The 61,591-nt window shown below is 39.8% G+C and overlaps 1 long non-coding RNA gene across 2 annotated transcripts; it reads right to left on the bottom strand.

The window, feature by feature from the left end:
* Positions 1-7,683: 7,683 nt before the first annotated feature.
* On the bottom strand, positions 7,684-14,969 carry LOC131277732 (uncharacterized). Of its 2 annotated transcripts, none has more exons than XR_009184844.2 (3): positions 13,808-14,969; positions 8,077-8,108; positions 7,684-7,972 (listed from the first exon to the last, which is right to left on the bottom strand). It is a non-coding gene; the product is annotated as an uncharacterized lncRNA (long non-coding RNA). The 2 variants fall into 2 exon arrangements; XR_009184843.2 differs by lacking the exon at positions 13,808-14,969 and adding an exon at positions 11,166-11,253.
* Between the last annotated feature and the right edge of the window lie 46,622 nt (positions 14,970-61,591).

Raw genomic sequence — 61,591 nt, 5'->3', positions numbered from 1 at the left:
GCAATGCCCCTGACTGATGTAATTATAACCAGCTATCCATGATTTACCACTGCAGTAGAGTCAATGGTGACTAAAAGTTCATAAATGCCCTTGTATTACAGTTAGCCCAGTGCTTGCTTGACCAAACAACTGGGCACAATTACATGGCTGAGTTGACACATTAGCCTAACTGTCACAGATCTGTAGTGAGTTCAGCTTGTGAAACAGTAAAGAAAAAGGCATGTAGTATCAGTAATGGTCAGTAAAATTCATAAGGACTGTAAGGTCTCAGACCCATATCTTCCAGAATGGACCTGGTTTGGTGAGGAAGAACACTTGCAGGGAAGGTACATAATTAGTGCTTGTGAACTCTATGCCTATTTTCAATCCAGGCTGCTCAGACAGGATTGAAGACCTTAGCCAGGGAAAAAGCTGGGGGCTTCCAGACTTCATCCATTGAACCAAAAAGCCCTGGTGCAGTGGGTCACTATCTCTGTTGATGAACATCAACTGATCACCCCGGGTTGCTCAGTGGAAGGTGAAGCTAATCATTTGAGGAGCTGCTGTGTAGCAGTTGGTCTGGGATGTCCAGGGTTCTGCACCAGCTTGGGGAGCCAAATAGACCACCAGTCACTCAGGGATGTCCCTTGACTGTCAGAGAGGCTCGCCAAAGTAGGTGACAGATAATGTAAAAATGCTGTGGGAAGAGGGCTACAAGTCTAGACTTCATCTAGACCTTTGGGGGGGGTTCATGTGAGGGAAATGACATAATTGTTAGGGTTTGAAATGTAGAGTCAGGAAATTGTGTCAGCATTGGGGCCATTCTTGTGGCTCATGAACATCCTTTGGGCATTGATTCTCTCCCTCAACAGCTTTGAGAAAGCAGCATTTTTAAGGATGGTCTCAACGGTGAAAGCAGGAAAGTAATTAGGAAACATTCTGAGATGATTGAAAACAAAACCACCACATACAAAAACTTACAGGATGTAGCAAACGCAGTACTGAGGGGGGAATTTATAACCCTAAATGCTTAAACTACAAAAGAAAAAAGACCAAAAGTCAAACACCAAACTGCACATCAGGAAGAACTAACAAAACAACAGCACAAACTAAATCCAACACAAGCAGAAAGAAATCACAAAGATTGGAGAGTTTAAAAACCAAAAATGAAGGGGGAAAAAAAAAATCATCTAAATTAATGCAGAAAAAGCATGTGACAAAATCCAGCATCATTTCTTCCTAAAATCACTTAGAAAAATAAGAATAAAAGGAAACTTCACCAACATTATAAAGGGCATACTTGAAAAACACCACTGCAAACACCATATCACTGGTGAAAGATTGAAAACTTTCCAAGATCTGGAATGAGACAAGGATGCCCAATGTCACCGATGTAATTCAACATTGTACTGGATGTTGTAGGCAGAGCCAAGTAAGCAAGAAAAAGAAATTAAAGACATCCAATTAGGAAAAGAAGTAAAACTTTCTACTTGCAAATGACATGATCTTATATATAGAAAGTCCTGTAAATTATACAACAAAGTTATTCAAGCTAACAATTCCAGCAAAGTGCTGTTTGTTGAGATAAACATGAGCAAATCAGTAGTATTTATGTATAATTTCAGGAAGAAATGAAAAAAAAAGAGTCCATTTCCAACTATCAGAATAAATTTAATTGAGGATGTAAAGGAATTATGCATGGGAAACTTCAAAATTATGAATACAAAAAGAATTTTTAAGAGAATGGAAGGATATTCCCTGCTCATGGATTGGAAGGTTAAATATACCAAGATATATGAATTACCGATGCTATGCAGTCCCAATGAAAATTGCAATAAACAACTTTGTAGAAATGGAAAAGACAAGTCAACACATTTATTTGGAAGGACATACAGTTCCAAAAAGCCAAAACCATCATGAAAAACAAACTCAGAGGACACACACTTCTTCACTTTAAAACATATTACAAAGCTACAGTGGCCTAAACAACATGGTCCTGGGACAAGTAGATACATAGACCAATTGAACTGAATGGACCCTCAAAATTATTCAGAAATAGACTCTCATAACTATGGCCAATTGATTTTTGACAAGGCTGCCAAGTCCATCCAAAATAGTCTCTTCAATAAATGATGCTAAGAGAACTGGATATCCATATGTAAAACAATGACAGAGGACCCTGATCTCATCTCATATACAAAAAATTAACTGAAAATGTATAAAGATCTAAAAGAACTAGTAAGATAAGATTTCTAGAAGAAAACATAGGAAATGATCTTCAGCACCTCATGTTGGGCAATGGTTTCTTAGACTTTACACCCAAAGCACAAGCAACAAAGGAAAAATTAATAAGACCTCATCTAAATTAAAAAGTTTTCCACCTAAAATAATTTTATCATGAAAATGAAAAGACAAGTCATTCCATGGGAGAAAACAATTGGAAACTATATATTCAATTAGGGTTTAATACCTAGACTATACAAAGAAATCCTCAAACTCAACAATACAATGAAAGAAAACCCAATTAAATATGGGGAAAAGACTTGTGTCTCCAAAGAGTATACACAAATGAACAGAAAGCACATGAAAAGATGCTTACCTTCATTAGCTATTATGGACATGCAACTCAAAACCAAATTGAAATACCATGTCACACTCACTATAATGGTGTTATTAAGAAACAGAAAATAAAAAATATTGGAGAGGATGTTGAGATATAGAAACACCCATTCAATGCTGATGGCCAAGTAAAATGGCCACACAGCAGCAGTTGGACCTTGCAATATGGAGAATACATTCCCTTTGAAAATTCTGTGATGACCGGTTGCCATGGTTATCTCATGATGCACGTAAGGCTCATGGTCCTAACTGTCACTCTATGCCCAGAGAGATTTGGAGTTGGTAGCAGGTGGAAAAGCTCCCAGCTTAGTTTCCACAGAACATAGAGATGGGAAATCTCAATTGCTGCTTGAGAGGTATGATCATATTGGCCGACATGATTAATTCAATCCCCAAAAAATTGGCAGGAAATTTTTCCACAAAATATGATTCACTTTTCTTCTGGTTTCTCCTCTCCAATTTGTCCTAAAGAGTTTTAGATGTGATTTATACTTTTCTCTTAATTCTTATTTTATATTTTAGATCCATCTATCAAGCTGGTTGCCTTAAAATGAGTCTCCCTTTAGAAAACTTTAGCATTTCTTATAAAGTTCTTTACCATTCACTCTCTTCCTCAAGACCATGTCTGTGTTAATGTTATTTTACTCAGCAGAGATGTAGTAAAATAATTACTGCAGAATATGGAGTGAATCTGGATTGGTAGGGACCAGAAAGGATGCATTTCATATGATGAGGTGTACTAAAGATGTTTTTAACACCCTTTTCAACCTCTATTCATCATTAAGTGTATATATAATCCAGTATACTTGGGGTATGTTAGTACCATTCATATAACTAGTTTTCCAAACCTAGCTATAAGAACTTGAGTTTCCAAATGTCAGTTTATAAACCAATATACATATTTCCTTTAATCCTTGGGGGTTATCCAAAATTTTCATTTTAAGAAGTTACCTACTGATTTTCTCACTGCCCTGTATGCTCTTCAATAGTAAGTATGGGGAAAATAGAATAATTTTTTTCCATTGTGTTTTACATTACAAAATAAGCTTCTTTAGATGTTGACCATAATAACACATATTAGACTTGTTAGTGGTTTCATGGTTTAGGAAGCTAGACCATAAGTAAGACAAATGTTGAACTTAAATGGAGTGATTCCCTTCACTATCCTTTCTCACTAATGGATTGCCTATCTTTACCTAAAAGGGCATATGATTTTGCCAGATTTCATGGTGGGATTTCTGTGGGATAATAGCAGAGGGTGCAGGTAATTGAGTGCAACCTGAGGGAGGGAGAAGAAGGGACATCCCTTAGTACATGAGCAATTGGGGCCCAAAGAAAGGAGGCTAGAGGTGCTGAGGAAAGTCCTGGGTGGGGATAGCTATGGATGGGTCTCTCTCCTCTGCCACTGCTTGTTCAGACTTGAGTGCAAGGAGAGCACATTCTCTGCAGAGCTCTCATGTGGCAGCTCTTTGTGAAAAGGTGGGTTCTGAGCCAGGATGGGAATCAAGCACACCCCTGATCACTAGGAGAGATTACATGCCCCCAGGAAGGCTCACATGAGGCAGCTGACAGTGGGAGTATTTGGGGCACGATGTTCACAAGTTTTGTTCCCTGGTCCTTCAGAGGAACTCTATGAGGGGAAACCTGAGTTATGGTTTGGGTCAGAGAACTCACTTATGCAGAAGGCAGGGTGAGGGTTTGAACCACTCTCTCTCCTGTAATAAAGTAGTTGGCAGGCCTTTCTCCACAGCTCCTGGGAGGTAACTTGTAAACCCAGAATCTGCTGAGTGGGGGCACTGACTACATTTCCTGACTAGAATCATTCACTCAGCAGTGTTGTTGACCACACAGGGTTGATGTGGGATCTCAGAACAGAGCACGTGTTCTCTGTGAGCTGTAAAGGATCACCCCACTGAGGGCTGAAAGTCAGTGTCCATCCCCCTTGTCCTAGAACCATCAGGCACCCACTCTGGAGGGAAGTACTAGCAAGTTTCTTGAAATTCCTCCCAACATTTAATAAGTGAACTCTTCTGGGGCTTTTATGATATATTGGGCATTTTTCTTAAGGATTTCCTTACATTTGCTTATTTTTAGTCTCATAATACATACTAATAAGCAGGTCTGGCTAAAATCTTCAAAAGACAGCATGGAAAACTGGACACATAAAGAGTTTACATAATGTTCCCTGTTTTGGGTGGCCTCTGAATGAGATTTGAATACAGTTGACCAGACCTTGGCACCCATGCTTTTGGTCACTGTGCTCTGCTGCCTTCCTATGCTGTGTCATCTATATAAAGTACCCTACATCTGTCTTTTGGGTGTCTAAACTGAACCCCAAACTACAACTTTTTTTGAAACCCACCTTTTACTCAAGTGGGACACCTGTGTAGACTGTAAATAAGGGATCATAGTGTGAACTGTAAATAAATTAATAATGATTTCCTACATTCATCTGTTGGTAAGATGTCACCTGAGAGTTCTGTTGTGAATGCCTTTCCCAGTTCTTGTCTCAAGCATGAAAAAAGAAAATTTGCTACCCAGTCCAAAAAATCTACTATCTGACAATCCCATTCAGTTGGGAACCTCAAAATCAGCATCTGGCGAAAGAAAAGGAAGTGTCCTCAAACATTCCCTAGAAAGTATTCCACAGACAGTACAGTAGAAATGCAATTATTTTATTGCATCAGTAATGTTGACTGTAGATACTAAGTATTCCATATTGAGAAAAACCTTTAAAAAGGTTAAGCCATGAGAGTTTTCTTAATTCACATGTGAAATTTTGCTTTTAGTAATGAGTCAGTAGTGCCACAACCACATAATTAAAAATGTAGTTACAACTAAAGTTGGTTCACATTTACTGGTAGATTGTATTTTAAGTTAATGTTTGGTCAGTCTATATCTGAACATTAGTAGGAAGAGTTATCTTCTGAAAAAGTGCTGTGAGATTATTAAAAATCTGATATATTTTTAAGAGAAGTTTTAGATTCACATAAAAAACTGTGGAGAATACAAACAATTCCCACATATTCCCCTGCCACCCTCCCAGTCTAGAGCCAGCAGTTTCCCCTGTTAATAACTCTCATCACTGTGGTATGAACAATTGAAGGGACAGTATTGATACAGTGTTTTGGAGGCTCGCTCTTCCTAATCCTCAGCTTTGTGCATTTTGACAAAGGCATATTGTTATGTACCTACCATGACAGAACATCAGTGGTTGAATTGTGTCCCTCCAAATTACACGGAGAAAACCTTGGTACCTGTGAGTGTGACCACTTTTGGAAATAAGATGTTTGCAGATGTGATTAAGATGAGGTCTACTGAATCAGGGTGAACTGCAATATAATACAACTTGTGCACTTACAAGAAGGGAAGAGACAGAGAGGAGAAGGCTGTGTGAAGATGGACCAACACTGGAGAAGCAGGCCAGGTGAAGATGAGGAAGAGATTAGAGTCATGCTGCCAGGAGCCAGGACACCTGGAGCCACCAGAAGCTGGAAGAGTCAAGGAATGGTTCCTAGCAAGGATCTTCAGAGAGAGACACAGAGTATGGTGCTGTGGACACATTAATGCTGGACTTTTTGTCCTTAGAATTGTGAAGGTTTAAGTTTGTGTTCTCAAACCACCCAGTCTGTGGCAATGTATTATAGAAGTGCTAAGAAACTAAACACATATAGTGCTGGGAAGTAAGGTGCTGCTGTAACAGATACATGTGGAAGGCTCACAGAGGCTTCTAGGCAAAATATAACTTCTGAGCAGTCATGGGTGAAATTAGCCCAGATATTTCCAGCCTACCTATAGCCATGACACTGCATTGAAGCTTCAGACTCCAGAAAGCACAAATGGACCTCATCAATGTGCCTGTCTGGATTGCTAAAGATGTGATACAAAAACCTACTGAAATTGTTGTATTCCACAATTTGGGACAGTAGGGTTTTCATACAAAATAGCAGCAAAAATAATGCATTAATAAGAAATTTAAAATGTATGCAGGACTGTATATTGAAATCTGATTGACCTACGCTCCATTTTCTTTAGCCCTCTAGGTTCTGTGTCTCAAGTAACAACAGTTAAGTTTTTGCACGTCCTTTTGGATTGAGTAATTGAGTATTCATATAAAATTGACACTGTACCACAGTTTTCTAAGGGCTTTACCTATATGTACTCATGGTCTTTTTTCCCTTTACTTTTAAGGAAATTTTAGATTACATGAAAGTTAAAGCAAAATTAGGTGGGATTCCCATATACCCCACCTCCACCCCCTCACACTTTACCCATTAAAAACATCTTTCATTAATGTGGGATATTTTTTATAAATCTTGAAGCACTGCTACTAACCATGGTCCATAGTTTCCAAGGTAAGGCCCACTGACGGGTTGCCAATTTCCTGGGGATATCTGCCCTGGCTAGAATGTCCAGATGTCTTTAGAGCCCTCAGGAATACTCCTGCCTGAGGCATTATTTACTGTGGCAGCCACAGAGATCCTCCTATGACTTGCCTAAACTTTCCTCTGGAATGACTTCCTGACTCATATTGAAGTATCCTAGCCATAAACACTCATTTGTATTTAATATTCCCTCTCTTGGTCAAGGTCTTTTTACAAATGTATCTCTAGTTGGCAATTGGTAACAATCCCTCAGTGCCAAGGGGGCCCATCCTTGGGAGTAATGTCCCATGCTGGGGAGAAAGCAGACTTCTATGCTGAGTTTGGCTTAGAGAGAGGCCACATTTGAGCAACATACACATTTTCAGAAGGTAACTCTTAGGCAGTATATATCACTAGGCTAAGTTTCAATTTTACAAGAATGAAGTTCATAACTACCAGCATTAATATCAAGGGCCTGGCATATTGGTCTGTCCTCTTTTAGCTAGGTTCTGATGATGTATTGATATTCTTGCCACTGTATTAGAAAATGTAGCAGGGCTCCAAGAATGGGAATTGAAAGTTTTGTTGGTTATTGTATGGGTTCCATCTACTGAGATAACACCCCATGACCATATGGACACATTCATAATCCCTAGAGGCATGCCTGAGGTGCACCCCTCCCCACACATCTGTCCCTCACTGTCACCCTGCACCAGTAGACCTCCCCTGCCATAGCTGTAACTTTTGTGTAGTTCAAAACCTCCCCATAAAGAAAGTCAAAAGTTTTTTGCATTGTGACTTTCATCACCTTAATATCTGTTATTTTTTATGTATACTTACAATTTCATCTGTATCTTCCCCCAACGTCTTATTTTTTTTCACTTTATCTTCAAAGAAGCTTTAGGTTACAGAAATGTCACATCAAAAATATAGGGAATGAGCAGATGTGGCTTAAATGTTTGAATGCCTGCTCTCCACATGGGAGGTCCCAGTATGATTCCCAGTGCCTCCTAAAAACAAAGACAAACAAAAAATGAAAAAAGCAAACACACACACAAAAACAACTCAAAGGAACTGATGTGGCTCAGTGGTTGACTACTGGCTTCCCACTTACAAAGTCTGGGTTTCACTCCCTGGTCCTGGTACCTAAAAAAAGAGAGAAGAAAATAGAAGAATATATAGGTGATTCCCATATACTGCACCCCTTCCCATCTCATATTTATTCCTATTAGCAATATCATACATGAGTAGGGTTCATCTGCTACAATTGAAAAAAAAAACGGAAGCATTGCTACAAACAATGGTCAATGGTTTATGTTATGGTTTACACTTTGCATCATACTTTTATACGTTTTCACACAATGTACAATCATCTGTATCCATCATTGCAAAATCACACAGAACAGTTCCAATGCCCTCAAAATGCCCTATGATCCATCTATTCTTCCCACCTTCTTCCCTCAGAACCTATGTTAGCCACTAAGTTTCAATTTTCCAAGAATAAGGTTCATAGTCTTATGCATTAATAATGAGGCTTTGACATACTGGTCTGCTTTTATTTGGCACTGCCCATGTACTCTAGAGATTCTTGCCCCTCTCTTTGAGTATACAGCAGGATTCCTAGGATGGAATTTTAATATTTTCTCATTGTTTGTGGGTCTCCATCCACTGATATAACACCTTATGACAAGATGAACACATTCATATTCCTTTGAAGCACACCCCAGGGGCATCCTTTTCTATATGCCCCCCTAGCACCGGTACACTGCACCAGTGACCTACCTGCTGTATTTGCCAAAAAAACATTCCCATCCTTGTAGTCCCAACACAAACGAACAAATCCCAAGTACACTTGTTCCTTCCTCCAAGACTTCCACAATTCCATACAGTCCAAATTAAATACCTCCACCATGCTCACCCTTCCATTCCAGTTCCATCAACCCACTCATATCCCTGCATCACCATCACCCCATCCTCTGCCAAACCACCCCTTTCTGCCTTATCATAGGCTCTGCCCATATTGAGCTTGGTTCACCACACTCAACTCCCTTTCTGTCTCCTTCAATCTATCTTCCAGACTCTCTGTGAGTCTCCTAAATAAACTTAGGTCATATCAGTGAGGTCAAGAAGTATTTGGGGAAACGGACTTTGGCCCAGTGGTTAGGGCGTCCGTCTACCATATGGGAGGTCCGCGGTTCAAACCCCGGGCCTCCTTGACTGTGTGGAGCTGGCCATGCACAGCGCTGATGCGCGCAAGGAGTGCCGTGTCACGCAAGGGTGTCCCCCCCTGGGGGAGCCCCACGCGCAAGGAGTGCACCCATAAGGAGAGCCGCCCAGCGTGAAAAGAAAGTGCAGCCTGCCCAGGAATGGCGCTGCCCACACTTCCCAAGCCGCTGACGACAACAGAAGCGGACAAAGAAACAAGTCGCAGCAAATAGACACCAAGAACAGACAACCAGGGGAGGGGGGGAAATTAAATAAATAAATCTTAAAAAAAAAAAAAAGAAGTATTTGCCTTTAGTGACTGGCTTACTTCACTCAACATAAGGTCAAGATTCATCTATGTTGTCACATATATCAACATGCCATTCCTTCCTACAGCTGAGTAATATTCCATTGTATATATAAACCATATTTGCTTATCCATTCATTTGTTGCTGGTCACAATTCTTATGCATATATACCCAGTAGTGGGATTGCACAATCATATGGCAATTCTATAATAACCCTTTTGAGCACTGCCAAATCATCCTCCAAAATGGCTGCACCATTCCACTTTCCCAGCAGCAGTTGAAGAGGCTTAGTCTTTAAGGAAATGGAGATTCCATTTTTAATAAGTAGGGTGGCTAATATTTTAGAAAGAAACAAAACTAGAAAATAACAAATAGAGATGTGGATATGAGTAAACTGGAGTCCCCATATATTGGTGATAGGAATCTAAAATAAAGCAGCCAATTCGGGAAATAGTTTGACATTCCCTCAAAAAGCTAAATCTAGGACTACTATATGACAGCTACCTATTAGGTTTATATATTAAAGAATTAAAAACAGAGGCTGAAAGAGGTACTCAAAACCAATATTTATTGCAGCATTATTTGCAATACCCAAAAGCTGGAAACCACCTAAGTGTGCTCATATAGAGGAATGAGTTTTTTTAAAAGTGGCATATCCATACAATGGAATATAATTGAGCCATAAAAAGTATTGAAGTTCTGATACATACTACTATATGCATGACCCTTAAAAATGTACTGAATAAGGCAGGCACAAAAGTAAAACAGTTGGTGATTGCAATTATTTGAAAGCTAAGAAAAAGTAAATTCACAGAAACTGATAGGAGATTAGAGTTTATTACTAGGGACTAGCAGAAAGTAGAATGGGCTTAATAGCTAATAATTACAGAGTTTCTGTTTCAGGTAATGAGAAAGTTTTGGAATTGAATGTTTGGTGACAGTTACAAAACACTGTAAATGTAATTGATTCAAGTAAATTGTACATGCTGTAAAAATGGGTAAACTGGCAAATTTTCTATTACATAGCTATCTCATTGAAATTTTTAAAAAATCCTCTAGAATGGATGGGATATTAAAAGTCAACAAGGCTGTGAGGCTGAAGCAGTATTTCTTAAAGTCAGTGTGATACTGACGATTTCCTTGGACTTCAGAATAGGTTGGATGTATATCATCATACTGTATAGTTCAGTAGAACTTATACATGAACTATTTCACATTGACTTAGATTGTCTTCAGCTACAAAGCCAAGGATTCTATTCTGATTACATTCCACTCTCTCCTTTGTCTCTCTCTCCTACATGAAGGGTTTCTGGGTAGCTCCACCATCCTTGTTTGCACATTGTAGCCTCTTGTCTGGGCAAAGCAAAGTGCCCTGAGTAATGCAGGAGCTGCACCCCAGTGTACTGACCATTACTCTGTGTCCCCCTAGCTCCCATGGAAGACCTAGTAGAGGAGCCTTCTAGTGACAGGGTGGTTGAGGAGGTCCCATCTAATGTTGAGGTGAAGTCATCTGTTTTTGTCTAAGATAGAAATGTTCCTTTCTCAGATTTGTCCTTTTTAAAATTTGAGTACAGCACTTATTATATGATGGTATGAATTATAAATATTTTTAAAGATTAGACTACAGCATAATTATATTTTTTCTTCTCCTCCCCCAGCCCCAGCCCCACCTCCATCCTACTGTTCTTACTGTCTGTGCCCATTCACTGTATGACCTTCTGCATTTTTGTCTTGTCTTCTCATCTTTCTCCTCTAGGATTCACTAGGACTCAGTCCTGGGGACCTCTGAGGTGGAGAGAGGTACCCTTTCTCATGTGCCACATCAGTTCCTGGTCTCTGCTGCCCTTCACTTTGACTTTCCCCTTTGTTTCTCTTTTGTTGCATCATCATCTTACTGTGTGACTCACCTAAGCAGGCACTGGCTCACCATAGAGGCACTCAGCTCACCATGTGAGCACTAGCTCACTGCATAGGTACTCACACAGGCACTTGGCTTAACACATGGGCACTTGGCTTACTGTGTGGGCACTGCATCCCTTTATGGGCACTGGCTCAGCACATGGGCATTCACATGGACAATCGGCTCAGCACATGGGCACACAGCTCACCATGAGGGCACTTGGCTCACTACATAGGCACTGGCTCACCATACAGGCTCACTTTCTCTTTTTTACCAGGAGGCCCCAGAGATCAAACCCAGGTTCTCCTATATGGTAGGTGGAAGCCTTATCACTTGAACCACATCTGCTTCCCTGAACTACAGATATTAGCTGTCCGATCCAGTGGGGGTGGATTCCAGGGGCCTGTGGGAAGAAGTGGGGGCAGGGAATGAGAAGAATGGAGGCAAGACAGGATTCTGATCAAGACTCATTTCTTGGGGGTAGAACATGGGAATATATACTGAGGGAAGGGAATGTGTCCATGGGTGATAGGTTGGTCTTGTGGGTGGCAGGCATCCAAGGAGGGAATTGGCTGAAAATTTGTGCCAAGTCTGCAGATTTTCGCACCTTGCACCTGCGTGCTGCTGTGGTTACCAGAGTTGTGGTGGGAAGGGGAGAACAAAGAAACAAGGAGGAAGAAGAAGAAGGAAATGGCGGGGCAGGGCTGAGGTACTTGTGAAATCCGCCCATGTTGTTGGAGGATGTAAATAGATTTCACAGTGGGTGGCTCCCCACAGGTCCCCCTTCTCTGTTTAATATGTTAGGAACTGAAGTGAAGAACAGCTGGTGATGGCTCATGTTAGGGCAGGGCTTATGCTCAGTGGTGATGTGCAGCTGCAAGGTGCTCCCGTACTGAGGGGGCTGTGCCTGTCTTAGGTTGGGGCTGCACCTGTTAAGTGATCAGTCTTACCTGTCATTGGGAATCATGGCAGCAAAAGGCCACATCTGTCTTAGGTTGACTGATGGGTCAGCCCAGTTGCCCGTCGTTGGCTAACCAGACCAGCGCCTCAGTGATAAATGACTTGCAAATATAACAAGCTATAACAAGGAGCTCTACACCACACATGACATGCATGATGTACTGAGATTAGTGGGTGAGGCCACACCCACCCTGGTCTTGTTTGGCTAGGGCACCTGCTGCTCATTTGAACCACTAAACTCCTCACTGAAGCTGTTTTCCTTACTGAAGCTGTTCAGTGATATTAATTAAACAAAGAAGGGTTAGCTGCAATAGGGGCAGTTGTGACCATGGGCAGGGAGGACAGGCAAGGAAACGCCATTAGGGTACAGGTTGGTGATGAGGCAACATAAGAGATTTGCATTTTCAAAGGTTGGTTGTTTGTTCTTCGGTCTGGATAGGCTGGTATTGATGAACAGCAGCAAGATACATCACATAGGCAGAAATTTGCTTCATCCTTTCTTGGAGGAATTTAAGGAGGCAAGGTGCAAATGCACAGATTAAAAGGAGAGTGATTAGGGGGCTGAGGAGGGGACCTAGCCACATTACAAAGGGGGAGGTGAGCCAGGCAGATAAGGAGAGGTTGATTGGGAGGGCAGTATTCCTTCCCCCAATTCTCACTATTTCTTAGCATTTTCCTCAACAATACCAGATTCATTTATATAGTAGCAGCATTCCTCCTGGAGGAAAAGGCAGGTTCCCCCCTTTTTCAGCTGTAAGTTAAGGGCCCTGCAGTTTTGAAGGACTACTTGGGCGAGGGATGTTAGTTGCCACTGCAGAGAGTCAAGAGACTGTGCACTGGATTCTAGGCTAATTTGTCATTCTTGTTTAAAGTATTGCAAGCTGATGAGGCCATGACCAAGAGCACCACCTGCCGTGGCAGCTGCAGTGACTGAACCTGTGAGGCTAATTTTTTACCAATATAGGGAGGAAGGCGGCTCTCTTTGACACAGATGCGGATAGTAAAATTTTTAGTTTGCCTTCTCCATAGTATGTTAGTTGCGGGGTACTGGCTATTAGGATGCAAGGCCTCATTTTTATAGAATAGAGCACTTTTGGGTTATAGTTAATTTTCCGACAATCATGAGTAGGATTCTTGGTTATGATTAAATTGTAAGAGGGAAACAAAGTCACAATAAACTGAATATTACTATTTTTGAAGATAATTATGGTCTGATTTTTAACCTACATACAGGAAGGATGGTTACTAATGCATAAGGGTTGATAATCAAATGGTAATATGAGATTATCAATTCTTTGTCTTTCTTTATAGGGTTTAATTGGCAATTGATTATCAATTGGTTTAGGGAATATATGGGTTTTATTCAGATATATATGAAAGAATGGATTTTTCCAGGTTAACACTCTAAGTAATGGGGCTTTAGGTATAAAGGCCTAATAAGTGTAATTACTGGCAGCTTCCTTATTACTTACGATCACCATCATCAGAAGTTGTAGAAGACTCCATCTCTTCATTCTGGGGTTTAATCCTTTTCAGTGATAACTAAATTTGTTCTCCATTTTCTGAAATGATAAGAGCATAGCCTCACCCCTTACTTTAATCCTGCTTTTTTCCATTCATTGCTTAAAATATCTTTCTAGAATATTGGTTGATCTTCATTTCCTGTGTCTACTGTAGATGTTTGACATTTTCCAGAGTGACATTCCACAGGTGTTAATGAATTATAAACATTAAGAAAATGTAAAGTAAATAAAGCTTTTGCTAATTAATCTTTTGGTGTCTTAATAACATTATTTCCCCCTTTTTGTTTTAAAAGCATAGTTTTTAGGGTATGATGGTTGCATTCAACTATGGCTTGACCTGTAGGATTATAAGAAATATTAGCAACATATTGAATACCATATTTTAAAAGGAAAGATTCAAAGGATTTACTAATGTAAGGTGTATTATTAATGTTTAGAGGGCATCCCATTACAGCAAAAGCAGACTATAGATGTGAACGAACATGATGCAACTGTTCCTTACTTTGAGCAGCAGTGTACATAAAATGAGAATAAGTGTCAATATAAACATGAACATATTGTAGTTTACTAAAGGATGGTATGTGAGTAACACCCATCTGCCATAATTGATTAGGAGTCAGGCCTCCGGGATTAGTTCCAGCTTGAAAAGGCACCACTGTTAGTGGTCCACAAGTAGGACAAGAAAGAATAATTTTTGTGCCTGTAGTTTTGTTAACTTTTGATATTTATTTCACACACCTTTAGCATTAATGTGAGTTAGAGCATGAGCACCTTGTAAATACCCTACTAATAAATCAGCTCAAGCATTATTTGCTGTCATAGGACTAGGCAAAGAGGTATGAGAGCGTATGTGAGTAATGTAAATAGGATGCTGTTTTAACCTGATGAGATGTTGCAAGTCAGTGAAAAGTTGAGATAACTTATTAGTAGCAAAGATATGAGCTGTTCCAATATGCTAAACAGTAAGGCATACATATTCAGAATTAGAGACAACATTCAAAGGTTCCTTAAATATTGTTAACACCTTAATGATGGCAGCAAGTTCAGTATGCTGAGCAGACATGAATGGAGTCTGCCAAGCCTGTTCTTTTCAAGAAGTAACATATGCTGCTTTTTTATTACTATTACAATCAGTAAATACTGTACAAGATGGTTAGGCCATGCACATAGTCCTGAAAAGCACTGCAAAAGTTCATTGTTAGGTTTTTTATAGATAGAGGAATGCAGCTGGCTTGATTTGTGTAAGAAGACACTAAAGAAAGTCTTAGCAAGTTTTAAAACAAAGTGATAGCTGTGCTGGACTTTAACTTTTTGCAACAAACTAGCAGTGTTTGGAATTGCTGCATACTAGTGTTGTTACTTTAATCTATGATAAGAGGTTGCTTCTGTGACACATACTCTTTTATTATAATTAAAACCATGAATAACCACACTGTACTGCTCTTTAATATTATGCTGAAATATTGGTAACTTTATACACTTTTAAGCATTTATAGAAACCTTTTGTTCATACGACTTTAATTAATAGAGGGTTTAAGGGAAGAAAAAACTTGTTAATTTTATAACACTGTAAAACACCTTTTATTTACTTATAACATATTAAAAGAACTTAATTATTACTTTAATTTTTCTCTCAAGGTAAAAGAACAAATCTCTTATAATTAGTTTGGAATAAAAGGCTACTGTTCAGGATTAGGTTTTGAGAAAGCAGTTTTGAACATTATGTTCCTTTAAAAGAGATAAAACTTTCCTTTCTTGGAACACCGAGGAAATGATAAGCAGAAGAAGCACAAGAAGCTATTTTGATAAGACAGACTTTCTTTGTATACCGATTATTGAGGATAAGAACTTTTACCAAAACAGATTAATGATGAGAGGCCTTGAGAAAGAATAAAAATTTTCAACTTTGCATCAGCATACTACTTGATACTAAAGCCTTTAAAATTTTATAGATAGGCCCATCAAATCTTATTCAACTTTAACTATAAAATTTCCTTTTTCACGAACCTTCTGCACTTTTAGTGGTCACTCAGGTTTTCTTCCATATTTTACCCTTTCTTAATAACCAATCATTTTATCTTAGGACAAAATTATCCCGTTTCCTTAATAATAAAAATACATTCCATATAGCCTACATACAAAGTTATCAAGCAAACTTTTAATAACATAATACCGTGAACACTAAATGAGCTTGTTAAAATAATGAACTTTACTTTAAATACTTAGTAGCATGCAATATCAGAAACAGTTTCCTAAAAGCAAGTTGTCAAGGGAGGCTGACTGCAGCCAAGCTTCCCTGTTATAAAATTACTTTTTATTATTATTATTATTAATTCAGGTTTGTTTAATAATGACCTTTTGGAAATAGCCACTTAAACACTTTAATTTAAACAATGCTTTATAAGACCTTTTATAATTATTTATAACCATATAGACTATAATTATATCATTTTTAGACAAATTTTATCTTTACAGAACACATTCCCTTACTTAAAATTATCACAATACCTTCTACAACTTGCCACATGCAAATTAAGTTTCAAGAGTTTATGAAAAATTAGCCATCCTACTTTAGGACAAAACACACCCCCTTGCAAAACCCATTAAATTTCAGCTAGCATTGCCACAAACACCCAACTCTTTAACATTCATTCAAGTTTCACATCCCCCACACCACCCTGCAAAGAAAAACAAGCCATTCATTTCAATCTAGGCAAGAACCATCCCCTATGAAAAGGCATAGTAATTTTGTTAATCAAGACTTACAATTTTTATCATTGTAGATATCTTATTAACATTTTTTTTTTTTAAAGATTTATTTATTTATTTAATTTCCCCCCCTCCCCTGGTTGTCTGTTCTTGGTGTCTATTTGCTGCGTCTTGTTTCTTTGTCCGCTTCTGTTGTTGTCAGCGGCACGGGAAGTGTGGGCGGCGCCATTCCTGGGCAGGCTGCTCTTTCTTTTCACGCTGGGCGGCTTTCCTCATGGGCGCACTCCTTGCGCGTGGGGCTCCCCCACGCGGGGGACACCCTTGCGTGTCACGGCACTCCTTGCGCGCATCAGCACTGTGCATGGGCCAGCTCCACACGGGTCAAGGAGGCCCGGGGTTTGAACCGCGGACCTCCCATATGGTAGACGGACGCCCTAACCACTGGGCCAAAGTCCGTTTCCCTTATTAACATTTAAACTTATGTATTAATATAATTAACTTAACTATTAATATAAGTGCTTATTTAATTTTTGGCCATTTGAATAGAGCTCTTTTAAAAATTTCTACTAATTTATATTTACCATCTGGAGGTATCACAATATACACTGACATTGAATGAACAGACAAACACAAAACAATTACAACACATTAACAGAAACATACAATTTATTTACAATTGACTCATAATTCTTACTTTCTTGGTATAGCTGCTTTTAAATCCTCTGTTATATATCACATCTTAGATTGTACCTTTTAAGATTTCTTCTGGAATTCATGTCGCCTGTAATATGCAAGCTTGTGCTTGGAAACATTATTAGTTATCAGCAATCAGTTAAAATAACTTGAGCAGCATAAATATAGTTAAGTTTTTATTTTGCAGTTTAGACAGACTATTAACACACATTTTTGGATTATTACTGTAAGACTATACTGAGACTTGGAGTTCTGGAGAAAACTATTGATTTAAAACTGAAAATTCCTTTTAGACCTTGATAAAAACTTCGTATTAATTTTATTATCTTGGTTAAGTAAGCCCAATCAGAATTAGCATGGAAACAAAACAAAACACAAATGTTGCCACATTTTTCTCTCTTTCCAGTGGCTTAACTATATTAGCCCTCACTAGCCTAGAGCTACATTGTCATGTAGACAGCAGGGAGTTTGAAAAGTTGTGAAAGGGATTGGCATTCGCTGGAGCAAAGTTGATTGCCTCATAAGCTTGTTTGGGTTTCAGGGCCTGTAGCTGGCCTCATGTTCCGTTTCCCTGATGGGGAGGGAGAGGTTGACCCTGCATGTTGGTTTGGGACCAACAGCCACTAGCACAGTGCTGGCTGTGGCAGCAATGAGGACAGACTTTAGGGGCACTACTAGGCTTTTTGTTAATAGTGGGGGTGGGACAGTCTTGGGTGAAATGGCCGGGATCACCACACTTAAAACAAGTTCTTATTTGCTGTGGCTGTAAAACCTCTTTTAAAGCGGTGGCCGTAGCAAGGCCTTGTTGGTAGGTGGGGCCAATTTCAGAACAAAGCCTGATGTAACCAGACAAGTCCTCCTTCTTTCTATAAGGTCTAGCTGCAGCCTGACAAGCCGCATTCACATTTTCAAAGGCAATTTGCTTTACATAGTCTGTTTCTGTATTGGTATCACCAAACAGTCTTTCTGCAGCCATGCACAATCTGCCTACAAAATCTGAAAAGGGTTTCTCTGGCCCCTGCTTAATATTAGTGAGGGAGGAGGCAGGGCATTCTTTTGTGAGCAACCTTTTGCAGGCTCTAAGGGCTGCAGTTTGAATTTGGGCGAATAGGCCAGGGTTATAATTCATATGCTGTACAGTGCCTTCATAATCTCCCGAGCCTGTTAAAGAGCAGTGGGCCCATAGGTGGAGGCGGCAGTTTTAAGCTCTTTTAAAGATTTAAAGGGGAAAGTGGAATGCACACGAACTATCTTCACCTCACCATCTCCCTCATTATCTGCCTCATTGTTTTGCCCCTCGGTTTGCCTTTTGGTGACCCGGATATGCAAAAAAAGGGGGGGGGTTCACTGCAGGGGATGCATGCCTGGGTGGCCTTTCTAAGCAGGCACAGGTGGGTGGGAAGTTGATAAAAGGATTGTGGTTAACTGCCTTTCTGCATTTATGGTGTTGTAATCCTTTTAGCTGCTGTAGCTCCTTTATGAGTTGTAAATGCTCCCTTCCTGTGGAAACCAGGGATAAACTTCTTTTAGGAACACAAAGAATTTAGAGAGTTCTTTAACATTAACCTTTACTCCTCTTGTCCTAAGTGGGGCCTGCAGGCCAGACAGGAAAAGGGAACAATTATTAGAGGATGCCTGCCCCATCCTCGCCGATCACTTACCGAGCCTTCAGAAGATAGGCAGTCTTCTGAAGGTCTCTTCCACCCAAGCTGATAGCTCAGGTCTTCTGCCCAAGCCAATGGCTTAGGTTTTCCACCCAAGCTGATTGCTCAGGTCTTCTGCCCAAGCCAATGGCTTAGATCTTCTGTCCAAGCTGATTGCTCAGGTCTTCCGCCCAAGAATTCTCAGGTCTTCCCAGTTCGCGTAGATCACCTGGCCAGGTTTTCCGTTGTGTCGGCGTATCAAGAGTACTTCATTCCTGGCCCCACCCATGTAGGGCACCGCTTGTCCGATCCGGCGGGGGTGGATTCCAGGGACCTGTGGGAAGAAGTGGGGGCAGGTGATGAGAAGAATGGAGGCAAGACAGGATTCTGATCAAGCCTCATTTATTGGGGGTAGAACATGGGAATGTATACTGAGGGAAGGGAACGTGTCCATGGGTGATAGGCTGGTCTTGTGGGTGGCAGGCGTCCAAGGAGGGAATTGGCTGAAAGTTCATGCTGGGTCTGCAGAATTTCATGCCTTGCGCATGCATGCTGCTGTGGTTACCAGAGTTGTGGTGGGAAGGGGAGAACAAAGAAACAAGGAGAGAAGAAGGAAATGGCAGGGCAGGGCTGAGGTAGTTGTGAAATCCGCTCATGTTGTTGGAGGCTGTAAATAGATTTCACAGCGGGTGGCTCCCCACAATTAACCACTCTTTAGGGGAAGGATAGTTGGGAGATGCCTACCAAAAGATCTCAGACGATGGAAGTGTTAAAATGGCAGTGTTGTTTCATAAACTATATGGTAGTGGATTTATGCTTGAGCACCATTATTCCTGATCAGATTAGGACTTTGCTAATTGCCATCAAAATGGATTTGAGAAACACATACTGCAGGAAAAGGTTGACTCCCAAAGTTAGTTGTCAGGCTTATTCATGGGGGCTTTGACTTTACTAGTGCTTCCTATATGTTTTTATAAAATCACCATCTGAACAGACCCTATTCAACATCATAGTATCCTCATAGTTTTCTTTTCTACAATTGCAGGGGAACTCCAGAGCAAGTGAAAAAGTAGGTGTTCTGGGCTCATCCAATGTCTGATGAGAAAACAAATATAAGAGACTCGGGCTTCAAACTAGAGACTCAGGCTAATCACAGCATTGTGGTGAGATGAGGATTAGGGGTATGATGAAGGGTTTCCATGGAGGAAATGTGCCCTTGTTACTACATTCTGTGGTAATGGCTGTGATCTCTCTAAGTTGTGCAAGTTTTGCACGCAAGGGGGTTTGCAGGTACTCTAGTTTTAGTTTCTGTGGTGTAATTTTTAGTTTGTCTCTGAGCAAAAGGGGTGACCATAAGCAGCTCCCTAGATGTTAGCTGCCATTTACACTGGACAATTACCAGGGACAGTTTTCTCAAATACAACCCATCACCACAGCATGCTCTATGTATATGACCTTGTTCTGTCCTCACCACAGCTGGATCTGGGGTTTGCTTTCTATGATGGCAAAAAGATGTAAAAGTGAGGTGCAGATGTGAACTCACTCTTGCACTGCTAAAGGGAAGGTCATAAATGTGAACTCAGCCATGTGTCATAATACTGTGACCTACAGACATGAACTTACCACACAACCATATGCTTGCTAGAAAGCATGCAAGAGAGTTCTAGCACATGTGTATGTACCTACACCCAAATTACCTGGGCCTACAAAGAGACCAAAACTGCCCATCATTATAAAGTAGCCTCCATAGTCACATGGCCTAGGGAAGTTAGCTGTCCAGAATATTACAGACTTTGGCATAGTTATTAGTACCCAAAGCACACAGTACTCCCACATGCAAATGAGCAGCTCAAAATTCTGAGTTGTGTGGCAATACATAGGATAACATGGTCAATCCTAAGAGGGCTGAGGACACAGCTCAGCAAGTCACCAAAAGCAGACAGGCAGGAAGTGGCTGTGGCTCAATCAGTTGGGCTCCTGTCTACCATACGGCATGAACCCAGGGCCTCTTTGTAAAGGCAGGCTCAGCCACATGCTGCAGAGAGCTACTGGCCCAGGTGCCATGGAATGCCACGAGCCCGCAAGCACTGCAGAAGGTCTCCAGGCCCGCAAGCACCATGGAGTGCCAAGTCAGCAAGGTGACATAACAAAAAGGGAGACAAGCAAAAAAACACAGAAGAGCATGCAGCAAATCGACACAGAGCAGACAGCAAGCAAGCCACAAAGGGGGGGGGGAGGGAGAAATAAATAAGTAAAAATACAGACACAGAAGAACGCACTGTGAATGGACACAAAGAACTGAGAGCAATCAAAAAAAAGCTGCAAAGGGGTGATTAAAAATACATATATATTAAGAAAAAGCAGATAGGCATTGAGAAGACAATACAGTGCATTTGATAACATCATCCCAAATGACACCATAGATGCTCAAATCATGAGTCAACACAATACTGTCACTGAAAAATAAGAACTCAGGAACATCATCATTCTTAACCTGGTTTCTAAAGCCCTTCTTGAAACATTCTTAAACAGCTGTCTTTATGGGTGTTGGCACTCAATCTAGGCAGCCCTCCATAATGAGCATCCCAGAGTTGATGGCCAATAATGAACAAACAATATTTCAATGAATTAACAAAGGGGGTTGCAAAGAAAGACTGGAAGAAAATCCATATGATTAATAAGCAGTGACATTTAAATGGTAATATATTAGATCATCAATCTTCTACAATTGATTATCTTTATTACAATATGATACTGAATAAATGCAATGGAATGTACAATGTAGACTGGAATCTAGACCACCAAAAAAAAGTTGCTTTTAATCAAGTGGAAATTCCTGTGGAACAAATGGTAAATGTAGCATCAGTACATGTGTATCCAAGGAGCTGAATTTGTTGGATTTGTCAAGAGGATACTGGCAATTTAGGTGAGATACACTATAGAGAGGAGATGTGATAGTACTCAGCCACTGGGTCACAGCATGTATTTTTGTGCCATTTGTACACTGGGTATGGCCAATTGCTTTAGGCTTCCATTAGCTACAAAGCTGGGGACACTGAGTTTTGTTTCTTTCCTCCTACTCTCCCTGCCATCTTTCTTTCATGATGGAAGGCCCCACAGCAGCAAACGTCATGCTTGTTAAACTACCATCTCTACAAAATTTAGCATCTTGTTCAAGGCCATAAATTTCTTTAGCAATTCATAAGCAACCCACACCACTGCATATTTCACATATATTAACCTGTAAAATCCTCACCAGAATCATTCTCGCAATGATGTACACTCTCCCCATCCCTTACATGAAGATTCTGAGGGGCATTGATTAATGACCCAAGACTTCAAATTCCTAAGTGGTAGAGTCAAATATTCTACCACTAATATCTGTGATAGTGCTACCTATCACAATATATACTAATATTGTGATAGTATATCACAATATACCAATATTGTGAGCTACTATCACTTACATCACAGGCATGATTTATTAGTGACAATGAAGGAGTTTCCATCATCTGTATATATGCATGTGCCTTAGACAGTTCTTAAACACTGCACTTATATATTTGATATACTCAGGGGTCATATAACCCAGGGTTGCATTAGTTGCATTTTACCAAATCTTTTAGTTATTAGTTTGAAAAGCAAGAGAAAGCCCAAAATGTTTCTGGTAAACTCTGAGACTTGTGAGGGATCAGTAGAACAAGTTGCCAATCTCTGCCAATGTTGGGTCACAGCTCAGTGCATGGCCCAAGTAGACAGGTATTGGGGAGATATTTTCATCTACTTGATGACTTTATTGCCACAGCCATTAAAATGATCATTCTGTGAGTACACATTGGAGGAACAGTAACCAGGAAGTAATCAAACTCCATCTTAGTCATAAGCTTCATGTTCATCACTCTCATTGCCACATTCCTGCATAGGTGGGATAAAGAATCAATGCTCAACCTCTCAATACAGTTAATCCAAATTAACTGTCCCACAGTGGGCTGGTTCATGTAAGCATGGAGAGTCACATCACTCAGTGAATACAAAAATACAGTAATGAAAAGAAAGAATGAAGGAAAAACATAAGTTGAACATGTTACTTTTAAATGGTAATGCTTCAGTATAATGACAAGCTCTAAAGACTATCCTTATGACACATCTCAGTGACTCAATACAAAGAATAATTTACCTAGAATTATATCCAGTCCACCAATACATACAAAGAAAAATACTACACAACAAATGAGTATTTTAGTAGCAGCATTTTGTAGTAGTGGAGATTGAAATGATCTTGTGAAGTACAAAAGGACACTACAATTAGCTTTGATTCAAAAGAGGAAGGAAGAGTGATAGGACTCTGAGGGAATAGCATCTATTTAATACTATTTGTGGGTTGGATATATCATGTTGCTCTTGGATGCCTTAAGCTACATAGCCAAACATTCTTGTTTCTCATTTGTTTCCTGTACCTCTCCTCCTTTAAAATCCCTCTTCCACCAGAAAGCATGGACTACCACACATCATTCCAGGCTTATTGCCCTCAGCTCCATATTTTCTTGCCCATTGCAAAGACATGGCAGCTGCCTGAACAATTCATGAACAACACCCCTGTAAAGATACTTACTCTGTGTCCTCCCAGCAACCCCCAAGGGTCTGTTAGAGAAGTCCCCTAGAGATAGGGCAGACAAAGACGTTTCATCTAACTCAAAGGTAAGGTCACCCTTTTGTTTACTGAAATAAACTTCCTAATTTTAGCTTTCATTAAGATATGAAAATCAGACCAAGTAATTATTCATGATGTATACAATTTCCTTGGTCAGGGGGAGTGTTCATTTGGAGCCTGTTACTAACTTAGCCCTGACACAAGAGGAACCACAAGGAATCACCTGTATGATACAGGGCTAGTTTTTCCTCATAGGATTAAGATTTTATTTCCAACCTAAATAGACAGGAGAGATGGATCAAACAGGAAAATCCTGTGCATTTCCACACATCTGTTACAGTTACTTTATGGGCATTTCACTGGACCACTTTTTACCATCAGCTTTTCTAAAGGAAGCAACAGAGTAAAATATTTTTGCAAACATAAACAGCATGGTCCAATCCTCAGTGTTTTCATTTCTCTAATTGTAAGTGGCTTCAGGAGTAAGTGCAAATGGTGGTATTGGTTACACGTTAAGAAAAAAAAATCTAGATAATTTAACCACAAGGTTTTTCATGCTTACTTTATTGTGGAGAGAAGCATGCTTTCAGCTTCCACTGGGACATAAGAAATAGGGATGTGCTTCTGTTTAAGGTGAAGACAAATGGCCATGTACTACAGTACTTGGAAGCAGCTGTATTCCCATTAGGTGGTTTGGGATTTTGCTCATACTCCACCACAATTGCACACTTTACATATATTTGCACAGTCAATGGTCAAACTATAACACTGGGCTTCAAAAGGGGCAGGAGGAGTGGTAAGAATCTCTCATTGAACAAACTGCTGCATTTTATTCCCTTTGCAGGGTTATTTCCTGCTAAACACCAGTGACAGCTTCCCTTGCTATTGCTGCCCCTCCATGGTGTGGTTCTTCCTCTCCTCAGCAGCTCACTTGTACTTGCTGATTACCTGCCTCATAGACCCTAATCCCTGCTCCAAATAAGGCCTCATGACCAATCCAGGAGGAACACACCCAAGGTACTGACTGTGACTCCGTGTCCTCCAAGATCCTCCTGAAGGCCAGCTGGAATAGTTTCTAAGTGCCAGGGCAGAGAGCATACACCATTTACTTCAAGGTGAGGTCAACCTTTTTCATCTGAGTTAGAACTGAGCCATTCTTCATTTCTTCCTTTTCCCATCTAATTCAGACATGAAAATTTGATCCTGTGCACTAGAGGTGGGAAGTACAAATGTCTGGTGGGTCAGTGATCAGTGGGAATCTCTTAGCTAATCACTATGTCAAGGGTAAAATCACAAAAGGCAGCATCAAGTTATTAACTATATGGTAGAAAAATATATTCTACTTGGGTTAAAAATTTTGGACTTAGTAATCAAAATGGACTTGAGAGATACATCATCCAGGACAAGCTTCTGTCTTTTCCTGATGTGTCTCCTTTCCTTGAGTTCTTTCCCATCCTGTATTCTAAAGTCACCAAGTGGACATAAGCTTCTGGTATCACTATACAGTGAGTTCTGATCCTTACAGTGCTTTCTTTTTTTTAATGAGCATTTATTTTTATTGTATTTTTTGTAGACACAGACCACAAAAAATGTTACATTAAAAAATATAAGAGGTTCCCACATACCCCACACACACCCTCCTCCAAGGTCAACAACTTCCTTCATCACTGCAGCACATCCATTGCATTTGGTGAATACATCTTGGAACACTGCTGCACCATATGGATTATAGTTCACACTGTAGTTCACACTCTCCCCCAGTACATTCAGTGGGTTATGCCAGGATATATAATGTCCAGCATCTGTCCCTCCAATATTTTCTTTGTAATTGCAGCAGGCCCATAGAGAAAGCAACAATGGTAAGTATTCTGAAATCTCACTAGCTGAGGAAAAAAATCCACATAGTGAAAAAAAAAAAAGGGGGGGGGTTCTTCCATGCTAGTTTAGTCTCAAGAAGTCCCTGATTATAGCCTCCTGGTAGGAAGGAGAATTGGGGTGTGGTGAAAGCTGCGGCTATTCCAGGTAAGACAACAATTATGTTTCCTGAGAAGCTGTGTTCTCTTTCTTTGGCATTAGTCTGTGTGCACCAGAGTGGCACATGATGAAATGAAACCAGACATATGTGGCCATTCATTAACATATGAGACAGGGAAGACTTGAGAAGGTGTACAAAGTATTCAGAGCTGCACATCTAGTGAAAACAGACCCAGGCACTGGAGATATTAGAGGCTTAGATTCCTAAACCACACACTTTCTTCATGCCTCTTCTGCCTGGCAGGGTCTCTAAAAAGTTCTAGTATGAATTTGTCAACATTTCCTATTTTAATTCCTGGTCCTGAGCCCCACAGGGTCAGTGCATGTAAAGCAGATTGCAATTTTTGCAAATTTTCAAAAGTCCAGTATCCATTTGTGCTAGTAGTTATGATATGGACAATAGAGAGAACATATTCACCCTTGTAAAATGATCTCCAGGACAGCTACCCAGAGTCTAGCACTAGGTCCATTCTTTGTACTCACCTTAGTGTGTGTGTCCAGTCAACATTTCAGGGTGATAAGATTTGAGAAGAATGCTGTAACTTTTGAGCTAAATGAGGCAGTGAGAAGTTGAGGGCTGATTCCTTCACCTCTTCTTCCACATTTGCAAACTGCTTGCAACATCTCGTTGGAGGCCTGGGACTCCAGAGAGCACAGGGAATGTCTCAGGAGCCAGGCTAGGGAGCTGGGATTCCTATGGTAGCCAGCACAGCCTCAGGTAGAGAAGAGAGGGTGGAGGCCTTATTTTAATAATGTTCCTATGGATGCTTGTGTTCCTAAAAGACTGATTGTGGATCAGAGGTACATCTCCACCAGAAGCAAAGATGACGACAATCCAGGTAGGTAACAATTCTCAAAAAAGGATCTAATGGAGAGGATTCCAGATCAGTAGTTATACCTGGTGCCAAATCCAAAATGCTGGATTAGGAATTAAACCTACATTTCATCACATTCGAGAAAGGCTTGATTCCAGCTGCCCCTTCAGTGCTAAAAAACCCTAGCAGGTTTTTGTAGGACTTCTGTGAATGGGCTGCTGGATGGCTTCACACACTGGCTCTCCAAATCCTACTCAGCTGGAGTCCTGGAATTGAGCAGGCCCAAGAGAAAATCTCTGGGCAGCAGGACCACAGCTTCCCTGCTCCTCCCTAAACCAGTGCTGCTGCCAGGCATCTCTGCTATGTCCTTCAAACAACATGTGTGTCCCTCCCTATACCTTTCCCCAGGCTTGTCAAAGCACCCAAGGTACCCAGTCCTAGAGAGGCTTGATGAAGTCACTTCTTTAATTGCCCATGCATCCTGCATAAACCCTATTATGTCAATTGCAGGACAAGGGAATGTGGGCAAGTTACCTCTAATCTTGTGTTCATCCACCCAAAAGGGTTAGGAAACCTATGGGGGCATTGAGAGGACAAAGGTCTGCCCAATTCCTAAGGTCATCCCAGGCACTTGACAGCCACTTGGTTTGTGAGGTGGGTGGTAGCTCTCTTCCCCAGGATCTGATTCAACTCCAGGTTGCAGAGAGTTGCCCCTGGAGATGGGTGAACTGGTAAGTGAACAATTTATTGACTGGAGAGGACAACAATATACACTTGATCATTCCTCCATGTTCTCCTATGGAACAACAACACGAATGGAAATTAAAGCAAATAAGCACTAATTAGGAGACAGAAGAGAGGCAGGGAGGTTCTGAGCCAGGAAAATGGGAAGGAAAGCAATAGCATGCTTCGAAAGACAAGGAGACACTGACGGCTTTCTTAGTGCTCAAGGAAGATATGAGCATTTCTCCCTAAAATTAGAGCATGTGAGGTCTAGAACACAGACCCTATATCTTAGGCAAACCCCACAAGGCAGAAGAGAAGCAATTGAAGCTCAAAATCAGGATGAGATGAGGACAGAATTGTATCCTAGGTGCATGTCATGTAATGACATCAAAAATAGGGGCTTGAGCTCCCCTTTCAACCTGAACTTTCTCCTTTCCTTTTGCAAGGCCACCCCATCACCGTTACAGCATTGTGCATTCAGAAGCATTTTTCACAGATGAAGAAGATTCAGACATAGAGAATGGCAACTTGCATGTAATTTATTTCCTTTCTCCCAATTTTTAAAATCTGTTTCTTATCTGTAAGCATTTCTTTGTAGCTCTTCTTTTATCCATTCTTTATATAATTATCTTGAAGGTCTCTTCCAGGAAGATGAGTTCATACCAATGACAATGTTTTTAAAACATGTCTTCAACTTCCTACCTACTATATTTCTACATTACACTGATTTTTCAACCTACTCTGCACCATGAATCAACTCATGGAATCCAGATGGGCCAGACAAGTAGCTGTGCTGGGATCAGAAGCCTAGATCTCCATTATGGGGAGGGGGACTCTGTGAAGTTGGTTCTGGGCTGGGCTATCCCCTCACGGTAGTGATGCTGCACATGCAGCTCTGGAAATGCAAGTCTGCTCTCCTCCCTGCAGCTGTCTACACTCTTTGAGGAGGAGAAGGAGTCTCTTTATGTCAATTGTCTGTTCCTGGAAAGCACAGATGGCATCCAAGATGTAGAAAGAGAAGAACAAGAAGAGGAAATGTTGAGTGTGGTGTGGGTAGAATGAGGAGGAGAAGGGAAACAGGTCAACTAACACTCCACTGATTCTTTACTTTCTCTTGACACTTCAGGAAATCAAGCCTTCTTGAGGAGCTTACTGAAGAGACTGCAAGTGTGGGAGCATGGAGATAGAGGTGAGAATTGGATGGTGAAAATAAGTGCAGGCAGGTGAAGGATGCCCTGAGACCCTCACCCCAGGGACTAGAAACCCATTCCACAAAATTCCTAATTTGCTCAACTATGGCTCCTTAGTTAAGAGGAGAGAGCTCTAGCCCAGTTTAAGAACAGAGTTTGCCCTCCCAATCCCCTTAAGGTCCACCAGCTCTTCCCCTCCCTATTACTGAGTGTGGTGGATAATGTGGAGTGTCATTGAGTGCCACCTAGTCAGGTCTCAAGGGAAAAGGTTGAGTTAAATTGTTAGTTTGCCAGGGCTGCTTTACCCAATACCACTGGCTAGTTGGTGTATATGCAGGAATTGACTGCCTAAAAGTTTCAGAGGTTAGAAGTAAACTCTAGGTGTGAGCATGGCCATGATTTCCCTCAAGCTGGTGGCAGTTTGCCAGCAATCCATAACTCCACTTCTCCCTCCATCACCTATCATCTCTTTATATTTGTCTCCTCTGCTCCTGCTCATGAATTTCTCTAGACTTGCTCTCTTCAGGACTCCATGCATAAAGGACTAAAGCCACCCTGTAGCAGACTGGCATCACTTACACCAATAAGATCTAACAGCCCTATTCACAAATGAGTTCACTTCCCTAGGAGTCAAGGTGAGGGTGAAATCATGACTTTATGGCTGGACCTGACTTGATCCAACAAGAACAGTGATGCTCTGAGGTCCCTCTTAAGCAAGAAGGGTAGCTACTGTGGCCATCTGTTCTCACTGGGACCTCTCAGTTTCCCAAGACATGGGGTTCTCAGCCTCTGCAGTTCTCTACCCAGATACCAGATTAGCTCATGCACCTTTTCTACAGATGCAGGTCTTCAAGATTTCTCTATGTATGTAGAAGTCAAAGAAACAAAACCTGAAGGAAATTTCCCTGCAGAGCTAACTTGGGATGAGAGAAGCAAGGGAGATTTCGCATTACTCATTTCCCCATATTAAAGATTGCAGTTATTAAAATAACTCTATTATACTATAATGAGGAGTGTTTTATAATATCTACATTTTGGAATATATTAATGTAAGAAAATTTGTTTTTGGTACCACAGTATAACTTTTTAAAAATGGAAAATGACAGGTAAGCTTTGTGTTTGATTAAGAACGAAACTGCTGATTAGGAAAAGGAAGGTTTTTTTTAATGTGACTCTTTCATGACTGAACTCTGTTGGAAATTTCTAGACAATCTTTGTCACAGACAGCACCCTCTGCAAAGAGCAGCAATAGGAATTCAATGCCTCCTGGATCTGGCTCCCAGGGGTATCAGGGACCTAAGGTCACTTCTCCAGGGTCTGAGGTGCCTTCTGGGTCTTGCAACCCACCTCAGGTTTTCCAGATTCTGTATTTGTGTTGCAGATCCTACAACTGACAGCTGCAGAGACCTTGACTAGAGGCCTCAGTTTGAGGCTAAGAGGAGCTGGAGATCTCACAGTGTTTGGAGATGCCTCAGTACTCACTCTTCTACTCCACTCAGAATGAATCAATTTAATGACAGTTCAGTTTTACTTCAAAAGATTAGGCTATTTTAGAAAGAGGTTAATTTAATTTTACTTATTAAACAATATTTGTATCTTTAATACATGTATATATATAGATAAGCACCCTAAACAAAGTTAGCACTATATGAATTATATTTGGTCTCCATAATGGCTCCCAATTCATACTCTCACTCCTAGAATCCTCATTGTTAGTTGAATAATGGTAAATTGAGTGTGTATCATCCATCCTCCTGTCAATGAATTTCAGTAATTTCATTTACTGAACTCTGTTCACTCACATGGAACATGTCTAGTAGGATAATTGAGTTTCAATGAATTTTTTTGCTGTTTTTTCTCTATTTTTTTAATGTTACATTCAAAAAATATGAGGTCCCCATATACCCCCCACTCCCCTCACCCCACTCCTTCCACATCAACAACCTCTTTCATCATCATGGGATATTCACTGCACTTTATGAATACATTTTGGAGCACTGCTGCACCACATGATAATGATTTAAATTGTAGTTTACACTCTCTCCCAGTCCACCCAGTGGTCAATGCCTTTTTTTATTACATTTCTGTGTTGCTGGGTATAAAACCACAAATATTGCTTTCCACAAATATACTGCCCCATTTTGCATCTGGCACAAAATATTGTTCTCAAAAATGTTGATGAAATAGTAATTACTTTGTATAATGCATGCATAAGGATTTTTATATTTTCTTTAATGGGTAATTTTCCTAAAATATGCCTTGCATTTAGCCTTTCTTAGTCAGTGCTCAGTGTGCACTTTTGATATGCAGCTTCAAAGAATTTCATATCAAACAAAGGAATTGTAATTTTTAGTATTTCTTTCAAGTCTTTCAACTGGTTTTCTGGTTCAGACATTCTATACCATTCCTCATTGTATTAACTCAGGGTTCTCTATGGAAACAGAATCAACAGGAGATATCTGTAAAGAGTATGAGATCTTATAAAATTCTCTCATGTATAGTGGGGATGCACAAATCCAGATTCTGTAGGCAGGCTGCAAAGCCAGGGGCTCTGATGAAAGTCCCACGAAGTTCCCAGGAGACGCTGGCTGTCCAAAGAGGAGCTGGGAAATTTTCTCTCAGTGCTGAATCACTTCCCCTTTTTAAGGCATTCAGTTGATTACATAAAGCATCACACATTGCTGAAGGCAATCTCCCTGGTTGACTGTAGACATAATCAGCCATCTATGCAGTAAACTCACTGATGACTTAAGTCCACAAATGCCCTTATATTACAATTAGCCCAGTGCTTGCTTAACCAAAAAAGTGGGCACACATTCTGGCCAAGTTAACATATTAACATAACCATCACACTCACCTGTTGACTTCTCTTTCAAATCTTTAACATTCTACACTCAATATCTTTTCAGCACTTTCCACTTATTACCTTCTCTTTCTACTTAAGCGTTGTCACCCTATTTCATATATATTAGATTTCAATTTTGAACTGATATTTTTCCAATTTTCTTACTGCCTAATTTCTCCCCATTCATTTTTTGTTTTATAAATAATTCATAATGTCTTCTCAAATATTGTTTCATTTTCTTAGTGCCTCGTATCTTCTTTTGAGAAAGTATATTTCAGTACATAATATAAATCATGATAAAGAGCTTTCATTCATTTGGGGTTATTCTGTACTTACTCCTTTTCTCACTATATTATTTGAAAATAACATGAATTTTTTCTTTTGATTTTCACATGGCTTTAAAAAATTATAGACAGAAGTGAGATTCAAAATACCTTTTCCAACAACACAGAACGGTTTCTGTGTCTAGATGTATTATGAAATTTTTTTTAAAGCATGGAAGCTTTCTTCCCGATATTTCTGGATTCTGTACTTTTAGCACTCCTAAAAATGCATCGTCACTCTCATTACCTCTATTGCACCCATCATTGTGTATTTTTTTCCTCCATGTGACTACTGAATATTCCTTTTAGCAAGTGAAACATGAATTACCACTTTGCCAAAATCAAGTCATTCTCCATAAATGGTTATGTATTTTTAAAACCAATTATCTGTTATTTTCAAATATATAACTTGCATTGTATTTCATTACTGAATTAACTTATTTTTGAATATTTATATACATATTATTCCTATACTCATTAGGTTTTAGTTTCTTATATTTCTTTTATATGTAAATTTCTTTGTTTTTACACTTTATATCTGAGTTGACTTCAGAGTTAACTTCCTTTTTATTTCATTTTAAATCAATCTATTTTCATACATATTTGGTGTTAGCAATGGCAGTTCATATCAGCAATTTTTTAAAAATTTCTATTATTTTGATTCACAATCACATGGGTTCAGTGTCATTTATATGGACTACAATATCACCACCATATGGCTTTAAACTTATCATCAGGCACATACACCAACATCCCTGAAGGAATCTTGGTATTCCCATGGCCCCCAAGGATTGTCTTTAATACTTGTCCTTGATCCATTAATAGTACTGTTTTCTTAATAACCTCTAGAAAGAATAAATTCATTTGATATGCTTTACTGAATTTTAAAACTTAAGAACACATCAAAATGTTTCAGGCATATTTTATCATGAGTGGATTATTAAAACTTGAACACGTGGACATTAGAAAGAATTCAGTTCTTCAAAACCATAAAATTGTAGGTATGCTACAATTAACTCACATTCCAGGATTTCATAAATGCACTCACAGGATGCTATCACCTGGGAACTTTCTACTGCTTACTAAGCAGAGGGACATTTGTGGAAGTCATTCTACTCTGTTCATATACCTGCATCTACAAAACTCACTGCTAACATAATACTCAATAGTGAAATCCTGAAAATCTTGCCTATGAAGTCTAGCCAGAGCAGTTGGGTAAGAAAAAGAAATAAAGTCATTCAGATTGGAATGGAAGAAGGAAAGCTATCCTTACATACAGATGACATAATCTTATAAAAACAAATTCCAAAGAATCCACAATACTAATTTTACAATAATTTTACAATAAAGCAAACTTGTCATGTATAAGATACACAAAAAAGGTTTTATAATACAGCAAAGGATTTTTTTAGAAGTCCATTTAATTATCCACTAACAAATTGAATACCTAATGAATTTAATGAAAGGGTGAAACACTTGAACACTAGCAAACATACCTGCATTAAACTGAAGTCCTAGACATATGGTAAGACATCCTTTGTTCAAGGATAGTAAGACTCAGTAATGTTCTAATATCAATACTACCTAGAGGAAACTACAGATCAATATAATAGTTTAAAAAATCCCAGCAGCATTATTCTTTTTGCAGAACTGGAAAAACTGATTGTCAAATTTAAATGGCACCAATTACTGTCTTGAAGAGTCAAAACAATCATCTTTCTCCTTTGTGAGATTGGGAGAGGTTAATTTATATAACATCAGGAGGTCTTTCCTTGAGATCTGGTTGACTTAAGAATTTGCAGGATCCTCAGGGACATTGGGGTTCACAGAAATTTGGGTTATAATTCTCCTTGTTAATGGAGGGCCACTATCTTCCTGTAAGTTTAATGGGGACTCAGAGGCAAGAATGTGGAATATCTCTGAGTATAGAGCTGTATTGTTGTAGAATTTGAGAGGTTCAATTATTTGTGTATAGAGAGGCCAGGACTCAGGAATGATTTTGAGAAGGAAAAATGGTTTATTGACAGCCGGCTGGACTCGGGAACTTTCTGTTTCAATCCGGAGCCCGGAACAAGATTTTTTAGTCCCTTTTATACAGAGAGGAAAGGCCAAATGGTCCTTTTGTTTCAGTTCTCAATAGGCTTGAATTAGCATATATTTCCACATCTTAGGTAAGCTTTTAGCATGGACCTCAGGCATTCGATAAGCTTTTAGCATATTTGGTTTGCATTTCCCCTGAATACTTAAAGTTTATAGACCTTGCATTGTTAAACTGTTTCCTGCTCACCAAGGGCAGGACTGCAACCTTTTATCATCCCACACCCACAAGTCACAGATAGTTTAAGGTTATCTCTGAAGAGACAAAGAGCCTCCCACCCATAGCCCACATCAGTATCTCTCCTTTGGGGGACTTTCATTCACATTGGGTGCAGTCTTGGGTTCTTAGAAGGAAGTAAAGGTCTCTTAAAAAAATGAATAACTGACAATCTCCCTCCCCTGTAGACCCTAAGTCATAGGATCTGCAGTGAGTTAAGCATGAGCAAGGGTATGAACATTCATTCAACAACACTAGTGACCAATAAAGTTCATAAGAAAACTAGAAAGTCTCACTGATACATCTTATGGAATGAACATGATCTGGGTGAGGAAGGACTGAAGTAGGAAGGTGCACAACTCCAGGCTGCTCAGAGAGTGGTTCAGGTCTTTAGCCAGGGGAACTACTGTTGTCGACCACCTCTAGAGAAGTTCTCATTATCACAGATTATACTTTTCACCTCCAGAATTTCTATTTCAGTTGATTTTATACTTCTTAGCTGTTTATTTATATTCTCTATTTGGTGAGACATCCTTCTCATGTTTTCCTTTTACTCACTGAGCAGATTAAAAATTGGTAATTAAGAGACTAGTCTGGGAAAATGGCATCAATGGAGGTGGGCACTGCTGAGTTCTTTCACAAAAATGGTAGAGAAAGGGCAGGGGCCTAACCTGAATGAGCTGTTTGGGGAATCCACAGAGCAGGAGGCTGCAGGCATGCAGGCATCATTAAGGAGGGAGATGGACAAAGAGACAAAGATCCCAAGGGAAAACCATGAGGTGCTCAGCCCTGTGGCTGGAGAAGTTGGTGGATAAGTCCCACCCTCAAGGCAAATAGCTTCTGTGGACCCCCTGCTCTCAAAGGCCAGCTGAGTGGGAGGAAGCATTCCCTGGGGGAAGGAGCCCTGGTGAAGGGTGGAGAGTGGTTTTCTTTCTGCCATTTGGGAACCTGAGCCACCTTTGAATCTCAGGGAGGACACCAGCCAGCATTGAGGTGGCCCAGGGGAAAGGAAAGGGGGAATCTGCTCAGGCAAGCTGTCAGACCCAACCACCTTGGGAGAGGAACTTGGCCAAGGAGGGGGCAGAGACAGGCATCTAACTAGTCCAGCCACTGAAAACTGTTAGAAGTCCACCTGCCTAAGGGAAATGGGGGCAGGAAGAGCCAGATAAACTTTCTTTTTTGTTGGGTTTGTTTCTTCGTGTTATTCAGGAGAAAAACTCTATCAACTTCTACTAAAACAGACTAACAGCTTAAAAAACTTTGTCACATTAATAGAGAAAGAACAAAATTTTAGCTTTACATCATTAGATTTGATATTAAAGCTTTTAAATTTTTATAAATAGACCCATCAAATCTTACTCAACTTTAACCATAAAAGTTATTTTTCCATGAACCTTTTGAACTTTCTGTATTCATTCAGGATTTGTCCCACACTTTACTTTTTCTTAATAACCAGTTATTTTATTTTAGGGCATAACTACTTTCTTTTTCCATAATAAGAAAACATTCTATTTACATACATAAGTTACCAAAGTGATTTTGGAAACTATCTCAGAGCAAATCTCTTACAATATATAATTACCTTGCTTACATTAACAGGTAGTTTATTTTAACAATAAAGGAAAAATTACTTTTTCTATTGTTTTATGAAAACCTAAGATTCCCAATGGAATCAAGATCACTTTATTTTTACCACCACCTTAATATGAAGATTGAGGTGTTTGTTGCCTATTTAGCTTGTAGAGCTGCTGTAGAAAAAGAGGGAAATGCCTACCTTGCACATAGGTACCTGGTTCAAACCTTGGTACCTCCTAAGAGAAGGGATCTAGAGAGAGTAAGGCACCCAGCTAGCACCTCATGATAGGAACTCATAGATGGTGTTTCTATTATTTTGTTTTATGGTTGTTTGGGATCTTTTTTCTTTTTTCTTTTATTCACTAAAACTGGTTACATCACCTGCAGAGGGCAGGCTGCAGGGTGAGTGACTGATGAGCACCAGCAGTCTTGGGAGGTCCCTAGGGGCCTAAGAGGGAAGGCTGCTCTTCCTGGGTTGTTACTCTTTCGTTTCTTGTTTGTTCTTTTACCTTTTGTTTCCTTCATTCTGTTACCTAATTTTTCAACCTACTTTCTCTTCTTTCCTTCATTTTTCTGTCTTCCAGCTTCTGTTGATTTTTTTTCATTCCACCATTTCTTCTTTGGTCTTTATGTTTCTTTTTCTTTGTCTTCTTTTTTCCCCTTTCTATTCTCTTCTCATCTGCTTAGTCTTTCAATTCATTATTTTTTTTCTATTTTGTTTCTTGTTTTATTTTTTTCCTCATCTGTCTAGTCTTCAAATTCATTCTATTTTTTCTAGTTTTTTCAATCCCAACTCTTTATTCTTATTCCTTTGTATTTGTTATGAATTTTACTCATATTACTTATTTCCAAACTTATGTACAGTTCCTCTTGTATGTTTTATGATTAATACTATTCTCCTTTCCTTATCTCTTTCCTTTTCTCTGAGCCTTTTTTTTTTTACAAGGGAACAGAGACAACTGCAAGGATATAGAATGAGAGGAACCAAGCAAAAAAAAATATCCTTGGTGAATGCAAAGAAACAAAATAGCTCATCAAGATAAACAGATGGTTAGACACAACAAAAAATTACAAGCCATACTAAGAAAACAGGAAGACACGGCCCACTCCAATGAACAAACTGAAAAACAGGAGAAGATACAAAATGGGGAACTAATCAACGGTGTCCAAACAAATATCATGAGTGAAATTAATGAAGTGAAGGAAGAGATAAAGGATATTAAGAGGTCACTGTGGGAACATACTGAAGAAATTGTAAATATACATAAAAAGATAAAAGACCTGATGGTGATGAATGGCATAATGCAAGAAATCAAAAATACCCTAGAGGTACAAACAACACATCTGAACTGGCAGAGGAAAGAATCAGCAAAGCAGAAGACAGGACAGCTGAAATCAGGACAGATAGATAAAAAGACCCAAAAAATTTCAGGAGGAACTAGGGATGTGAATGAGAACAAGAAATGCACAAACAAGCACAAGAACAGATAGAGCACAGTAATGTCCACAGTGGCATTATTCACTACTACCAAAAGATGGGAACCTAAATGTCCATCAACAGAGGAATGGATACACAAATTGTGCTATATATATACAATGGAATATTACTCAGCTGTAAGAAAGAATGCAGTGTTAACACATGGGATAACATGGATGAATCTTGAAGACCTTATGTTAAGTGAAGCAAGCCAGGCACTGAAGGACAAATATTACATGACCTTACTGATATGAATTAAACAAATTAAGAAAACTCACAGAGCTACAGCCTGGAAGATAGGTTTACAGGAGATAGAAAGGGAGCAGAAGATTGTGAGCCAAGGCCCATATGAGAGAAACCTATGGTAAGGTGTATAGGAGTAGTTGTGCAGTGGAAGGGCATGACAGTGCTGGATCAGCAGTGATGCTATTAGGTAAGTGCTGGTTTGTGAAGGGTTAGGGAGGGGAGGGTTGGTTGGACTGTCAATGGAAATGGGGGAATGATGGGGGAGGGAGCAGGTGAACACTGGGGATTTGTAGGTATGTGATTGAAACTACAATGTTGGGAATGTTATTTTGCCAAGTATGGCAAGGGGGATTACCAGTTTACAGAGTTGGATGTAGGGAGGATGCAGGACAGGGTGCACCTGGGGTAGGCATCTAGGGAGTGAGAGTTCATCTTGTCAATTGTGTGTTGTATCAGTGGGTGCAGGGCGATATAATGAGTGGGAAGGTGTTGGATTCCCATCCTGGGGAGTTCTGCTGTGCTTATCAAATAGAAAGGAGGGAATCTCTCGAGAGCTAGGGTGGTGCCTCATAGGGGAGGACAGAATAGTATGTAAAGCCCAAAATGTTGTAAGTATCTCTGAAACTTGTTCTTCAAGGGAGGGGAAGGAAGGAATAAAATAGATGGAATATGGGGCATTTTTGGGGTGATGGAAGACCATGTTAAATTTCATCAAAATTTATAAAGGAGTATGGTTTCAAATGTAAACCATAATGTAAATCACTGACCATGGTTAGTAGCAATGTTTCAATATCTGTACATCAATTACAACAAATGTATCATCCACATGTAAATGCCTTCAATAGAGGAAAAAGGGGAAGATGTTGGGTATATGGAATCTCCTATACATTGTATGTGAATTTACTGTAATAAAAGCTTCTCTGAAGACAAAACAAAAATAAATAACACCCTGGGGGAATAAACAGAAGAAAATGTCACTTAACACACAATACAACACATCTTGCAATGATGAAAGACATGTTAAATTTTTAAAATTTATTTTACTTTTCCTCATTTCAAATTTTAAAGGTTTTTTTTTTTGTATTTTCATTGATAATTTTTAAACTATCATTATTTCATTTTCCTATTAATTGTATTTGATTATTGTGTTGGTTTCATGTCTGAAGAAGTTCTGGATCACAGAAGGGTTACAACTGTGGCAGGAGAGGATGATTGCTGTAGGGTGTCAGTAATGGGGAATGCATGGGAGGAGGGTGACCTGGGGCAAACCTATAAGGCATATAAATGTACGTAAGTATTCATGGGGCATTGTCACAATGGGCAGAGATTTACACACAACTGAAAGAATATCAAATTCCCGTTTTGGGGAGCATGCCACATTCTTGAATGGGGCAGCAAGAATCGCCCAAGTACAGAGACAGTGACTAGTGAAGAAGGATGGACTGATGGCAAACCCTTGAAAGTGATGACTGTATTTATGAAACTTCACTTCTGAAATAGAAACTTAGCATAGTATTATAGGGTGCCTAAGAGTTACCTCCGGAGAGACTCCTTGTTGCTCAAATGTGGCCTCTCTTAAGTCAAACTCAATATATAAATGCATTACCTTCCTCCCAGCGTGGGATTCGACTCATAAGGATGAGCCTCCCTGGCACTGATGGATTACTACCAAGCACCAACTATCAATGCTAGGAGGAGAAAGACCTTGACCAAAAGGGGGAAAGGGTAAAGACAAATGAGTTTATAAGGTAAGAGACTTCAAAGTGAGTCACGAGGTCATTCCAGAGGTTATGCTTGAGCAGGATCTCATTGACTGCCAAAGTAAACACTGCCTCAAACATTAGGGCTCCTGAGGGCTCTGGAGACATCCAGACACTATAGGCAGGGCAGACAGCTCAGGCCTGGCATCATGCCAGAGGGCACTATTTTGAACTTATACTCCCCAGTGTGACAGAGGTGGACTCAGTTGTGGTTTCCCTACACGTGACTTTTCTGCCCCTTCTACCTGAACCTATAGTTAGTACTAGAGTTGATAAGGGTATGTAAATCTTTGGGCTATCCATATGCCATTTGAGGCCTGAATCTCAACAGAGTTGCAACACCTACTCTCCAGTTCATTGGACTCATCCAGGAGAACTAAAAAGGAGATAATGACGGACAAGGACCATCCCAAGCTACACAGTGTGTGCAACTGCAACCAAGATAGTCCCATCCATCTGCCCCATGGTATCTAAGACCCCTCCCAATTAAAGGATGGAGTGGATTCACCATCCCAGAATCCTCAGGATTGGGGAATGAATGATGGACTAGAGTAAACTTACTAGTATTCTACTATAGACAATGTGATTCTGGCAACGGAAGAACTTTTACCCTTCATGAGAAGGCAGTGGCCACTGGAGGTCCTGAGGGGAGGGAGAGGGAAAAATAGGTGTAATATGGGGGCATTTCCCAGACTTGGGAATTGTCCTGAATTTAATGGCAATGACAGATACAGGCCATCATATATCCTGTCAAAACTTACAAAATTGTGCAGGACATGGTGTAAACTACAATAGGAAACTATAATCCATATATAATGCCTATATAGCATTATAGGCAATGCTCCAAAATGTGTTCATCAATTTTCAAAAATGTACCACATGTATGAAGGATGCTGTTAATGTGCGAAAATGTGGGAGGAATGAGGAACAGAGCATATGGGAATCCCCTATATTTCTTATATATCATTTATGTAATCTAAATACCTTCTTTAAAAAAATGGAAAAGTATATAAAATTTGGTAATTTGTAATCTTTGCAGTGTATTAGTCAGGGTTTTCTAGGGAAACAGAATCAACAAGGGATATCTGTCAATAGTAAGAGACTTATCAGAGTTTCTCATGCAGCCATGGGGATACACAAGTTCAGGTTCTGCAGGCAGGCTGCAACCAGGAGCTCTGGTAAAAGTCCAGTGAAGATTCTTGATGCATTCTGGGAGATGTTGGCTGTCCAAAGATGAGCTGGGAAATTCTCTCAATGCTGGAATCACTTCCCCTTTTAAGGGATTCAACTGATTGGGTCAAGTGTCACTCACTGCTGATGGCAATCTCCCTGACTGATGTAATTATAACCAGCTATCTATGATTTACCACTACAGTAAGGTCAATGGTGACTAAAGTTCATAAATGCCCTTGTATTACAGTTAGTTCAGTGCTTGCTTGACCAAAGAACTGGGCATAATTACCTGGCCATGTTGACACAATAGCCTAACCATCACACCTAGTAAGTTCAAAATATGGGTTTCCTAAAGTTTCATTTATATCACTTTTTTCCCTTGTATGTGGGATATTCTTCCTTCTTCCATTGCATGCTCTGAAAACTGGATCCTTTGAATATTTTAAGGTGGCCAGTCTGAAATCAGATTTTCCTGAATCCATGGTTTGTTGTGACTGCTTGCTGTAGTTGTTTGTTTAGTCAGTTTCTGACACTAATTTTGTGAAACTGGTAAAATTTTCCAGGTATGGTCACTTAAATCTCTGTTCCAATAGCTTAGTGGTCACAAAGGGAATGGGCAGAAATTTCCACACAGACCTAAGATCAATAAAAAATTTCAAAGTCCTTGCAGATATGTTTTATCTGTACAATGGAATATAGGTTTAACACTCAGCCAGTTCATGACTCCACAACCCTACACATCCTGTTTGTACAAATCTTAAGGGTCAACCAGAGCTGAGAGATTAGGACATTTTTAAGGTCTTTTCTATTCATGCACCTAGCCATTGCATGCACATTGAATCTAGATATGCAAGAATATATTGCAGCTTTTCAAAGACCTTATTAGACAAACCACCTCATTCCTCCAAAGCATTTGGCTTAGTCTTTTGCAGCCCCAACTACAATCCTGTGAGCCATGTAGCAACTAGTTTATTTACTTAAATATTTTGGTAAATAGCCTGAGCAGCCTGAGCACTGGGAAGGTTCTGAGTTAGGTGAAATAAATGCAGGTCCCTGGAGATGGACCTACAGGGAGTTACCATCCAAGTAAAACTATCAACTACAAACCATTGAGAATAAGTCCTTCCTGCTCCTTACGGTATAGATTATAACAGAAATGCAAGCTGTCATCTTCAAAGCCATTACCAAGCTGATGAGAAGGATTGGACCAAAGTAAACAAAAACAACTCAAATTCTCTCTTACACATTTTTATCTATTCTTTTAAAATCATGATTCAAAGTTCCCCTTGTTGTATTCTTTTGTTTAGCATGGTTTTGTGAAAAATTTTATTTCGCTAGTTTTCTCATATACTTGATGCTTTTTTAGATGGAATGATCCCAGGACTTCCTAATGCACTGTTTATTATTCTTGTTTTAGGAGGTATCTGGGAATGCCCCCCAGGACCTCATACATGGGAAGCAGGCACTCAACAACTGAACTACATCTGCTCCCAATAAGAGTTGCTTTTTTCATTTATTTGTTTTCAGGAGGTATTGGGGTCAAACCCAGGATGTGGTACATGGGAAGCAAGTGCTCAACCACTTGAGCTACATCTGCCTCCCCCAAGGGACTATTTTTGCTTCTTTAACATTATCAGCTCTTTAAATTTATAAATATTGTGAAGGACTTTCCCTATATTCCATGCTCTGAATTTCCAGACTTATATTTTACCAGTTCACTCTTCTGGGTGTTACTCTTTATGTGAAGTTTTAGAACATCATAAGAATGGTTTATCTCTTCCCTCATCTTTTTTCCCAACAGTTCCTCTCAATCTGCCTTTGTTGGATATTTTTCAACTCATGTGGGGATAGGAGGAAGGGTGAGAGCTCCTCTATGGTTCATTGTTATTCTTATTTGTCCTCAAATTTATTTTTGACATTTCAACATTCTTTCTCTAAAATGCATGCTGAGAGTGTGGCTGTTTCATAAATTTCTTATTTTGTTTTCAGGGTGTACTATCATTTTTAGAAAGAATATTGGGAGAAAATCACCTACACAGATACCATTGTCGTTATGTAACCCTAAGAGTCAGTTTCAGTTTATAAAAAGAAAAATATTCATAGATACAATCCATACAAAGGAAAGCACTTTGGGATCCATATTTTTTTTCAGGCTATAAAGGAAATTTTATTTATTTATTTTTAATTTTTATTTTTGTATTTTTTCTCTGTTATTCACAATATTTTTGAAAACTGCAAAATGAATACTGAGACAATGCATTTGAGAAAAAATGATGCATCTGAGTGTGTCAGCTAAGGAAAGGAGAGTCCATTTCTAGACCCCCTGATGCCTCGAGGAGGCAGCTTCTGTGCTAACAGATTTATAATAGAATGAAAAGTCAGGCATACAAGAAGGCCTTGAAGTGCTGGCTTCATTCTGCCTAAGTCATTGGAAACTCCTCAAGGGAGACAAAGACAGGCTCTGAAAAGACAAACACTTCCTAGAAGTACTAGCCACCTGATTGGCCAAAACTGCCTTTAGGAGAATTAGGGCTCAACCAGTCACATCATCTGAGACTGGTCCACTTATCTCAGTGGGACTCTAATTATGTGATCATTGTCTGTTAACGCTATATGCAGAAATGTAACTGAGTCATCAGACAAATAATTATAACAATAAAAACCTATGGATAACAATAGAATAATACAGATTGAGACTGGATTTTAGGCAGGACCATAATTTCCTTCCTAAGGCAGCCTATGAGGTATTATCTCTGTATTTCACATTAGGAAATGAGACCCAGACTATCTAAGTTGCCCAATTGGTAAGGTCAGAGTCTGGGTTTAGCCCTGACCCTGTGGCTCCAAGGGCCATGATCCTAGTCACATTAATCTTCTGACTTTGAACATCATAGATGCTGTCAAAATATCATGGATAAAGTATTGAAAAATCATTTCAAGACAAATCTTCACAAGGCCATTCAAGTTTTTTTTCCTTTCATAGACGTCATTAGCACTCAAAATATATCTTATTGCAATTTATATACCCTAATCCAAAAATTCGTGATACAGAAGAGAAAGCAAAGGAAATGAAAATCACAAATAATCTTACCATTCAAGGGAAATCACTTCTAATACTAGAAACCATTTTTTCTCTAACATTTCATAGCACATATTTATATGTAAACTGATCATTTAAGAACATCATGACACAACTTATATTGTTTTACCAGAAAGTATTCCAGCTTTTTCTTTCATTTGGATCTTACCATATCAAATATTGGTTTTCAACATATCACTCGTTAAGTTTTGTTCCATTGTATTCATATACCAATCTTTAATGCAGTTTCAAGAGCTTTACTGACATGAAATTTATGTACAAGATAAATCACCCAAGTTGTGGTTATTTAGCATTTTACCCATTGCTTTACTCATTTTGAAATTTCTGTTGGGGAAATACTTAAAATACATGAAGGAGATTCCATGTTAAGATTGCATTTCTCTCTCTGCACTCCTTATTAAGAGCTACATTATAATGCCGTATCATTTTTATAAAGTAAGGATTATTAGTATATAATTTACATAAAGTTTTTAGCATTAGTTTTTATATTTCCTGTTCAATGACAAAGAGGAGAAAGAAATGTTTACATCTGCATTAATCTAATTCTTTGGTTTGTTACACATAATTTCATTCATGGTTTTCCTGTGGAAAATTTTATGAAAGTAATATTATTTATGTATGTTTTACTGTTATTTTTAAAGTGACCTAGATATTTTGGTATATGCTGTCAAGGGGGAAATATGTTTTCATATTCCTGTTATTTTCTAAAAAATGACATTTATTGAATATTGGTAATTTTCTACACCTATTTTTATAATACATCAAATAATTATTATGGATGACAATGTTTTGGGAATGTTCATTGATCTGTTCACTAAGTATGTACCATAACTACATGCATTTCATATGGCCAATGCCTGAAGTTCTGGAATTTTCTAGAAAACATTGCTATCACCCAGATATAATGAAGACTATAGGTGAATATCTTCCAGTGACAACAAAAGCATGGAATAGCCGTGGAAGGCTGCAGGAAGGCCTTTTCTGTGGTGTGGACCAGGAAATTGTTAAAAGTGTGAACTGTTTGTGTCTGCAATCAAAAATTCCCCCGCTTTGCAATAAAACTCCCATTTGTCTCCCCAAATCAGTCTGCAAGCACCTCCTGTCCTATTAACCCCCCAATAGGCCACTCAGGGCTTATGAATTCCCCAGTACTGCACAGCCTCTGAAAAAAAAAAAAAAAAAAAAAAAAAACAATGCCACGGCAGCGCCTGGTGCTGCAGCAGCGCCCGGTGCTGCAGCTCCGCCCACCCAAAGAGGGAGCTTTCTGTGCGCAGCCGGGACCTCCGTGTATTTTTTCTGTTACCTTCCCACCAAATCAATGTCCAGATACCTCCTGTCCTGCAAAAATCCTGAAACAGCCTGGTGAAAGAAGAGGAAGTTGATACAATCTGTGGGGATCCCTCTCTGTGCTCATCACTGAGTGAAAAGCTGGTGAGGAACAAAAGAGTCAATCTTTGGTCTCACAGGGCTTCATGTCTCCAATGAAAGTGACCACTACACAAACTATACAAATCTATTTGGATTTACAAGTCTGTGCACTGCTTAGAAAGAGAAGTTCAGGAAGCTCTGAGGGCATGTACCCACTGTTATCCTGACCTGACCTGTGTGGGAAGTGAACGTTTTCCTCATAGAACACCATATATGGAAGACTTTACTTTTAAAATGGCCAATACTGTCTGTCATCTGAGGAACCTGAGATGACTCTGTTTACCTGCTGCCCAGCTCATGGTGAAGGAGGCAGGTGTCAACCCTGTGTACCTAACCCATGATCCTATCCCATGGCCAAAATCTCCTGCATCCTATACTTTGGAGTGGCATCCGGTGACTGAGTATTTCTTAAGCTAGTCCAGGTGTGTTGTAGTTTGAAAATATGATGACAAGTTCTTTTACCAACCTGTTCTGAGACTTCCCTGCTGCCTAGAAGGCCTGGTGACATAGGTCATCAAGGCAAAGCCAGCTTCAACCACAGCATGTGAGTGAAGTCAAGCCAGATGAGTCAAACTCCTGGCTGTAGAAACAACCCCAGACAGAGAGCTCTTACTGCTGAGGCCCAAGACATCATAAAGCAGAACAGAAATCCCCACTGCTCCCTGCTGAACTCCTAACCCATGATACATGGGCAAACTAATAGTGTTTTCAATCATTATGTAATAACCTAGGATTTCAGCTTTGTTCTTCCTCACTTTGAAATCTCACTATTGGTGACAATGCAGGGGGAAAGATCATTATCCCTCATGTAACTTATTTTCAAAGAAGATAATGTATGGGTCTAGGATTCAGTTTTTAAAACAAAACATTTACTCTGAAATGACACACTTGTCCATGTAAAAACACACGAGTCTATACAGCAGCAGCTGGACCTTGCAAAGTGGAGAACACATGCACTCTGAACATTCTGGGATGGCCCCTCACTGTGGTTATCTCATGAAGCATGTGTGGCTCATGGCTCTGACACTCTGCTCATAGAGTTGCAAAGTTGGCAGCAGGTAGAAAAGCTCTCAGCTTCATTACTACAGTTCACAGAGATGGGAAATCTCAATTGCTGCTCCAGAGGAATGCTGGAATGCTCATATGGACCCGCTAATTAACTCACTCCTCCAAAGGAGCTAGTTTACTGTTCACAAATTATTTTCATCTCTTTACAGTTTCTCCTTTTCATTTGATAATGAAGAGTTTTAGATGAGTTTTATATTTTTGTTATTCCTTAATTTATATTTTTGATTATTCTATCAAGCTGGTTGACTTAAAATGAACTTCTATTTAGAATACTTGAATATTTTTTTATTATTCCTTCAGCCCTCACTTCTGTTCACTCTAGGTATTCATTGGGGGATCATATTATGATGTCCATTTTGATGCTGTTCTTTACACATTAAGCATGTATTAAATTATTTGTTTCAGAAATTTAGAGTGAATCTGAACAGTGGAGATAGGAAAGGAGGCATTTCACAATGAAGGGTACTGGACTTGTTTTTAGCATGCCATTCCACTTTAATTTATCCTGAAGCATGATTAGCTCAGTATAATTGTGTACCTGTTGATTTGATGCATATAAGCAATTTCCCAAAGCACATGTTAAGAGTTTTCTTTCCTAAGCATGAGTTTATGGCCCAAAACACAAATTCCTTTACATTCTTGGTAATTATCCAAAATTCCCATTTTAAGGAGATAACTATTTCTACTTTCACTGAACCAACTTGGCTTCCTAAAAGTAACCAAGGGGAAAATAGAGTAAGTTTTTTTGCAAGTAATCAAAGAGAAGGCTCTTTCCTACAGAGCAGTAGACAGAAGAACAGCCCAATGAACTAAGAGACTGCTAGATAAGCAAATAGTTACACATGCAGAAATATAATGTACACAGGCAAGATAATAAATAAAAAGTAAGAATAATAAAAAGGATGAAGTGGATGGCCCAGCAGCAGCTCAGTTCATACTTGTTAATCAACATGCATAAAGTATACTCTTGGTCCTACATGAAAAGTTCGCTGAGCAATTCATGGGCAGAACCACCTATATACTGACAGTTGTTCTTTCTCAGCCCAGATCCCCCAGGGGACCCACTAGAGGAACTTCCTAAATGCCAAGGCAGAAGAGGAGAACCCATCTAATGCCAAGGTGAGGTTGCCTATCTTTGTTTGACATAGTTATGTTGCTTTCTTGGTTTTTGTCTTTTCTGTCAAGTTCAGATTTTAAAACATCATGCAGATCATAGAAGCTAGGTACCATCCTCTTGTGTGTGTACTGTATGTGTGTGTGAGTACAATCCCTTACTAGTGGATACCTGGATCCAAAGGCATTCAATGTCAATAGCATCACATTGGAAAGTGTATGCTAAAAGGCCTTATCAATAGCGGCATTTTTTCCTCTTTGGATTAAGAATTTTTTTAACTGTCAACCAAAATGGACTTGAAAGAAAACTCCTCAAGGCCTTTTCTACAGGTGTCTTCTAATCCTGCTTTTGTGATCTTAATATGATCATGGTTTCCCATCCTCTTTTCTAGAGACACCAAGAAGGAAAAAAATGCAAACAACACACAGGTTCATATAATCTCAGCATTTCTTTTTCTTCATTGCAGGTGGCCTCAACTACCAGAGGAAAAGGTGCATGTTATGGTGTCCCTCTGGCTCAGGGAAAGAATCTAGATGACTATGATGGGGCTTCCTTGATTCAGAGTGGAGAATGCAGTGATTCCATATCCATGTGGGAACAAGGACTGAGGGCGTGGTGAGAAAGTGACTTCCAGGAAAAGACCCTTGATCATGTTTCTACAGATCCTGGAGTCAGCAGTGGTCCCTTTGGGTGGTCTTGCTTACCACAAAGTGGAGTTATGGTTTGTTAATGGATAACTATGTAGTGTGATTGTGCAAGCTTCGTCTGTGTGTGCCCTTCTGTGTATTTATCCTGGGCACAGGTTTTCTTTGCACAAGACAATTGCCACTATCAATTATGTCAAGAAAATAATCTCACCTTACCACTACAAAGTTTACACATGGGAAATTATTAGTCCTCATCAAAGCCACATGTAGTGAGTCTTTACTATACACAAACTCAGATGGAGAGTGCCAGGCAGAGACAAAGGTTCCCAATCTCATGCAGAAAAGCCTAATGCATACCCTATCATTAACATCAATATTGATACACTGAACCTACACTTGGAACCGTGAAGTAGAAATAGATACTGTACAAGGGAGGTCTAGCATCTGTGCATATTCCTGAAATTTCCCAAGCCTACAGAGTTTACAAATACTGCCCAACATTGTAAGTTAAACTAAGTAGTCACATCACCTACTGTAACTTTCACATGCCTTCATATCTGTCTGTTGGGTGTTTCAAGGAAACACAAAAGATTTTCTTGAAACCCTACTTTGATGCACATGGGTCCACTAGGCAACTTATGAATCAGGGGATCAAATGTTTGAATTGCAAATAAATTATGAGTAACGTTCCTACCTTTGTCAGTAAAATGTTAACAGATTTTCCGATTATGAATAATTTTCCCAGGTTTTGCTTCAAGGGCACAAAAAAGAAAATTTGTTTCTCAGTCAAAAGTATCTACTGTTCATGACACTAGTCCATCAGTAGCACCAAAATCACTATCAGGCCAAAGAAAAGGAAGCACTAGAAGATATACCTGAGCACCTGCTCTACAGAAGGTAATGTGGAAATGCAATCATCATGTAGATTCAAGAATAACAATTGTAGCTTATCAGTCCTATATATAGGAAAAATCCATAAAATGCCTAAGCCATATTCTTGTATATGTGAAAATTGTAATTTACTAATTCAATCGGAATGCCACAATCACAGAATTAATGCATGTACAACTCAAGATTGGTTCACATCTAATAGTGGACAGTGTTTCAACATAAAGTTTGGGCATTAGCTTATATTTGAACATTACATGAAATACATCCCTCCTATGATAGCTTGATATTATTTATGAATTCCAAAAACATATTGATTATGGTTGTAAACTGGTCTGTTCCTCTGGGCATGATACCCCTCTGATTGTACTGAATTAAAAAGTTTCACTTTTGAGCTGACACAGCAAGGTAATGCAATAAAGAGACACAGATTCTTGGTGCCACTGACAAGAAGGCAAGCAGACAGAAGAACACACAGCAAATGGACACAGAGAATGGAAAACTGGGGGGATGAAGGGGGAGGGGAGAGAAATTTTTTTAAAAACTTTTTTAAAGTTTCACTTTTATTTTATTAAATCAGGATGAGGTGGACACTTGCTCATGTAGAACACAGAATAAGATGCAGAGAAGAAGAACATAGGGGCAAAAAGACCAAGCCATGGACATTGCAGAGGCTCCATGAAGAGAAATCAGCTTGAAAGACTATCTGAGGAAATAGATTAAAATTCCCCAACTCTCACAAAAGAAATGACCTACATGTCCAAGAAGCCCACTGCGGTCACCCCTCGGGCTGAAGTGTGGTTTGCTGGCCTGGCGGGGGAGCAGTCGCGGCAGGCCAAGCCACTGCCCCCATAATAGGGTGGCTGGTCGGACTCACCGCCACCCCTGAAGGAAGCTTGGCATGGGCGCAGAGTGCCCTCGGGTCTCCCCTTCTCGGCAGCCATGCTTCCGCGGCCACCCCTCCTCCCGGATGGCACCACACGATGCCTTGTGGGGCGGCACCCTTCTTCTTCTTTCTCCCTGCGCAGGCGCAGGGCGGAAAATTCCAGTCTGCCCTTTTCCCCTCCCCCGACAGCAGCAACAGCCAGGCGTGGGCGGAAAAATCCAGTCTGTCCTTTTCCCCTCCCCCGACAGCAGCAACAGTCAGGCGTGGGCAGAAAACTCAAGTCTGCCCTCTACCCCAGCAACAGCAGCCACCAATCACTAAACCCTGCCCCTTCCCCCAGCAACAGCGACAGCCAATCCCTAACCACCACCCCTCCCCCATCCAGTACCGCCCACTGACCTTTCGCCAGCAACCAATCAGAACAGGGCGTGGCTTCGACCAATCAGCCTTCCCCAGCCCCTATAAAACTGTTGCCTCTCCCTCAATAAAGTGGACTTGCGTGTTTACCTTGTCTCCGCGGTAGTTCTTCTGCCGTGCGCCCTCCAGTCCTGAGAGCCCCCGACAAGGGCCTGGCCTCCCTTGTCCCCAGTTCATCGCCTGCTTCTCCGGGCGACCCCTTCGTCGCCAGCTTCGCCGGGCGACCCCGTCAGCCGAACTGCGCAACCCCTTGTGAGACCGATCCCTCGTCTGCTGCCGGACCGACCCCTCGTCCCAAGTGGGACCGACCCCTCATCCCAAGCGGGACCGACCCCTCGTCCAGAGCTGGACCGACCCCTTGTCTGCAGCCAGACCCCACCTCTACTGACCGAGCAAGCCGCCGCAGCCCACCATACCCAATCACAATAAATCCAAATAAACCAACTCCAAGACACATATACTCAGAATGACAAATGTCAAAGATGAGAAAATTATGAGATTAATAAGGGAGAAGCAAATCATCACTTACAAGGGATGCCCAGTAAGACATATGCAGATTTCTCATCAGAAATCAAGGAGGCAAGAAAACACTGGTATGACACAATTAAGAGACTAAAAGAGAAAAACTGCCAACCAAGAATCTTGCATCCAGCAAAACTGTCCTTCCAATATGAAGATGAGTTTAAAATGTTCACAAACAGAAACTAAGAGAGTCTGAAATAAATAATCCATCTTGCAGGAAATATTAAAGGAAGATTTAGAGCCTGAAAGAAAAAGGAGGAGGCAGACTTGGCCCAGTGGTTAGGGCATCCATCTACCATATGGGAGGTCCACAATTCAAACCCCGGGCCTCCTTGACCCGTGTGGAGCTGGCCCACGTGCAGTTCTGTGGTGTGCTTAGGGAGTGCCATGCCACACAGGGGTGTCCCCTGTGTAGGGGAGCCCCATGCACAAGGAGTGCACCCCACAGGGAGAGCCACCTAGCACGAAGGAAAGTGCAGCCTGCCCAGGAGTGGTGCCGCATACACGGAGAGCTGAGACATCAAGATGACACAATAAAAAGAAACAGATTCCTGTGCCATTGACAACAACAGAAGCAAACAAAGAAGATGCAGCAAGTGGACACAGAGAACAGACAACCAGGGTGGGGGGTAGGGGAGAGAAATGAATAAATAAATCTCTTTAAAAAAAAGAAAGAAAATGGGAAACGGACTTTGGCCCAGTGGTTAGGGCGTCCGTCTACCATATGGGAGGTCCGCGGTTCAAACCCCAGCCTCCTTGACCCGTGTGGAGCTGGCCATGCGAAGTGCTGATGCGCGCAAGGAGTGCCGTGCCACGCAAGGGTGTCCCCCGCGTGGGGGAGCCCCACGCGCAAGGAGTGCGCCCATGAGGAAAGCCGCCCAGCTCGAAAAGAAAGAGCAGCCTGCCCAGGAATGGCACCGCCCACACTTCCCGTGACGCTGACGACAACAGAATCGGACAAAGAAACAAGACGCAGCAAACAGACACCAAGAACAGACAAACGGGGGGGGGGGGGGAAGGAATTAAATAAATAAATAAATCTTTTAAAAAAAAAAAAAGAAAGAAAAAGGAGAGAGAGGCTTGGAGAAGAGTATAAAAGAATAATAGGAAGAAAAACCAAAGGAGTAAAAAGACAAACCAAAGTATAATAAGATATATGAAAACCGAAGGATAAAATGGTGTGGAAATCAATATTGCATTTACATAATATTATTGAATTTGAATGTATTAAACTCACCAATCAAAAGATATAGCTGATAGGATATATAAAAAAACATGAGCCATCCATATGCTGCTTACAAGAGACCCAACTTAGACAAAGATACTCCATGTAAATACTAACCAAATAGAGCAGGGGTAGCTGTACTATTATTGGACAAAACAGACTTTAAATGCAAAAAAAAAAGTTATAAGAGATAGAGAAGGCCTTTAATTTTAATAATAAAAAGGAACAATCGACCAGGAAGATATAACAGATATAAATATCTATGCACCTAACCAAAGTGCCCCAAAATACATGAGACAAACTCTGGCAAAGCTGAAGGGAGAAACAGACATCTCTACAGTAATCATTGGGGACTTCAACACCCCACTCACATCATTAGCTAGAACAACTAGACAGAAGATCAACAAGGAAATAGAAAACTTAATATGATAAGCAAGTTAGACCTAACAGACATATAAAGAATGCTGCATCCAAACTCAGCAAGTTATCATTATTTTCACATGCCCATGGATTCATCTTGAGGAAAGACCACATGTTAGAACACAAGGCAGCTCTCAAAATATAAAAAGACTGAAATTATACAAAGCACATTCTCAGATCATAAGGGAATGAAACTAGAAATCAATAAGAGACAAGAAAAAGGTAAATTCGCAAATGTGTGGAGACTAAACACACTCCTAAATAAGCAGTGGGTCAAAGAAGAAATTGCAAGTGAAATCAGTAAACGTATTGAGACAAATGTAAGTGAGAAAACAACTTATCAAAACTTATGGATGATGGGCGGGGCAAGACGGCATCTGAGTGAATGCACCTCATAATCTCTCCTACAAAGCAGCAGTTTAGTAAGGTCGGAGTCCTGCTGGACTGGGCTGTTTCAGGGGCTAGCAGGGCAGGAAGTGTCTGGGTGTCAATTTGGTGAGACAGTGACAGAAGAAATTCTTATGAGAGGTGGAACTTTGGGTTTCTGACACAGAGGTCAGAATTTGTAGGCATAACCCTTCCCCCTAGGGCTGGCAGCCTGGCTGCGGCGATCCCTGAAAACTCTGTTGTGCTGCAGGGTTCCCAAACACTGAGTGGGCTGTTTCAGGAGCTAGCAGGGCAGGAAGTGTCTGCATGTAGATTTGGCGAGACAGTGACAGAAGAGATTCTTGTGAGAGGTGGAATTTTTGGGTTTCTGACATGGAGGTTAGAAGTTGAGGGTGGGACCCCTCCCCCTAGGGCTGTTGGCCCAGCCGCAGCAATCCCTGAAAACTTTGTTGTGCTGCAGTGTTCCAAGGCCCTGTGTTTACCAGATGCATGGTTCCCAGGTCTGTATCCTCTAAATCCTGGTAGCCCACGCTCCAGAGACTCACACACCTTGAGTCTGCAATATCATGGAATTCCCATTCCTGAATCCACTGCAGCCTGAGGTCCATCTGAGGTCCTTGATCACCCTAGATGTCCGGGTTTTTTGGTTTTTGGTTTTTGGTTTTTCTCCTTGAGTGTGGAGGAGTGTATCAGCTGACTTGGGAAGAGTCTACGAAGAAGGCAGAGCTGAATCTGCTGACAAAGACCAATTTACCAAAACGTCCTGAGATAGGAAACTTGGTCTGGGAGAAGGTGGAGTCAGAAAATCAATTAGGCCTCCACTGGCACACCTAAGGGGGAGGGACTGTAGGACATGCTATCCAAGCTTCCAATAGAATATTTGCAATTTCTGGTGAGGTGTAGGTGCGCTCATGCTGGAAATAAAGAGTCACTGTCTTCTGTGCTGAGTTGGTTCAACAAGGACCCACTTAAATCTCCTACTGGACCTCTCAGGCAGCTTTCCTGCTGCCCTGGGAGAGAAGAGAGGAAGGGAGAAAGGGGGAATGTCAAATCCCTAGGCATTTTATTTAACTGCAAAGAAGATTCCTAGCTTGAAACTTTGTTTGTTTGTTTGTTTGTTTTGTCATGGTTGCTACTATTACATTGTCTCCTGATTTTATGTCCCATTTTATCCCACAAGGTCCTTTTTCATTTATTTAGTTTTTTCTCTTTTTCTTTTTCTTGCTTGTTTCCCCTCCTTTTCTTTGCCCCCCCCCTTTTTTCCTCTTTTTCTTTTATTTTCTTTATATAATAGGTGCTGCAGGGAGCACTTCACATTTGCTGTGTTTCCTCATCCTCCATTTCCTCTTTTCTATATGCATTGATTTTGGCCACCTACACTATGCCCTTCCCTCTACATTGTTCTATCCTCCACCATCTACTGTCTCTCTTATATTCCACTTCCCATTCTTTGGCCCCCAAATCATCTGAATTTCTATTTCTAATACTTTATTCTGTTTTCTGTCTTTTATCCACTCTTTTTTTTTCAAATGTATTTCTCACCCTTCCACTCCCACCTCGGTTGTCTGTTCTCAGTGTCTATTTTGCTGCATCTTCTTTGTCCACTTCTGTTGTTGTCAGTGGCACAGGAATCTGTGTTTCTTTTTTGGTTGCATCATCTTGTTGTGTCAGCTCTCCGTGTGTGCAGCACCATTCCTGGGCAGGATGCACTTACTTTCGCTCTGGGCAGCTCTCCTTATGGGGTGCACTCCTTGTGCAAGGGACTCCTCTATGTGGGGGGCACCCCTGTGTGGCACAACACTCCTTGCATGCATCAGCACTGCACATGGGCCAGCACCACATGGGTCAAGGAGGCCCGGGGTTTGAAACGTGGACCTCCCATGTGGTAGACGAATGCCCTAACCACTAGGCCAAGTCCGCCACCTATCCACTCTTGATATTGTCTTTCTTTTCTCTTTCTCTCTCATGAAAACACTGACCTGTTACCTCATACTATATTCCTCCCCATATTCAGTTGACTGTCTCATTATAGGTACTCTACTTACTGCTATAACTCTACACAACTTACATGAGTCTAATATCCATTCTGCTAGATCTCACATTACTCTCTTAACATTTATTACCAATACTACTTTATACATTTTCTTTTCTTACTCTTTTTGCTTTCCTTGGCCCTAATATTTTCCTTTAAATTGAACTTGCCCAGAAACAAGAAAATAGAGTAAGAAAAACAAAGTGACAAAGAGAAGACATAACACACACAAACAACAACTAATTAATCCCCAAGACTAGACAAAGAAGCTAAGGAACTGATTAAACCCATCAAGATTAAATGATAACCAGATGGCAACAAGAAACTACAAACCAAACAAATAATCAGAAAAACATGGCCAATTCCAATGAACAAACTAAAAATAAAAACCAGGAAGAGGAGCAGAACATCAGACAAGTAATTAAAGATTTCAAAACACATATTAGAGACCAACTTAATGAAGTAAAGGAAGAGATTAACAATATGAAGAAAACACTAGGAGAGAATACAGAAGAAATTGCAGTCATATACAAAAAGGTAACAGATATGATGGTGATGAACATCACAGATCAAGAAATCAAAAATACACTCTCAGCAAACAGCAGCACATTAGAAGAGGCAGAGGAGAGAATTAGTGACATGGAAGACACTGCATCTGAAATCAAATAGATAGTAGAACTGAATAATAAAAAGTTAGAAAAAATACAGCTGGGACTTAGGGACCTGAATGACAATGCAAAATACACAAACATATGTATTATAGGCATCCCAGAAGGAGAAGAGAAGGGAAGGGGGAAAGAATGGGTGTTGGAGGAAATAAAGGCTAAAAACTTCCCAAATCTACTTAAGAAGATGGATGTACATGTCCAGGAAGCAAAACACACCCCAAACACCATAAATCCCAAAGGCCTACCCAAAGACATGTACTTGTCAAATTTTCCAATGCTCAAGACAAAGAAAAGATTCTAAAAGCAGCGAGAAAAGAGAACAATCACATACAAGGGAGGCTCCATAAGATTAAGTGCTTGCATAAAATAAACACAAAAATAAAATCTGGAAAAAAAAAAGATTAAGTGCTGCTTTCTCATCTGAAACCATGGAGGAAGAAGGCAGTGGTATGATATAGTCAAGGTACTAAAAGAAAAAATTTCCAACCAAGAATACTCTACCCAGCTAAGCTAGCATTCAAAAATGATGGAGAGTTCAAAATATTCACAGATAAACAGAAATTAAGAGTATGCCAACAAGAACCCTGCCCTTCAAGAAATACTAAAGGGAGTTCTGCAGGAATAAAGAAAAAAAATAGGAGAGGCAGACTTGGAGGAGACTGTACAAGCAAAAAAAAAGACAAAAAGAGAAGGAAGAAAACAAAATATGACAAACACAAGTACAAACAAAATATTGTTAACATAAATAATTCCTTGAAAGTAATAACACTGAATGTCAATGGATTAAACTCACCTGTCAAAAGACTCAGACTGGAAGACTGAATAGGATATATGACCCATCTATATGCTGTCTACAAGAAACACATCCTAGACCCCAGGATTCAAGGAGGTTGAAAGTGAATGGCTGGAAAACAATCTTACAAGCAAACAATAACCAAAAAAAGGCAGGTGTAGCTATATTAATATCAGACAAAATAGACTTTAAATGTGAAACGATTGTGAGAGAAAAAGATGGATACTACATATTACTGAAAGGGATAATCTTTCAAGAAGAATGAACAACGATAAACATTTATGCTGCTAACAGGGCACCTCCAATTATGTGAGGCAAACACTGGAAAAACTAAGTGAAAGAATAGATGCCTCTACAATTATACTGGGGGACTTTAATACACCACTATCAACTTTGGACAGAACATCTCAAAAGAGAATCAATAAAGAAAACAAAAACTTTGAACAGTATATTACAGGTGCTGGACCTGACAGACATATACAGATCATTACACCAGAATACAGCAGGATATACATTTGTCTCAAGTGCACAGGGATCATTCTCCAAGATAGACCATATGCGAGGCCACAAAGAAAGTCTAAATGAATTCAGAAAGATCAAAATCATAAAAAAATAATTTCTCTGATCACAGTGGAGTGAAGCTGGGAATCTACAAGGACCAGACCCAGATTTCACACCAAGATATGGAAATTAAACAGCACACTCTTAGAAAAAGTTGGTGAAGGAGGAACTCTCAAAAGAAATTAATAACTACCTTGAAACTAATGAAAATGATAACACAACATACCAAAACTTATGGGATGCAGCAAAAACAGTACTGAAAGGGAAATTTATAGCCATAAATTCATACATCAAAAAAGAAGAAAGAGCAAAAATTGAAGAACTGCACATTTGGAGGAATTAGTAAAAAAACCCAACAAAGTAACCCCACAGGAAGAAGAAAGAAAGAACAAAGATAAGAGCAGAACTAACTGGAATAGAAAATAAGTAAGCAATTGAAAAGATAAACAAAACCAGGAGCTGGTTCTTTGAGAAGATCAATAAAATTGACAAACCCTTAGTTCAACTAACAAAGAAAAAAAGAGAGAAGATGCAAATACACAAAATAAGAAATGAGAAGGGAGATTATCACCACTGACCCCACAGAATAAAGACGATCATGAGAGGATACTTTGAAAAACTATATTCCAACAAAAATGACAATTCAGAGGAAATGGACAAATTTCTAGAAACACATAAGCAGCCTATATTGATGAAAGAAGAAACTGACAAGCTCAAAAAACCAATCACAAGAGATAGAATCAGTCACTAAAAACCTCCCAACTAAGAAGAGCCCTGGGCCAGACGGCTTTACTGGTTCATTCTACAAAACATTCCAGAAAGAAAAATGCCAATCTTGCTGAAACTCTTCCAAAAAATTGAAACAGAAGGAATATTACCTAACTCATTCTGGATGCCAACATTATCCTAGTGACAAAGCCAAACAAAGACACCACAAGAAAGGAAAATTACAGACCAATTTCTCTAATGAACCTAGATGCAAAAATCCTCAACAAAATACTTGCTAACTGTATTCAACAACACATTTAATGAATTATACACTGTGACCAAGTGAGATTCATTCCAGGTATGCAAGGATGGTTAAACATAAGAAAATCAATCAATGTAATACACCATATAAACAGATTGAAGGGAAAAAAATCACATGATTATATCTATAGATGCAGAGAAAGCATTTGACAAAATACAGCACACTTTCTTGAGGAAAACACTGCAAAAGATCAGAATATAAGCAAATTTTGAGAACATGATAAAGAGTATATATGAAAAACCCACAGCCGGGAAGTGGTGGGGTGGGGGCAGTGGGGGTGAATGGGGACCTCATATTTTTTGAATGTAGTATTTTTTAAAAATGAGTAAAGGGAAACGGACTTTGGCCCAGTGGTTAGGGCATCCGTCTACCACATGGGAGGTCCGAGGTTCAAGCCCCGGGCCTCCTTGACCCGTGTGGAGCTGGCCCATGTGCAGTGCTGATGCGCACAAGGAGTGCCGTGCTACACAGGGGTGACCCCGCGTAGGGGAGCCCCACGCGCAAGGAGTGCACCCATAAGGAGAGCCGCCCAGCGTGAAAGAGGGAGCAGCCTGCCCAGGAATGGCGCCGCCCACACTTCCCGTGCCGCTGACGACAACAGAAGCGGACCAAGAAACAAGACGCAGCAAAAAGACACAGAAAACAGACAACCGGGAGAGGGGAGGGGAATTAAATAAATAAAAATAAATCTTTAAAAAATAATAATAATAAAATAAAATAAAAATAAAAATAAAAATGAATAAATATATATATATATATATATATATAAAATAAAAACCCACATCCAACATCATTTACAATGGTGAAATCCTAAAATTTTTCCCTCTAAGATCAGGAACAAGACAAGGATGCCCACTATCACCTCTTCTATTTAACATTGTCTTAGAAGTACTTACTCGAGCACTGAGGCAAGAACGAGATATAAAAGGTATTCAAATTGGAAAGGAAGAAGTCAAAATTTCATTATTTGCAGATACCATGATTCTATACATAGAAAACCCTGAGAAGTTTACAACAAAGCTTCTAGAACTCATAAATGAGCTTAGTAAAGTTGCAGGTTATAAGATCAATGTGCAAAAATCAGTAGCATTTCTGTACACCAATAATGAGCAAGCTCAGGAGGAAATCAAGAAACAAATACCATTTACAATAGTTGATATGAAAAACAAATACCTAGGTTAAATTTACCTAAAGATGTAAAAAACTTATACACAGAGAACTACACAACACTGTTCAAGGAAATTAAAGAAGACATAAATAAATGGAAGAATATTCACTGTTCATGGATAGGAAGACTAAATATTATTAACATGTCTATCCTTCCAAAACTGATCTACACATTCAATGGATTCCCAATAAAAATCAACACAGTCTTCTTTAAGGAACTAGAAAACCTAGCTATGAAATTTATTTAGAAAGGAAAGAGTCCCCAAAAAGCCAAAGACATATTGAAAAAGAAAAATGAAATTGGAAGAATCACACTACCCAACTTCAAAACATACTACAAAGCTACAGTAGTGAAAACAGCATGGTATTGGCACAAGGAGAGACACACAGACCAATGGCACCAAATTGAGAGTTCTGATATATATCCTCATATATAGAGTCATATAATATTCAATAAAGCCACCAAACCCTCTCAACTGGGAGAGAATGGCCTATTCAACAAATGGTGCCTGGAGAACTGGATATCCATGTGTAAAAGAATGAAAGATGATTACCAACTCACACCTTATACAAAAATCAACTCAAGATGGATCAAAGATGTAAATATAAGAACCAAGACCATAAAGACTTGGAAAGCAGTGTAGGGAAGCATCTACAGGACCTCGTAATAGGAAATGGCTTTGTGGGCTTCACACCAAAAGCACGAGTAGCAAAAGAACAAATAGATCAATGGGACTTCCTCAAAATTAAAGCCTTCTGTACCTCAAAGGACTTTGTCAGGAAAGTGAAAGGAGAGCCTACATAATGGGAGAAAATATTTGGTAACCACATATCTGATAGCAAACTTATATCTTGCATATAAAAAGAACTCCTATAGGGGTTGAATGGGACCTCATATTTTTTTAATGTAATTTTTAAAAATAAATAATTAAAAAAAAAAAGAACTCCTATATCTTGAAAATAAAAAGACAAACACCCCATTTTAAAAATGGGGAAAAGATTTAAAAAGACACTTCTCCAAAGAAGACATACAAATGGCTAACACACACATGAAAAAATGCTCCAAATCTCTAGCTATTTGGGAAATGCAAATCAAAACTACAATGAGATACCATCTTACTTCCATAAGATTGGCAGCTATGAAAAAAACAGAAGACTACAAATGCTGGAGAGGATGTGGAGGAATGGGAACAGTCATCCACTGCTGGTGGGAATGCAGAAGGATCCAGACATTCTGGAGGACAGTTTGGCGGTTTCTCAAAAAGCTAGGTATGGATTTGCCATATGACCAAGGAATTCCACAGTTGGGTATATACCCAGAAGAACTGAGAACAAGGACACAAACTAATATATGCACACCATGATCATAGCAGCATTGTTCACTATTGCCAAAAGCCAAATGCCCATCAACAGATGAATGGATAAATAAAATCTGGTATATACATACAAGGAATACTATTCAGCTTTAAGAATGAATACACTACAAACACATGTGATAACATGAATGAATCTTGAGAACCTTATGTTTAGTGAAGAAACTCATGCATTGAAGAATACTACATGACTTCAATGACATGAAATACATAAACAAAGCTGCCTCAGAGAGCTAGAGACTGGATGATAGGCTTACAGGAAATTGGGGGTAGAGGAAGGATGTAAGCTGACACCTACATGGGTGAAATTTATACTAAACTGGAAGTATTTGTACAAGGAAGGGATAAAATGGGGGCATAGGGTTACTTTTGAGTGGGGTTTTGTGGGCTAGAGGGGGGCTAGGTATGGGAGAATGGGTAATATTGCCCAAGAAATTGAGGGGAGGCTGGGGGAACATATGAACATAGGAGATTGTCAGATATTTGGTTGAGAGTATAATGCTGAGAAAACTCTTTCAAAAATATAATAAGGAAGGTTACCTGTTTAAGATGTTTAAAGCAGATAATCTGATACAGGACAGGTTCCTAGGGAGTATGTGAGTGCTCATTTTGCCATAGTGAGTTATACCATTGGATAGAGACCCATATAATGAGAGTGAAGGTATACCCACATCCTGGGGAGGACTGATGTTCTCAAATAGAGGGAATTGTATCTCTCGAGAGGAATGGTGGCAGTCGAGCATGTCAAGTCCTTAACATTGTTGCAAGTATCTCTGAACATGGCCCTTTAAGCAATGAAGATTGATGGTAACTATGCGCCCTGAGGGGAGGGGGAAAGAGGTATTCAACAGACGGAATCAATGTAACTATGTGTGCAATAGAAGTGTTCACAAGATTATGGAAAGATGGATATAAGACATGTTAAATTACACCAAAAAATGTAGAGGGGCCGATAGGCTAAAATGCAATTCATAATGTAAAACATAAGATAATTAAAAATTTAGAAAATTGTATAGTCTAAAATATAAACCACAATGTAAACCCAAATGTTACCATGTTTGAAAGCTATTGTCTCAGTATCTGTACACCAGTTTCAGTAAATATAGTATGAATATGTAAAAAGATTATTGCTGTGGAAGGGAAAAGGTTTTATGTTGGATATGTTGGAGTACTGTATATTGTATATATGAACTACTGTGATCTAAAACTTTTGTGAAGATAAGCTTAATAATTAGGGGAAAAAAATAAAAAGAAAGGACATAGACACTCAGGAAAAGATGGAAGAAGTTGCCTTGCCAATTTGCATACAGGACAACACTTACTGCAGTGATGGAAGGCAAAACATCAAAAATAAAGCTTTCGCATTTTTTAATTTTTTGATACCCCAATTTATTTTTACCTTAATTTTTCTAAATTAATATGTACTTTATATCTAACCTTTAAACTCATCACTATATTCCATTTTACTATTAATGGAATGTGGCAATATATTATACTTCATTTTTGAAAAAGTTTTGGATCACAGAGAGGTTCAACAATGGCAGGGGAGGAATACTGGTGTGGGATGTTATTGACAGGGGACATAGGTTGGCAGGGAGTTCTCCAGGACATATATCTAGGGTACATATAAATGTTTGGATATTTTCATAGTGGTTACAGTTTAAAATGACAACTGAGGAAGTGCTGAGTTCCAAGCCAGGGGAGCTCTATCACATTTCCTAAAGGAACAGCATTAATCCCCCAAGTGCAACAGCAAAGACCAAAAAAGAAGGATGGTCCAACAATGAGCCCTTAATACTAATGACTATGCATATGAGCCTGTGCACCTGAAAT

The sequence above is a fragment of the Dasypus novemcinctus genome, unplaced genomic scaffold (assembly GCF_030445035.2).
Source record: "Dasypus novemcinctus isolate mDasNov1 unplaced genomic scaffold, mDasNov1.1.hap2 scaffold_350, whole genome shotgun sequence".
Lineage (NCBI taxonomy): Eukaryota > Metazoa > Chordata > Mammalia > Cingulata > Dasypodidae > Dasypus > Dasypus novemcinctus.
The sequence above is the reverse complement of the archived record's forward strand: the minus strand, read 5'-3'. Positions and strand labels throughout refer to the sequence as shown.